The 71,320-nt window shown below is 52.0% G+C and overlaps 1 protein-coding gene and 1 pseudogene across 1 annotated transcript; both read left to right on the forward strand.

The window, feature by feature from the left end:
• Positions 1-3,307: 3,307 nt before the first annotated feature.
• On the forward strand, positions 3,308-7,816 carry LOC112135546 (putative uncharacterized protein DDB_G0291608; annotated as a pseudogene).
• A 12,426-nt stretch (positions 7,817-20,242) lies between these two features.
• LOC112135547 (arginine/serine-rich protein PNISR-like) lies at positions 20,243-21,770 on the forward strand. Its single transcript, XM_054524001.1, is given in 4 exon segments — positions 20,243-20,284; positions 20,968-21,054; positions 21,139-21,601; positions 21,733-21,770. Coding segments are annotated over 4 exon segments (630 nt in total).
• Positions 21,771-71,320: the final 49,550 nt, after the last annotated feature.

The raw sequence follows: 71,320 nt of genomic DNA on the forward strand, positions 1-71,320 counted from the left end.
ATTGAACAGTGTTGGGAGAAAAGCTGAGTGTTGGGAGAGAAGCTGAGGCAGGGCTTGCATGTCTGCTAGACTTGTTGGCTCCTTGCTTCTAGCGCTCCTGTTATCTCAAACAGCCATATGTTTCTCATTCACTTGATACACTGTTTCAACCCCCACATCCTCACCACCTGTTTGTTTGTTTGAGCACCAATAAATAGCGTGGGCTCCCAGAGCTCAGGGACTTCACAGCCTCCACACTCGCGATGGCCCCCTGGTCCCACTTTCTCTCTCAAACTCTTTTTCTCATTCCTTTGACTCCGCCAGACTTCATTGCCCCCACGACCCAGTGTTGGGTCTGATCACCCCAACAAGCAGTGAGATCCCATGAGCTTCCAGTTGGTGCACACATCCCCCTGCTGGAGAACGATGCCCCCAGCTCCACGGGACAAAGCTCCCACACTCAGGACCGTCCTGGACCTCACCCTAGGTGCCTCTTCACCTCACATTCCCCCACTGGGAAAGCGATGCCCCCGGCTCCATGGGACAAAGCTCCCACACTCAGGACTATCCTGGACCTCACCCTTGGTGCCTCTTCACCTGGGGGTTCATCTGTGTCTCATCCTCTATAATAAACCAGTAAACATAAGCAAGTGTTTCCCTGAGTTCTGGGTGCTGTTCTAGCAGATTATCGAACCTAAGGAGGGTGGTGTTGAGTAAAGGAAAATAAACATCTCAGAACTCCCAAATTCCTTAGGCCAAAGGGAAAGTTAAGCGCAGAGGCTGAGTCGCACCGCCCTCTTGCAAAAGCAGTGCTGTTCCTCCACAGCCTGTGTCGCGGTGTGTTTCGCTCTCCAGGCCCAGGAAATGGCAAAGGCTTCAGGTGTCTCAGGACACTGCCTCTGCAAATCACTCGTAAATACGCGCCATGCTGGTTGCAAAACCTCTCAAGATGTGCGTCCTGCCATCAACAAGGACCTGCCCGTTGTGACTTTGGGCCTGCAATCCAATTCCTGCTCCTAAAACGAAAGTCTTCCATTCCACACCGATCATACAGATTATGCGTTTATCTTCCCAGGAGCAGAACAAAAACAAGATGACACCAGTCCTTCCTCCACCTACCTAGAGAGGTCTGCATAACTGACTCTTCCTTTAGTCCCCTTTCCTCCTCAAATGTTCACCTTACCTTATGTAAAATGCAGATTTACTGGGCACTAACTAAAGTCTCACAGGAATGCAATCATTTGCCTAATGCTTACCTGCCTCTTCCTACCTGCCTGCCCCCCTTTAAGGAAATGTATAAATACCAAACTTCCCAAAAACCTCTTTGGGAAAACAGCCACAGATGTGCCTGCATCTTGCATTTTTCTCAGGTGCGCCTTAAAGCAGGCTTAGTAAACCTTGATGGACAGAGAGCTTTGCCTCAGCCACTCATTTCAGGTATCAGTGTGGACCCTGATTTATAGCCCGTTGTTTAGAAGTTCGGGAGGCTGGACTCGTGATTGGCATCTGTATTTGTCTGTTTTCACACTGCCAATAAAGACATACCTGAGACTGGGCAATTTACAAAAGAAGGAAGTTTAATGAACTCACAGTTCTACCTGGCTGCGGAGGCCTGACAATCATGGTGGAAGGTGAAAGGCACATCTCACATGACGGCAGACAAGATAAGAGAACTTGTGCAGGGAAACTCCCATTCATAAAGTCATCAGATCTCATGAGACTTATTCACTATCACGAGAACGGCACAGGAAACACCCACCCCCATGATTCAATTACCTCCCATTGGGTCCCTCCCACAACACAGGGGAATTGTGGGAGCTACAGTTCAAGATGAGATTTGGGTGGGGACACAGGAAAACCATGTCAGCCTCTCAGGTGGGGACAGTCTTGTGGGACTGAGCCCTTCGCCTGTGGGATCTGAAATGAACTCTCTTTCGGGATGGGAGTGAATTGCAGGACACCCAGCTGGTGTCAGAGAATTGGTCAGTGTGGAAAGAGGCAGAAAACTGAGTGGTGTGGGGAAAACCCACACATCAGGAATGAGAGTGTTCTGTGTGAGAGTGTAGAGAAACTACGTTTTTCTCAGATTCATGCTGACAACAGAAGCAATACCACAGGTGGAAGAAAACAGAGAGGGCCTCTTTCTGGTCCAGCCACAGGGTGGAGGCCGTTTTTGACTTTCACGTTCCTCTGTGGGTTCAGCTCTCTCTTGCTTGTTGGCTCTGAGGATTATTTATTTTTTCAACTGCTCAGTGACTTAAAAAATATATATGTTTTAAATATAGCACTTTAAAGCTTTATTTATTTACTTACTTATGTATTTATTTATTTATTTAGAGAAAGAGTCTGGCTCTGTCGCCCAGGCTGGAATGCAGTGGTGCGATCTAGGCTCACTGCAGCCTCCGCCTCCCGGGTTCAAGCAATTATCTTTCCTCAGCCTCCCAAGTAGCTGGGATTACAAGGTGCCCACCAGCATGCCTGGCTAATTTTTGTATTTTTAGTGGAGACGGGGTTTCACCATGTCCTTTTAGAAGTTCCAGGGTTGTGAATAGTGTCTAGTCAACCTTACTACCAAAACAGAAACTCAGAAGCAATTTCTAAAAATTCCGTGGTGTTGAGTTTTCACTTTCTTGTCACAGTTCCGTCAGGCACTCACTGCCTGCCATCCTATGAGATGGTGGCTTCCCGAGCAGCCTCCAGTGCTCTGCTGTTACAGATGCCTGGGTCTGGGGGCTCCAGCCTTGCAGCCCACCTCCTCCTCTGCCAGCTCCTGCCTTCCCTCCCCATGAGTTGAACATGCTGGACTTTGGCCTGGGCCCTCCAGCCCCCGGAACTGGGAGAAATGGTGTCTGTTGTTCAGTCTTCCAGGCTTACTCTGTGGGTTTTGTTCTGGCAGCCCGAGCTGACAGAGGCAGCAGGGAAGGGACAGGTGGGCACCTGAAGCAGAAGTCTGTGTAGGGAGGTGCCACAAGGAGGCAGGAAATAGATGTCTGTAGGAAGCCTTCTAGGAGATGCTGCAGGATTTGGCGACTTGTGGGGGAGAGAAGCCCAAGGGGCCTCCCGATTCTGTGTCCTGGAAGATGGGAAAGATGGTGACGCCCCAAGCCAAGTGGATGCCACGGCTGAGTTGTGCCCCCTGGTTCATATGTTGGAGTCCTCAACACAGTATCTCAGAATGGCACCTTATTTGAAGATAGGTCTTTACAGGGATGATTAGTTAAAACATGGACCTAATGGAGTAGGGTGGGCCCTAATCTAATCTGTGTCCTTAAACAAAGAGATGAGGACACAGACACACACAGAGGGACGAGCACGTGAGGATATAGGGATGGCGGCATCTGTAAGCCATGGAGGGAGGCCTCAGGAGGACCCGGCCCTGAGGCACCTGGACGGTGGATTCTGGCCTCCAGACTGTGAGACAATCCACTCCCGTTGCTTAAGCCACATGGTTCGTGGGGCAGCCCTAGCAAACTCACACAGCAGGGAACGGGGGGTTCCCAAATGCCTGGGAGTGCAACTCTGTGAAAAGTGTACATTTCTCTAATCACACAGAAGTTGAAACAAAAGAATCACAATGCAAACTCGTGGGAGGTGCAGATCGTTTTTATTTAGAAGATCCAGCCTGGGCACTTACAAGGCAAAACCCTGGGGAAAGAAACCAGGAGGTAGAAGAGGAGACTGGGCACCCCTCCTCCTCAGGAGAGGATCCTGGGGACTCTAATAATTCTGAGTCCTCTAGGTCAACTCTAAAAGCAATCGGAGCTCTGGCAGCTCAGGCAGGATGAAGATGAAGGGTGGAGGAGCCATGAGGTTGCAGGGACCGGGGAGAGGCAGCAGCTGGTCAGAGGATTCCAGTTTCAGCGTGTTTCCAGCAGGCTCACAGGAGGGGCCCAGGGATGTGGGATCTTGAAGCCCTGAGAAGGTTGAAGTGGTGAAGTCAGGAAAGGAAGAGGGGATTCCGGGATAATTGATGGGCAGGATCCAGCAGGCCAGAAGCCCTCATGACCTCAGAGGCTGAGCGGCTGAGTACTGAGCCCTGGACACTAGGCTGTCTTAGTCCAGAGGAGGACACATTCAGAGACGTGCTTCAGGAATTCAGGACACAGCTCCAGTCATTCCTGGAGAGCCCAGATCTGTAGGACCCACTGAGGTTTGTGGGCAGAGCCTCAGATCTTGCACTGGCAGCAAATTGGGACACAGCAGCTGGACTGGGAGCAGCAGGGCTTGCAGCAGCTGGACTGGCAGCAGGATGGCCTACAGCCTGAAAAGCAGCCGCAGGGCTTACAGCAGCTGGACTGGGAACAGCAGGGCTTGCAGCAGCTGGACTGGCAGCAGGATGACCCACAGCCTGAGGAGCAGCAGCAGGGCTTATAGCAGCTGCACTGGGAGCAGCCACAAGAACCACAGCCCCCCTTGGAGCCCCCACAAAATCCACAGACCCCCTTGGAGCCCCCACAGGAGCCACAGCTGGAGGAGGAGCAGACGGGCACACAGCAGCTGGAGCCACAGCCCCCACAGCTGGAGCCACAGCCCCCTTTGGAGCCCCCACAGGAGCCACAGCCCCCCTTGGAGCCTCCACAGGAACCACAGCCCCCCTTGCAGCCCCCGCAAGAGCCACAGCCCCCCTTGGAGCCTCCACAGGAACCACAGCCCCCCTTGTAGCCCCCGCAAGAGCCACAGCCCCCCTTGGAGCCCCCACAGGAGCCACAGCCCCCCTTGGAGCCCCCACAGGAGCCACAGCTGGAGCAGGAACAGGCTGGCACGCAGCAGCACACGGGCTTGCAGCAGCAGACAGGCACAAAACAGCTAGAGCCACAGCCCCCACAGCCAGAGCCACAGCCCCCACAGCTGGAGCCGCAACCCCCGCAGCCGGAGCCGCAGCCCCTACAGCCGGAGCCACAGCCCCCACAGCCGGAGCCGCAGCCTCCAGAGCAGCCACAGCAGCCCATGGTTCTGGTGGGTTGAGGGTGGAGCAGGTAGAGGAGCAGGTGAGAGGGAGGTGTGCAGGTGTGGAGCTCCCTGAGCCTGGGCTCTTTATATTCCTGCCCAGGTGTTTATACTGAACACATGAATACTTCTGTTGTTGTTTCTGCTATTTCACATGCACAAGTGTTATTTTTAATCTCTTCACAATCCCATGAGCCGCCATCAGCTCAAGCCAAGCTCTCCTTTCCTTGATTTCTAAATTTGGCTTCTTCCTCATAGGTGTTTCCCTTTGTTAGAAGACACTGGGCTCCCTCTCCAGCAGGTGTCCCAGGAGCCTGGGAGGCAGTGGTGGCTTGGCCAGCAGGTGGACCATTGTCCTTGGTGCTCATTGTCCTTGGTTCACTGATGCAGACCCTCCACCCCCTGGCATTGGTGTTTATATCAAGGATGGTCATTTTATAAAAAATAAAATAAAATAAAATAAAAATTAAAAAAATAAGCTGAAAGAAAAGGCTGTCTATAGGTTCCACCACTTAAAAACTTCCAGTATAAATATTTTGTCAAATTTGTAAAACAAAGTTTTGAAGAGCATGGATTTGAGTGTGGCTTTGGTTCTCCTTTGTCTTTCTTACCTCTTCCTCCTGTGGTTTGGCTCACTCCTCCAGACACAGATTAGACCCCCATTCCCGTCAGGCAAGCTGGGCTCACAGAGGGAACAGAGAAACAAGACCCTTTCTAATACTTTTGAGTTTTCCTCAATTAATTCTTTGTAAAAATTCCACAAATCAATGGATATTCTTCAAGTTTATTCTTCTTGAAGGCTACAAAATTTTTGATTAGCTACCCTCTCTAATACACTTTTATTTTCTAAAAGATTAATTTTAATTTTTTTTTTTTTGAGAAGGAGTATTGCTTGTCACCAGGGCTGAAGTGCAGTGATGCTATCTCGGCTCACTGCAATCTCTGCCTCCTGGGTTCAAACAATTTTCCTGCCTCAGCCTCCCCAGTAGCTGGGATTATAGGCGCCCACCACCAGGCCAGGCTAATTTTTTTGTATTTTTAGTGGAGACAGAATTTCACCATGTTGGGCAGGCTGGTCTTGAACTCCTGAGCTCAGGTGAACCACCCTCCTCAGTCTCCCAAAGTGCTGGGATTACAAGTGTGAGCCACTGCACCCAGCCAAATTTTAATTTTTTATTAAGGTAAAATTTACATGCAGTGAAAAAAATTTTTTTTTCTGAGTCTCACTCTGTCGCCCAGGCTGGAGTGCAGTGGTGCGATATCAGCTCACTACAACCTCTGCCTCTCGAGTTCAAGCAATTCTCCTGCCTCAGCCTCCCAAGTAGCTGGGATTACAGGCACCTGCCACCACACCCAGCTAATTTTGTATTTTTAGTAGAGACGGGGTTTCGCTATGTTCGCCAGGCTGGTCTCGAACTCCTGACCTCAGGTGATCCACCTGCCTTGGCCTCCCGAAAGTGTTGGGATTACAGGTATGAGCCACCAGGCTCGGGCTGCATTTTTTTTTTTTTTTTTTTGAGATGGGTTCTCATTCTGTCGCCCAGGCTGGAGGGCAGTGGTGCGATCCTAGCTCACTGCAGCCTTGGTCTCCTGGGCTCTGCACATATTTTGAGTGTACAGTTCCATGAGTTCCGCTAAATATGTACTCGTGTGCTCATCACCCCAACCATGACCAACTGCTTCACCCCCAGAAGGTTCCCTTTCGCCGCCTTCCCTTCCTGCTCATTGCTCCAGGCACAGCTCTGCTGACCAGTTGTGCCTGTTGTTGAATGTTGCAAAAATGAAATCATTAAAAATGTACTCTGGTTTCTTTCCCTCACGATGTTATTCTGTGTGTCAATGATTTGCTCTTCTTTTTTTTTTTTTTTTTTTTTTTTTGAGACAGGGTCTTGCTCTGTCACCCAGGCTGGAGTGCAGAGTGGTGCGTTCATGGCTCACTGCAGCCTCGACCTCCTGGGCTCAAGCGATCCACCTGCCTCAGTCTCCCAATGTGCTGGGATTACAGGCATGAACCACCACGCCTGGCCTTCTTCTTCTTTTTTAATCACCGCGTAGTGTTTCTGTAGCAGGGCGAGGTGCAGACAAGAACCCCTCAGACACCGAATTGTAGAAGGAAAGGGCTTTATTCAGCTGGGAGCATCGGCAGACTCATGTCTCTAAAAACCGAGCTCCCCAAGTGAGCAATTCCTGTCCCTTTTAAGGGCTCACAACTCTAAGGGGGTCTGTGTGAGAGGGTCGTGATCAATTGAGCAAGCAGTGGGTACGTGACTGGGGGCTGCATGCACTGGTAATCAGAACGGAACAGGACAGGACAGGGATTTTCACAACGCTTTTCCATACAATGTCTGTAATCTATAGATAATATAACCGATTAGGTCAGGGGTCGATCTTTAACTACCAGGCCCAGGGTGTGGTGCCAGGCTGTCTGCCTATGGATTTAGTTTTTACTTCTTTTTTCTTTGGAGACAGAAATTGGGCATAAGACAATATGAGGGGTGGTGTCCCCCCTTATTCCATGTAAAAATATTCTCCACTGCGTTCCCCCATTCTCACGTTCGTAGACATTTGAATTGTTTGCAGTTTGGGGCGATGATGAATAACACATAAACATGCCTTCCAGTCCTTCCGTATTCATGTTTTTAGTTTTAATTTTTTGGTCAAATATTGAGGACTGGCCTTGTGAAACCATAGAGTAGTGTATGCTTAACTTGCTAAGAAACAGACAGCTTTCCAAATGTTCATGCTGCTTTCCCCCTCCCCAGCAATGCCTGAGAGTGTCCGCTGCCCCAGGCCTGTCAGTACCGGCCAGCGGCTTTTCAAATGTGAGGCATCAGATGGGTGTAAAATCGCACCTGGTGTGGATTTTGACCTGTGTTTCTCTGATGACTAATGTTCGCGAGGATCCTTTCTTGCACTTATTGGACATTTGCACATCTTTCTTGTTAAAAAGTTTTGCTAAAATTGTTTGCCTATTTTATTGTGTTTTTTTTGTCTTTTTGTTATTGAGTTGTTGGAACTCTTCATAAATTCTATATCAAGAATGTATATGTGAAGTGCTTTGTCATATGTATGCATATATATTTACATATATTTTTCATATACATGTGCATATGTGTGTATATAATATATATGTAGAATATATGTATTAGATATAGTTTTCTAGTATTTGACTTGCCTTATTATTATCTGAACTTCTTTTTATATGGAAATGCTTCTGATTTTGAAGTCCAATTTAACATTTGTTTTGACAGCTAGTGCTTTCTTGTGACCTCTTTGAAAACCCTTTTTCCTAGCATTTCCTCTAGAAGCATTAGAGTTTTGGTTTCTATATTTAGTTCCATGATGGATCTCAAGATAATTTTTGTGTGTAATGTGAGGTAGGAGTTGAGATCCATTTTTTCACATTTTCATCCAATTGTTTCAGCAGCATTTGATAAAAAGACCATCCTGGCCAGGCGCAGTGGCTCACGCCTGGAATCCCAGCACTTTGGGAGGCCAAGGAGGGCAGATCACCTGAGGTCAGGAGTGCAAGACCAGCCTGGCCAACATGGCAAAACCCTGTCTCTACTAAAAATACAAAAATTAGCTGGACATGGTGGGGGGCGCCTGTAATCCCAGCTACTCAGGGGACTGAGGCAGGAGAATCGCTTTAACCCGGGAGGTAGAGGTTGCAGGGAGCCGAGATTGCAGCACTGCATTCCAGCCTGGGTGACAGAGTGAGACTCTGTCTCGATAAAAATAAATAAATAAATAAATAAATAAATAAATAAACAAACAAACCATGCTTATCCCACTGAAATAACTGGTGTTTTTAGTGAGAATCAGCCGACACTATGGCGAGTTTGTTCCCGTGTCCCGCTCCGCAGGTCTGTATGCTGCTTCCTAATGCAAACGCAGCATCACTGTGACATTATGGGAGGTTTTGAAGTTAAGTATTGTGAGACTCCAACTTCATTCCTCTTTTTAAAGATTGTTTTGTTTGTTTCCAATTCCTTTACTTCTCCAGCTAAATTTTAGAACCAACTTGATCATCTCAAATACCAAAAAACCTGTTGCTATTGCAATAGATAACTGAGGCAGGGGAAAGACCCTGGAGAGAGCCCCTGTGCCATGTGGGCAATTGGAGAAGGCTGAAGGCTGAAGCTGGAGTTCTAAGACTGGGAAATGCCTCCTCACTCCAGCCCCTACCTTCATCACCAGCCTACGAAGCCCGTAGGCACAAAGGTAACTGCACCCACTAAGACTTTGTCTTTCCTCTTTTCTTTTCTTTCTTTCTTTTTTTTTTTTTTCTGAGATGGGAGTCTCGCTCTGTCACCCAGGCTGGAGTGCAGTGGCTCGATCTCGGCTCACTGGAAGCTCCGCCTCCCGGGTTCATGCCATTCTCCTGCCTCAGCCTCTCTGAGTAGCTGGGACTACAGGCACCCGCCACCATGCCTAGCTAATTTTTTTTTTTTTGTATTTTTAGTAGAGACGTGGTTTCACTGTGGTCTCGATCTCCTGACCTCGTGATCAGCCCATCTCGGCCTCCGAAAGTGCTGGGATTACAAGCGTGAGCCACTGCGCCCAGCCTGTCTTTCCTCTTTTCTAAAATGCCTGCTGAGGTCTGTGAGTTGGTTCCTCTGTTTAGTTGTTTTCTTTGCTTGCTAATTGGTGTGAGCTCTTTGTGTTTTCAAATGCTGAGCCGTGGTCAGCTTTTATGTTGCAAGATCCTCCTTGGTTCATCTTTTCATTCTCGCGAGGGCTTCCCTTGTTAAATGAGAATCCTTGAGTGTTTAATTTTAACTTATCAATTCATCCATCTCTTCCTTTATAATTAGAGTATTTGGGGCCTTATTTAGGAAATACTTCTCTGAGATCATGATATATTTTTCTGTAAAAGTTGAAAACTTTTGTCATCTGTTTTAAAATCTTTAATCAGGTATATGTGATGGTTAATTTTATGTGTCAATTTGGCTGGATCACAGGGTGCCCGGATATTCGTCTGAATGTTATCTCTTGGTGGTTGGTGAGGGCGGTTTCTGGAAGAGACGAGCATTGGGATCAGTGGACTCAGGAAAGCAGACGCCCTCCCCAGTGTGGGTGGCTTCCTCTGATCCACTGAGGGCCAGAATAGATCAAAAGGTGGGGGAAGTCCCTTTCTGCCTGACGGCTCCAGCTGGGACATTGGTCTCCTGCCCTCGGACTTACACTCACACCGTCAGCTCCCTGGTTCTCGGGCCTTTGGACTTGAACTGAATGACCCCGCCGGCTTTCCTAGGTCTTCAGCTCTCAGACAGCAGATCATGGAGCTGCTCAGCCTCCAGAATCGCACGGGCCAATTCTTCATAATCATTTATGTATCTATGTATCTCTCTCTGTGTGTACGTATGTATGTATGTATATATGTATCTATCTATCTATCTATCTATCTATCTATCTATCTATGTATGTAGCTATCTATCTATGTATCTATGTGTCTATGCATGTGTCTATCATCTATGTATCTATATATGTATCTATCCATCTATGTATCTATTTATCTATCTTTGTATCTATGTATCCATGTATCTATCTGCGTATCTATGTATGCATGTATCAATCTATCTATCTATGTAGCTATCTAACTATGTATCTATCTATGTAGCTATCTAACTATGTATCTATCTATGTAGCTATCTACCTATCATTTACCTATTTATCTATGTATGTATCTACCTATGTATGTATCTATGTGTCTATGTATCTATCTATCATCTATGTATCTATATATATATATCCATGTATGTATCTATGTCTATTATCTATCTTTGTATCTATTCATCTATGTATCTATGCATCTATCTATTATCTATGTATGTATGCATCTATCTATCTGTCTAATCTACCTACGTACCTATCTCCCACTGGTTCTGTGTCTCTGGAGAACCCTGACTAATGCAGTATAGATTTTTGTATATTCATGTGGAAACTGCCTTTCTCGGCACTTTTTCTTTTCCAGTCCCTCAGTTAACCAGTGTCAGTCAGGATGGCCTGGGTTGTGCTGCAGCAACAAACCACACCAAGATCTCAGTAGCTAAGTCAGCCCACACCTCCCACCACCACAAGACACCTGGGGCTCTGCCTCTTAGTCCATAACCCAGGCAGCCAGTTGCTGTGGCAGAGGAAAAGAAAAATATACTATTCATAATAGAATTCAGCAGTATATTAAAAAGAATTTTGGCTGTGCATGGTGGCTCACACCTGTAATCCCAACACTGTGAGAGGCCAAAGCAGGAGGATCACTTGAGTCCAGGAGTTTGAGACCAGTCTAGGCAACTTAGGGAGACCCCATCTCTCCAAAAAAAAAAAAAAAAATAGTCGTGCTGATGTGCACCTGTGGTCCCAGCTACTTGGGAGGCTGAGGTGGGAAGATCACTTGGGCCTGGGACATCAAAGGGACAGTGAGCCATGATTGCATCACTGCACTCCAGCCTGGGCAACAAAGTGAGAACCTGCCTAAAAATAATAGTAAATAAATAATTAATAAAATAACTGCACCCCAACCAAAATATTTACAAACCGCATATCTGAAAAAGGACTGGAATATACAAATCTAGACTATGTAAAGAACCCTCAAAACACATCAGCAAATCATACACAACAAACAAAAACAATCTGATCCAAAAATGGGCAAAAGACGTGAAGAGACAATTCTCTGAAGAGGACGTATAGGTGGCAAATAAGGATATGAGAGGAAGTTTGACATCCTTAGACTTTAAGAAAGACAAACTAACCAGTAATGCGATATCATGATGCCCCTGTGAGAACGGCTTAACAAAAAATAGCAGCAACACCAAATGCTGGCAAAAGGCAGAGAAGCTGGGCCACTTGTATGTTGATGGTGGGAATGCAAAATGGTACAGCCACTCTGGAAGACAGGTTGGCAGCTTATGAAAAAAACTAACCACACAACCACCATTCAACACAGCAATCTCACTCCTGGGCATTTATCCCAGAGACATGTGCACACAGAAAACCTGTCCGCAAATGTTAATAGGAGGTTTATTCATGATCACCAAATACTGGAGACACCCACGTGTCCCTTGATGGGTGAAGGGGAAACACACTGGTTCACCCGTGCCAGGGGACATGTCCCAGTCATGAAATGGCAGGGATGACAGATGCTCGATGACCCGGATGAATCTCCAGAGAATCGTGCTGGGTAGGAAAAGCCAGTCTCAAAAGGTTACACACTGTGTGTTTCCATTCATGGAACATTCTCGAAATGACAAAATTACAGAAATGGAGTACAGGAGGGAAATGGGAGGGCTGCATCAGGGCAACGCACGGGGTCCTTACGAGAGAAATGATCTGTATTGTGACCGTGCCAAGGTCAATATCACTGTGTTGTTATGTTACATGCATTCCAGATGCTATCAGAGGGGACATGGGAAAGGGTACATGAGATCCCCTTTGTGTCTTCTTATGAGTAAATTCTTATGAGTAACTTCTTACGAGTAACTTCTTATGAGTAACTGCAGGTGAATCTACAATCACCCAAATATAAAAAGTTAAATTGAAAAAAGAGTGCATACCTCACAGATACTCAGGGAGTCATGTTTATGAAGTGTGTGGGAGAGTAGCTGGAATGTGGAAGGTGCTGTCAATATCGGGTGGCGGCAGTGAAGGTGGTCAATGGATAAATCACCAATTAGGCAACTAGCGAATCAGATTCCAAATACATTTCCAAGGTAGAACCTTGGAGATTTGCTGTTGGATTCGATGTGGAGGGTGGAAGAGGCGTGGAGAGGATGCCCAGGCTTCTATCCTGAGCCCTGGGAAGGATGGAGCTGCTGTGAACCATAATGGGGAAGGCTGGGAAGGCACTGGTTCCAGGGGCAAGAGGAGGAGTTCAGTCCAGGATGTGCTTAGTTTGAAAGGCCAGATGTCAATGAGAAGCAGGCACCTGGGCCTGTGAGTGTGGAAGCTAGAGGGGAAGGTGTTGTATTGTGAGAGACATGGAGGAGGTCGCAGGTGAGAAAGAGACCCCCCAGCTGAACCTGGCACTGCCCAGTGCTCAGGGCCTGGAGGAGGAGAATTAAGCAATGAAGACTGAAGTGGAGTGGCTGGTGGCACAGAAAGGAAGCCAGGGCTCTGCACTGGGCTGGATCTGTCCCTACATAGATAGATAGATAGATAGATACATAGATACATACATGGATACATACATGGATACATAGATACATAGTTAGCTAGCTAGATACATACATACATATATACATACATAGATGGATACATAAATACATAGATACATACATATATACATAGATGGATACATAGATACATAGATAGATAGATACATACATACATAGATGATACATAGATATATAGATAGATAGGTACATACATACATACATAGATGGATACAGAGATACATAGATGATTGATAGATACATAGATACATAGATAGATACATAGATAGATACATAGATAGATAGATAGATAGATAGATAGATACATAGATAGATACATAGATAGATACATAGATACATAGATACATAGATAGATACATAGATGATTATGAAGAATTGGACCCTGCAATTATGGAAGCTGAGCAGCTCCACAATCTGCTGTCTGTAAGCTGAAGGTGTCCCCTGCTTGTTTCCAGACTGAGTCTGGTTCCCTGATCACTCTGACCAGAGATTCATGCTAAGATGGTCCCTCGGTGACCACTCCACACACAGCCAGCTTCTCTAGGCTCCATACAGGGTCTTTCTTCACTCATTAGCCAAGATTCCTTGGGTGGGGGGGGACCATCAGGTCTTGAAAATATTCACTAGCTGCAGTGGTGCATGCCTGTAGTACCAGCTACTCGAGGGACTGAGGCAGGAGGATCCCTTTTGCCCAAGAGTTCGAGACCAGCCTGGGCAACACAGTGAGACTGTATCTCTATTAAAAACAAGAAGACGAAGGTAAAAAAGAAAATAATCACAAACAAGTAAAAAAGCTGACAATGTCATTTATTTATTTATTTATTTGAGACAGGGTCTCACTCTGTCACCCAGGCTGGAGTGTAGCAGTGTAATTATAACTCACTGCAGCCTCAACCTCCCAGGCTCAAGAGATCCTTCCACCTCAGCCTCCCCATTAGCTGGGACTGCAGGTGTGCACCACCATGCCCAGCTAATTCTTTCATTTTTCTGCAGAGACAGGGTCTCACCCAGGCTGGTCTTGATCTCCTGAGCTCAAGTGTTCCTTCTTCCTTAACCTCCCAAAGTACTGGGATTACAGGAGTGAGCCAAGCTCAAGCTGACCGCTTCTTTTTTTTTTGAGACGGAGTCTCACTCTGTCACCCAGGCTGGAGTGCAGTGTCACGATCTCGGCTCACTGCAAGCTCCACCTCCCGGGTTCACGCCATTCTCCTGCCTCAGCCTCCCGAGTAGCTGGGAATACAGGCACCCACCACCACACCCGGCTAATTTTTTCTTTTTTGTATTTTTAGCATAGATGGGGCCAAGCTGACCACTACTAAAAGTGTTCTCCACTCAAGCAGCTCATTTACTTAACAATATCACTTATTCCCACACACCCTCTCCCAAATCTCTTCCATGTCTTTGCAGAACCAGCTCTCTTAAGTACATTTTCCACAGTCGTATTTACAGTGCAAATTTTAAGAAAATTGCAACGCTTGCAAAAAAAAGAAATGTAGGATTCTGTGATGTCGGTGAAAGTGACATTGGAGAACCTCTGCTGGGGGCCAGGCAAGGCCACCGCAGTGACATTGGAGAACCTCTGCTGGGGGCCAGGCAAGGCCACCGCAGTGACATTGGAGAACCTCTGCTGGGGGCCAGGCAAGGCCACCGCAGTGACATTGGAGAACCTCTGCTGGGGGCCAGGCAAGGCCACCGCAGTGACATTGGAGAACCTCTGCTGGGGGCCAGGCAAGGCCACCGCAGTGACATTGGAGAACTTCTGCTGGGGGCCAGGCAAGGCCACCGCAGTGACATTGGAGAACCTCTGCTGGGGGCCAGGCAAGGCCACCGCAGTGACATTGGAGAACCTCTGCTGGGGGCCAGGCAAGGCCACCGCAGTGACATTGGAGAACCTCTGCTGGGGGCCAGGCAAGGCCACCGCAGTGACATTGGAGAACCTCTGCTGGGGGCCAGGCAAGGCCACCGCAGTGACATTGGAGAACCTCTGCTGGGGGCCAGGCAAGGCCACCGCAGTGACATTGGAGAACCTCTGCTGGGGGCCAGGCAAGGCCACCGCAGTGACATTGGAGAACCTCTGCTGGGGGCCAGGCAAGGCCACCGCAGTGACATTGGAGAACCTCTGCTGGGGGCCAGGCAAGGCCACCGCAGTGACATTGGAGAACCTCTGCTGGGAGCCAGGCAAGGCCACCGCAGTGGCATTGGAGAACCTCTGCTGGGAGCCAGGCAAGGCCACCGCAGTGAAGATCAGGCAGTTCACCCTGAAAGAGAAGCTGGCCAAGGAGACAAGATAGGGGCTTCCCAAGGGGTGAGTTGACCTCGAAGAGAGGCGTTAGTGAAGGATGAGAAGGAGCTCAGTTGCTTTTGCAACGTGACTCCCTTCAGCGTCATTCTGTAACGGGCAACTGTGAAATGAAGGATGTTGCAGCAGGCAATCCTATGATTTTATCAAAAAATTATGCATAAAATATCCAAGACGTGATTTTTTTCTTTGTTGATTTCATGGAGAGTTACAGCTATGTCCTAAATCTTGCTAACAATCATGTGTCATCTGTTCATTATTAAGGAAGGGTTTGGTTTTCTTTCGCTTTCTGTTCTAACCCCCACACCCCAAGCACGGACAGCATTGGTTCTGTTGGGCCTGTTTTCAGTGGATGGCCGGCAGCAGGCTTTTCTCTGGTGCCCATTACTGTGGTAGTGAGGCCGTCTTTGATCTACAGGTCACTGGTCCTGCCTGGGCCAAACACCTCCCCCTCTTCCCTGCAGAAACCTCTTCATCACACAGCAAGACATGAATTTACCCACGGGAGCCACAGGCCCAGCAAAGAGAATGCCAAGTGAGCCATGCGGGGAGAAGTTTCCAGCGTCTTCTTCTGGACCCACTGACCCCACAGCAGCCCCTCCCGCCCCACTGGCCAGGCTGGAAGCAGCTACCAACTCCCTACCTGCGGTGTGGTCCGCCCTCATGGAACCTCATCAAAGTGTACCCTTAAAAAGGGTTCCTTTCAGCCGGGCGCGGTGGCTCACGCCTGTAATCCCAGGACTTTGGGAGGCTGAGGCAGGCGGATCATGAGGTCAGGAGATCGAGACCATCCTGGCTAACACGGTGAAACCCTGTCTCTACTAAAAATACAAAAAAAAAAAAAAAAAAAAAATTAGTCAGGCATGGTGGTGGGCGCCTGTAGTCCCAGCTACTCGGGAGGCTGAGGTAGGAGAATGGTGTGAACCCGGGAGGCAGAGCTTGCAGTGAGCCAAGATCGCGCCACTGCACTCCAGCTTGGGCAACAGAGTGAGACTCCGTCTCAAAAAAAAAAAAAAAAAGGATTCCTTTCATTTGAGCTTTAATTGTCCTTTGCTACTCAAAGGCCTTCTAAATCTTATCATCTACCAGGCAGAACTGAGAACTCTGTAGCTCCCCAGGTTTCTCCATGCCTTCTAGAACTTTCCTCCTGGCTGGCAAATCAGCCGGTTCTTTTGAGCTCACCCTGTTCTTGTAATGCTTTGATAAATGCAGCCACAACGACCCACGCGGGAGTGGCATTGCGTTTTCTGAACTCTTCCCTCAGGGATACACGATCTGGGACAGTCTTACCAAATACATAATAACTACCTTTCTCGCCTCCGATAACTTTCCTTTGCACCCACCCCCTGACCAATAAACCAGGGCCACAATGCTATGTTTTTGTTCTGGTAGGTTTCTGGGTCAACCAGGACAGACCAATTACGCTGCCCACACAAGCCACCCCCACGTTTCAGTGACTTCACACGACACAGGCTTACTTCCTGTTCACATCGCAGGCCACTGCACGTCAGCTGGTGACTCTGCTCTGTGCTTCGTCACTCTGGGACTCAGTCGGAAGCAGCAGCCACTGCTTGGAACGTTAGTGCTCATGGTGGCAGAAGAAACAGAGAATGCAGAAAACTGCAGCAGGTGCTTCAAACTTCTTCCCACTAACTCAAGCAAATCACATGGCCACACCTGACTCAGAGAGGGCTCGTGGAAGGGCCACCCTACCACCTGCCATCCAACCTGTTCCCAGGAGGAGAGGAGAACCAGGATGCCTACAAATAGCCCTAATTACCACCCCATTCTGGGCTCTGCGTGGCAACACTGCCAGTCCTATAGATAGGTTTTTGGCTAAATGAGCTTAAGCTTTTTTTTTTTTTTTTACTCTAACATATGCATTTAAGGCTATAAATTTTTCTCTAAGGAGTGATTTGGCTGCATGCAGTAAATTTGATAGCCACATTATTTCATCAGGGGTTACAAAATGGTGAGTTTCTAATTCTACAATTTCTTCTTTATTTATAAACTGGAATACTTCCTCTAATTTTTTGGTTACCATCAGATAGAGTTTGTCTATCAGAGATAGAATAAGTGCCGATTATTTTCCTTTATTTAGTCATCTTTGAAATAATGACTTGATTCCTAGAATCCTCTAAAGGTAACTAAGTTTTACAGTTTGCATAGTATCTCTATTATTATTTGTGTATGTATGTGTGTGTGTATGATTACTCACTCCTAGTTTAAACATATTTGATGTGTATCAGTCCAGTTAAGAAATTGGTGTTCAGATTGTTCCAAGTCTGTCTATACAGAGTTTCTCCAGGTTTGACTCTTACTTTTTTTTTTTTTTGAGATGGAGTTTTGCTCTTGTTGCTCAGGCTGGAGTGCAATGGTGCCACCTCAGCTCACTGCAATCTCTGCCTCCCAGATTCAAAGGATTCTCCTGCCTCAGCCTCCCAAGTAGCTGAGATTACAGGCATGCATCACCACATCCGGCTAATTTTTTGCATTTAGTAGAGTCAGGTTTTCCCCATGTTGGTCAGGCTAGTCTCGAACTCCTGACCTCAAGTGATCCACTTGCCTCAGCCTCCCAAAGTGCTGGGATTACAGGTGTGAGCCACCTTGCCCGGCCGACTCTTTAGTTCTTTTGACGTGACTGCATTAGTCTTAGTTATCATCTCTGCTTTCTGGGATAACAAGATGTTCTAGATTTATCTTGTTCACTTCCAGCCCATTTCACCAGAGAAGCCAGATTCTATGTGGATCCAATAAATAGCATTTGAAGACAACAGCCTTGGTGCTAGGAGTGTTCACTGCTACAGGATGCCTCATTGTTTCTAAGTCTTTCAGTGGAGGAGGAAACTATTTTAATTTGGATAAAATACATCATAATTTCATATCGATATGTCTAATTCAAATTCAGGATGACAAGGTTTTTACTTAACCTCATCTGTCCCACACCAAAAATTCTAGTTCTGATACCACCCTAATTATGCATTTGCTTTTTCCATACAGCATTCACAGCGGAAAAACAACCACACTATCACCGCCACCACCACGGCTACTAAAAACAGCTTAGGAATTTTATTTTTGTGTTCTTTCTATGGACATATCCTACCAATAAATTGCTGTATTTCCAAATAACTTGAAATAATTCAACTCTATTAGTACTGTCTCTCTTTTTTTTTTTTTTTTTTTTTTTTTGACGGAGTCTTGCTCTGTCGCCCAGGCTGGAGTGCAGTGGCACAATCTCAACTCACTGCAACCTCCAACTCCCAGGTTCAAGCCATTCTCCTGCCTCAGCCTCCCAAGTAGCCGAGATTACAAGCACGTGCCACCACACTTGGCTAATTTTTATATTTTTAGTAGAGACAGGGTTTCACCATGTTGACCAGGCAGGTCTCAAACTCCTAATCTCAAATGATCCGCCTGCCTTGGCCTCTCAAAGTGCTGGGATTATAGGCATGAGCCACTGCACCCGGCCAATATTACCTTTTAAGAATCTTGAAAGGGCTGGATGCTGTGGCTCACACCTGTATTCCCAGCACTTTGAGAGGCCGAGGCAGGCAGATCACCTGAGGTCGGGAGTTCGAGATCAACCTGACCAACATGGAGAAACCCTGTCTCTACTAAAAATACAAGATGAGCCAGGCATGGTGGCATATGCCTGTGATCCCAGCTACTCGGGAGGCTGAGGCAGGAGAATTGCTTGAACCCGGGAGGCGGAGGTTGCGGTGAGCGGAGATCGTGCCATTGCACTTCAGAGTGGGCAACAAGAGTGAAACTCTGTCTCAAAAAAAAAAAAAAAAGGAATTTTGAAAGAACGTTGTTGGGGTTGGGGGATAACAAGAGAGACTTCAGAGTGGTGTCCCCCAAGGCCCTGAGTTTGGAAACAGCCATTGTGTTTTCTCTTTCTGACAATTTCCTATGAAGATTGGAACAAACAAGGGAAACACTGTAAGTGGAGATGTACGAGTTGAACATGCTTCCTTCAACCAGTGGACATGCGAGAGTTTCTTGGAGCAAGAGGCTGGGTGCACAACAGTCGTCGAACGCAGAATAATAATGGCTGTGTTTTCATTCTCAGTGTCTCTGGCCATACTGATTAAGACTTAGGGATTTCCCCCTGATGGAAGCTGGGAAAAAGGAATCGCAGTGAGAATAGTTTACAAATATGTTTATTTACAGAGGTAACAGGCTGTCTAACAGCAAGGACAATCAGAGTAAGTTGGTTACAAAAACTTCCCAAAGGAAGATGGCAGAGGCCTGGACCAGGGAAAGGAGGCAAGTCTGAACTCGGGAGTTTCCTTTTTTTTTTTTTTTGAGACAGAGTCTTGCTCTATCGCCCAGGCTGGAGTGCAGTGGTGCAAGGCTCACTGCAACCTCCACCTCCTGGGTTCAAGCGAATCTCCTGCCTCAGTCTCCTGAGTAGCTGGGATTATAGGCCCACACCACAACACCTGGCTAATTTTGTATTTTTAGCAGAGTCGGGGTTTCACAATGTTGGCTATATTGGTCTCGAACTCCTGACCTCAGGTGATCTGCCCCCCTTGGCCTCCCAAAGTGCTGGGATTACAAGTGTGAGCCACCGCACCCGCCCCCCACCCAACCCCCTGTAGTTTTCAGCAGAATCTTCTGCTCCTGTCGCCCTAACCTGAGGAACAGTCCTGTCTCCATCAGATCAATAGCTGGAAAGACCTAGGAAGAGAGGGGTTCTGAGAAAAGAGGGGTCAGCCAGGAAGGAGACGAGAGGCAGGGGAGACAGCCAGCCCCATCCTAGCACCTTCCACCAACATCACCAGCAGACCCACGCAGTCCGAAATACAACAAGAATAAGAAAACTATAGCCATAGCCATAGTAATGACGCCGAACAACAGAGAAATCAGCAAGATATGTGTTTCAGTTTGTCGGCATGGTATTTTTATTAGTTTGCAACTTTCTGTTTAAGATAAAGCAGTGTGATCCTGGTTAACACGGTGAAACCCCGTCTCTACTAATAATAATAAAAAAAAAATTAGCTGGGAGCGGTGGCGGGTGCCTGTAGTCCCAGCTACTTAGGAGGCTGAGGCAGGAGAATGGAGTGAACCCGGGAAATGGAGCTTGCAGTGAGCCGAGATCGCGCCACTGCACCCCAGCCTGGGCGACAGTGCGAGACTCTGTCTCAAAAAAAAAAAAAAAAGAAAAAAAAGATACAGCAGAGTGTTGGACATGCAAAGCCACTCCAAGGAAGCCTCTTAAACGCCCACCTTGTTGCAGGTGGGACACTCATGCCCAGCTGCTCCAGCTGGAAAAGACAGGACTGCAAGTGGGTGCAGGAGCTCAGGCCTCTGAAAAGACAAGCAAAGGCGAGGCTAGCGGGTGAGGGGTGATTCAGCCGCAATTGCAGTTGACTTGGGAAGAGAATTTGTCAGGAGAGACAATGGACATTAATTAGGGTGGACTCTCCTTAGGAAAAGGCAGCCAGATATGGCATCATTCTACAGCGGGGAATGGACCCTGAGCAATGATTTGGGGCTCAACAATGAAGGACAGGTCACAGCTTCGGAAGACAGGATTAGCAGGACTCACATGAGGCCTGAGTCCAGAGCCTCAGATCTTACACTGGCAGCACATGGGGACACAGCAGCTAGACTGGGAGCAGCAGGGCTTGAAGCAACTGGACTGGCAGCAGGATGACCCACAGCCTGAGGAACAGCAACAGGGCTTACAGTAGCTGGACTGGCAGCAGGATGACCCACAGCCTGAGGAACAGCAACAGGGCTTACAGCAGCTGGACTGGCAGCAGTAGGGCTTGCAGCAGCTGGACTGGGAGCAGGATGATCCACAGCCTGAAGAGCAGCAGCAGGGCTTATAGCAGCTGCACTGGGAGCGGCCACCAGAGCCACAGCCCCCTTTGGAGACCCCACAGGAGCCACAGCCCCCCTTGGAGCCTCCACAGGACCCACAGCCCCCCTTGGAGCCCCCACAGGAGCCACAGCTGGTGCAGGAACAGGCTGGCACACAGCAGCACACGGGTTTGCAGCAGCAGACAGGCACACAGCAGCTGGAACCACAGCCCCCACAGCCAGAGCCACAGCCCCCAGAGCTGGAGCCGCAGACTCCAGAGCAGCCACAGCAGCCCATGGTTCTGGTGGATTGAGGGTGGAGCAGGTAGAGGAGCAGGTGAGAGGGAGGTGCAGGTGTGGAGCCACCTGAGCCTGGACCCCGTTATATCCCTGGGTAGGGTTGCTCTGAGACCTCGGTCACTCCATCATTCCCAGCACTTTCTGGGTATGTGATTATTTGTTTGCTGGACTTCGGGTTCTCATTGGCCTGATCCAACACCCACCTGCTTATGTTTCTAAATGTAGCCACTTCCTCCTTGGAACTGGACCTTGTACTGAACTGATCACCTGCCTTCTGTTTTCCTCATGTGACTGGCAGAGGATGGGTTTTCTACAAAGATCATTTTGGTTGTTTTCTTCCCATCTTTTCTTCCCACCTATGGCACGATATTTTTCTTTGAAACTGTGATCTTTGTGTAAAGAGAATTTTTAAAAAACTAAGCTTTCATCCATATAATTAAAGAGGCTAATTGAGGAACCAATGTTGTATCTTGGTTCTGTCTTAACACATCGGTGCATGGCAGTGAATCTGTCCTCCATCGGCCTCAGGTCGTGGGGTGCTCAGGACTCCTGGCTGCTGCTTACACAGCCTCACATGGTGAGTATTGTTTATGTTAAAAATGTCAGGAATTTCATGGGTGGATGGGGGATCTCATTTATCATCCTGTTGTTATCTCTTCAATTAACTATTAGTGAGGGTGATTCTTTTACTCCAATATAAATTATATACTTTTTTATTGGCAGGGCACGGTGGTTCACGCCTATAATCCCAGCACTTTGGAAGACCAAGGCGGGCAGATCACGAGGTCAGGAGATCGAGACCATCCTGGCTAATATGGTGAAAACCCATCTCTACTAAAAGTACAAAAAATTAGCCGGGCATGGTGGTGGGCGCCTGTAGTCCCAGCTACTCAGGAGGCTGAGGCAGGAGAATGGTGTGAACCTGGGAGGTGGAGCCTGCAGTGAGCCGAGATCATGCTACTGCCCTCCAGCCTGGGCGACAGAGCAAGACTCCGTCTCAAAAAAAAAAAAAAAATTTGTACTTTTTTGACTTCTCATTACTGCTTTAAAAGTTATTTGGATATTGAGAGAACAAATCCCTTGTGTTCAAACAGTGTACTTTGTTTTTCCACAGGCGTGTACTTGAGTTTAATTTCTGACGTTTTTAAAAGCCATTCTCACTTTGTCTTAATTGTCATTTTTGGCCTCGCCAACATTATTAGATGGTGTAAAAGTGAATGTCTTTCAGCTGGGTGCGGTGGCTCATGCCTGTAATCCCAGCACTTTGGGAGGCTGAGGCAGGCGGATCACGAGGTCAGGAGATTGAGACCATCCTTGCTAACATGGTGAAACTCCTTCTCTACTAAAAATACAAAAAAAATTAGCCAGACATGGTGGCGGACGCCTGTAGTCCCAGCTACTCGGGAGGCTGAGACAGGAGAATGGCATGAGCCCGGGAGGCGGAGCTTGCAGTGAGCCGAGATTGCGCCACTGCACTCCAGCCTGGGCAACAGAGTGAGACTCTGCCTCAAAAAAAAAAAAATGTCTTTCAAGCTTGGGATAAAAGCTTTGTCTTCTCTGGAAGAGGTGAGAAAGGGGTTATAGGTTCTGTAGTTCCCATTGCTAATGAGGGCTGCGGGGGCAGGGGACTGAGAGAAACCCACAGAGAGGGATGTGCCTGCTGTGCTGAAAATGCCCTCTTCCTAGGGAACACACTGGGTCAGAGGATGCAGCCCTGTGTGGCAACAGTTCACGCCTCCCGACTGGGTGCGGTGAGGCTGGGATGGGGACATTTCATAAGACCTGGATTGTGAGCACAGAGCCCAAGCATCCTAACAAAGCCGTCCCCCACCAGCCCCGCGCGAGGCTGCACTGGACGTGAGCAGACCATCACGCACCCCAGGCGCTCGCCAGAGCTTGGCAGCTCCGCCCTCAGGTGCTGGGTAAAGGGAACCAGGAGCATCCCATTTTGTTTCAACATAGGTAGAAGATCCAGACAGGATTGGCCAAACCCAAGAGAGGTAATGTGAGATTCTGTAACAGCTATGAAAACAAACCTTAAAAAACGAAAGGAGGAGGAGAGGAAGGAGACAAACCTTTCTAAGCGAAATTGTCATCCAGGAGACAAAAGTAGATTTCCTGCAAATGGTTGAGTTATGCAGCAAATAATAACAAATATGGCAGCAAATTACAAATATGGCATACTAACTTTAATTGGGCTCTCAGTTGAGATTGTAAAATTATAGAGTAAGTTTTATTTTGTTTATTTGTTTATTTTTTGAGACAGAGTTTTGCTCTTTCGCCCAGGCTGGAGTGCAATGATGTGATCTCAGCTCACTGCAACCTCCGCCTCCCAGGTTCAACCGATTCTCCTGCCTCAGCCTCCCAAGTAGCTGGTATTACAGGCACGTGCCACCACACCCCACTAATTTTTGCTTTTTTAGTAGAGACGGGGTTTCACCATGTTGGCCAGGCTGTTCTCAAACTCCTGACCTCAAGTGATCCGCCCACCTTGGCCTTCCTAAGTGCTGGGATTACAGGCTTGAGCCTCTGCGTCTGGCCTATAGAGTAAGTTTTAAAAGGAAGAGCGGAAGCCTCGGGGAATAAATGAGCACCAGAGGTCATTACAGTTCGAGTCAGTGATTAGGAAGAGTGAGGGGCAGAACGGAGGTGGCTGGGACTTGGATTGCTGGCATCCAAGAAGTGCGCGAGATGCTCACAGTGTGGCTAAAGCACAAAGCCGTGGAATCAGCCAGAGAGAGGCTGGCGGACGGGGAGCACAGGAAAGCCGCAGCATTGGTGTAAGCAGTGGAGCCTTTAACAAATGGAGCAGAAAGCAGATTCAAAGGCCAGAGAAATGCACCATGACCCACAGGAAGATCTGAAAGTTTAGCCCCAAAGAGCGTAACATGCTCCAGGAAAGAATGAATGCAGAATGCTGAGGACCGAGCCCCTGGTGGTTTGGTGACAGAACTCCAAAGGCTGAATCAACGTTGCCGCTTCTGCAAATCCCTGGCCAGTCTGCCGTGGCTGTCTGGGCTGAGGAGGGTGCTCATAGCTAGCTGCTCCTAGATGCTCCTCAGAGAGATCATAAACCCAAAGATAGGGGATCAATTTCTCCAAAAAGTAGACAAAACCAAAACATGATCCAAGAATATGGCGACAAAACGTCCTTCAAATAGAAGAAAACAGAAAGACAGCCTCCAAAATGGCAGAAATCTAAGACAACAGCACCTGGAACTCTGGGAAAGTTATACGGACCCTACACAATTGGGATTTATTCCAGTTAAAGGAGTGAGGCAGCAACAGGCAAGGCAGGAAGCGCTGAGGACAACAGAATGAAGACCAACATTGAGTAATTAACTACACAGGCGATGCTGAGTTACAGCGGAGCTCACCTGCATTCCCAGAAAGAAAAATTAATCTGATGACATCTCTGCTCTCCACCTACTCAGGCCCTTTCCACAGCCTCCAGGTGGGTGGGGGTTAGAGCCATGGAAGGACGCGGTGACCTAGGGCAGGGGTCCCCAAACCTCAGGCCACAGTTCATGGCCTGTTAGGAACCAGGCTGCACAGCAGCAGGTGAGTGGAAGACGAGCAGGTGTGACTGCCTGAGCTGCACCTCCCATCCCTTCAGCCGCCGCATTAGATTCTCACAGGAGCCGGAACCCTACTGCTAACTGCACATGTGAGGGATCTAGGGCGCGTGCTCCTTACGAGAATCTAACTAATCCCTAATGATCTGAGATGGAAGAGTTTCATCCTGAATCCAGCCCCCACCCACTCCCCTGGGTCCGTGGAAAAATTTTCCTCTACAAAACCGGTCCCTGGTGCCAAAAGAGGGTGGGGGTTGCTGCCCTCGGGTGCTCTTGAAAATGGCCCTGCATTGTGGCTGGGCTGCTGGCTTCCCTGGTGGGCAGCGATCCTGGCCCCTCACCACACCCATGGGCCAGCACTGTCTCTACCATCTCGTGGGTGCTACTGTTTCCATACTTCTCTTATTTTTACATTTTCCTTTTCATAGGCTTTTAAATTCTCTTTTCTTGCTTCTATGGACTTGATGAAGTTTCTTTCTTCCTTTCTCCTCTTTTTCTGCTGGTTTGCACTGATGTTTTTGTTTCTACTTTTCCCCAGTGGTGACTGCGAACATTTTAACATGCATGTTTAACACAGTCTGAGATCAGCGACCATCTTCCCCTGGCCCCGCACAGAGGCAGGTGCTCCCCTCAGACTAGCGTCTCCTGCGCCGACCTGAGTGCCGTCCAGTGTTTCAGATCCGCCTCCTTCGTGTACCCCCAGCCAGTCATGAGCATCCTACCCATCATTTCTTCTTTAGATACAGCACATTTACCTTCACGAGAACCTCATACTTCCTTCCGGAATTTATCAAGTCGAAGGAGACACTTCTGTCCCTCAGCTCATGGTCAGGCACGCCATAGCTAATTGTTACACCTGCTTAGGTGGACGTGTGAATTCTTCTCTCCCTCAAGGCACTTTTGTAATAAGTTACAATGATACATTTCCTGACGGTGAGCCATCTTAACATTCTTGGAACAAACCCTACTTATGACTTGCTATTTTTAAATAATCATATTGGAGTCTTTAATATTTGATTCAGAAATTGTGTGTATTTGTTAATAATGAAATGAAGTTAAAATTTTCTCGTGTTTTACTGGCCTTACTTATTTCTTTTTTTCTTTTTTCTTTTTCTTTCTTTTTTTTTTTTTTTTTTTTTGAGGCAGAGTCTCACTCTGTCACCCAGGCTGGAGTGCAGTGCTGCAATCCTGGCTCCCTGCAGCCTCGACCTCCTGGGTTCAAGAAATCCTCCCACCTCAGCCTCCCGAGTAGCTAGGACTACAGGTGTGCGCTCACAGGCCCAGCTAATTTTTGTACGTTTTTGTAGAGATGAGATATCACCATGTTACCCAGACTGGTCTCAAACTCCTGGGCTCAAGTGACCCTCCCACCTCAGCCTCCCAAAATGCTGGGATTGCAGATGTGAGCACCCGCACACAGCCCTTTTCATTCTTCTCTGTCGAGCCCCAAATGTTCCTGGGTGGTTCTGGCTGGGGGTCTGGGGCTGCATCCCCTGAAGGCTCGGCTGGTATTGGACCCACTTCCAGGATGGTACATGCCTTGGCTTGTGAGTGAGAGGCCTCAGCTTCTGACCTGCAAGCCTCTCCACAGGGCTGCTATTGAGCATCTGGCTCCACCCAGAAGGAGTAGTACTGAGAGAGAGAGACAGAGACAGAGAGAGAGAGAGAGAGAGAGAGGCAGGCGTTGTACCACCCTTCATGTCCCAGCCTCCAAGCCCCGTGCCATCGTGCTGTCTGCTGTCTGCATCGTGAGAAACGCACTGTGCTGCTGGCCTTCTTGTCGCTTCTTCTGCAAGTCCTTCTGCTGGAGCCTTCTCTGCTGCGCGGCATCAGCCAGCACTTTACCATCCCAGGAAAAACCTCCCCTGAGCCTTCCTCTCATCTGAGTGTGGTATCAGGTGGTGGAGGAGTGAAAATCTGTGGGGTCAGCCTAGCCCGTTTTAGGAGGAGAAATCCTTCCAGCTCTGTCTTACCTGGTGCCCCTTCCTCTGTTGGGTTCTTGATCTGGAACCTACAGATATAGGTGGACATCAGGTCCTATCTGGATACTGCACAGTTTTATGTAAAGTTGTGTGTTTTTGTGCAGGTTTGTAGACTTGTTTAAAGAGAGGCCCTGTAAAATTCCACAGAGGAATGTATGAACCCAAAGTAGTTAAGAATGGGTCTGCAGAGGTAGTTCCTAATGTGGAGCACAGGAGAAAAGACTACAACATATTCATGTCTGTTTTACTCTGAAAAGGTGAAAAAAATTGAAATTAACTAAAATTAAAGTAGCAAATGACTAGACAGGAGCATATGCACCTTATATAATACACACACTTCAGGGGCATTTGCTCAAAAGCTACATAGTCATGGGGTGCCCCACGGGACAGGGTGAGACCACTGCCATGTTGATTGTTCCATCAGAGCATTGTAAGAGGCCCTCTGAGGATCCTCTTTGCCCAACTCGGCGAACCTGAAGGCCATCAATGGACCACGAAGAACAAAGGCCCATGAAAGGGAAGACGTTCCCAAAGTAAAAAAAGAAAAAGTCCTCTTGTACCGGAGGGAAGGAGCTGATCCAAGGGTGTCACCAGGAGTCAGTGCAAGTGTTGATACATTACTTCAGGGGCTGGAGGCAAATATACTAGGTACTGGAAGCAAATGTATCAAGCACTGGAACACTGGAACAAATGTATCAGGCGCTGGATGCAAATGTATCAAGCGCTGGATGCAAATGTATCAGACACTGGATGTAAATGTATCAAGCACTGGAACAAATGTATCAGATATCGGATGCAAATGTATCAGGCGCTGGATGCAAATGTATCAGGCGCTGGATGCAAATGTATCAGGCGCTGGATGCAAATGTATCAGATGCTAGATGCAAGTGTATCAGATGCTAGATGCAAATGTATCAGACACTGGAACAAATGTATCAGACACCGGAAGAAATGTATCAGACACTGGATGCAAATGTATCAAGCACTGGAACAAATGTATCAGACACTGGGTGCAAATGTATCAGACACTGGATGCAAATGTATCAAGTACTGGAACAAATGTATCAGACACTGGATGCAAATGTATGAGGCACTGGAACAAATGTATCAGACACTGGATGCAAATGTATCAGGCACTGGATGCAAATGTATCAGACACTGTATCAGGCACTGGATGCAAATGTATCAGACACTGGAACAAATGTATCAGACACTGGATGCAAATGTATCAGGCACTGGAACAAATGTATCAGACACTGGATGCAAATGTATCAGGCACTGGAACAAATGTATCAGACACTGGATGCAAATGTATCAGGCACTGGATGCAAATGTATCAAGCACTGGAACAAATGTATCAGACACTGGATGCAAATGTATCAGGCACTGGATGCAAATGTATCAAGCACTGGAACAAATGTATCAGACACTGGATGCAAATGTATCAAGCACTGGAACAAATGTATCAGACACTGGATGCAAATGCATCAGACACTGGATGCAAATGTATCAGGCACTGGATGCAAATGTATCAGACACTGGATGCAAATGTATCAAGCACTGGAACAAATGTATCAGACACTGGATGCAAATGCATCAGACACTGGATGCAAATGTATCAGGCACTGGATGCAAATGTATCAGACACTGGATGCAAATGTATCAAGCACTGGATGCAAATGTATCAAGCACTGGAACAAATGTATCAGATATCGGAAGCAAATGTATCAGGCACTGGATGCAAATGTATCAGGCACTGGATGCAAATGTATCAAGCACTGGAACAAATGTATCAGACACTGGATGCAAATGCATCAGACACTGGATGCAAATGCATCAGACACTGGATGCAAATGTATCAGGCACTGGATGCAAATGTATCAGACACTGGATGCAAATATATCAAGCACTGGAACAAATGTATCAGATATCGGAAGCAAATGTATCAGGCACTGGATGCAAATGTATCAGGCACTGGATGCAAATGTATCAAGCACGGGAACAAATGTATCAGACGCTGGATGCAAATGTATATCGGGCACTGGATGCAAATGTGTCAGGAAGCAAGTGTATCTGTTGCCTCTGTTCCAGAGCTGGAGGATGCCGCCTCTGGTGGGGACAGCCAACACAAGGCGGCTCTCTCCTAATGGGTTTTCTGTTCCTCCCTGAGATACAGTCCCCTACCCCAGAACAGAGTGGGGCTCCAGCATACGCGGGAAGAGTCACCGAGTGCCAGCTGGTGTCAACACCGTGGCCTGAGGCCTGTTGACTGGGCTCGGGGCACTCACAGGTATTGTGGTCACGGGGGCAAATGGCCATCCGGTTCCCTGCTCTCCACCGGCTTTCTTTAGCATCCAGTGGGCCTGCACCCGAATGTAGTTGCTGCTTCCCAGGCTGAGCCCGGGACCCGGAGCAGACGGGCACCCAGACAGGGCATCCTCTTCCGCTCACTGACCCTGGAAGGGCCTCTGCCATCAGCCTGTGCCGCTGTTCAGGAGCCCCTGGGCCGGCCGCGCAGTGGGGGAACCCGCTCCACAGCGACACCGTGCGGCGGCAGGAGGAACCGCTGCAGGAGACAATGAGATCTGGGTCCTGACCCAGCGCAGAGGCAGTGTCTGCCCCTTGCAATGCTTGGATTTCCTTCCTCAAAAGGCAGCCTTCGATTATTTGAAATTCAAGTTCCAGCAGGCATCCTGTACTGTATCTGTCAACCCTGCCACCCGAGTGGTCTGAAAGCGCTGGAAGAGATCGCGGTTATCACAGGAGCACACTTTCCATGGGGAGCACGCAGCAAGCTCCAGAATAAGCGCTTAAAATCCCCGTCTCAGTCAACACTGCAAACCTTCCAACAAAGTCTTACACCGAAAAGGACCCTGCTGAGCTGAGGGCTGAAGCCCCAGGTCCTTGGACCGTTGGAAACAGCCCGCGGGCCAGGAGCTGCTTTGGACCGTGAAGGTGTAGGGCCCAGGCACGTCCCAAGCAAGACACGATGCTCCCGCAGAGGAATCTTCCCAGGAGCAAGCCAGGAGTCCTGGGCTCAAAATCACCCTCGGCGAGACCAAGGCCTCTGAGCGAGCCACTGCTTGCCCATCGCTTCCTTCTTGTCACACGGAAAGGGAAACTCACCGCGGGGCCAGTGTTTACTGAGGGGCCGCTTCCATCACAGACCTGACAGCACATTCGAGAAAAGTGCGAGGAAAACAGGAGTTATTTATAGAAATGTAAAGCAGAAGAGAATACCGGGACCAGTGGCACAAGCAGGAACCAGGAAGGGACCGTGTGCCCAGCCTCTCACCTGACCCTGGACAGGGATATAAAGAGCCCGGGCTCAGGGGGCTCCACACCTGCACCTCCCTCTCACCTGCTCCTCTACCTGCTCCACCCTCAATCCACCAGAACCATGGGCTGCTGTGGCTGCTCCGGAGGCTGCGGTTCCGGCTGTGGGGGCTGTGGGGGATGTGGCTCTAGCTGCTGTGTGCCTGTCTGCTGCTGCAAGCCTGTGTGCTGCTGTGTGCCAGCTTGTTCCTGCTCCAGCTGTGGCAAAGGGGGCTGTGGCTCTTGTGGGGGCTCCAAGGGGGGCTGTGGCTCCTGTTGGGGGTCCAAGGGGGGCTGTGGCTCCTGTGGGGGATCCAAGGGGGACTGTGGCTCCTGTGGGGGGTCGAAGGGGGACTGTGGCTCCTTTGGGGGCTCGAAGGGGGGCTGTGGTTCTTATGGCTGCTCCCAGTGCAGCTGCTGGAAGCCCTGCTGCTGCTCCTCAGGCTGTGGGTCATCCTGCTGCCAGTCCAGCTGCTGTAAGCCCTGTAGCTGCTCCTCAGGCTGTGGATCATCCTGCTGCCAATCCAGCTGCTACAAGCCCTGCTGCTGTCAGTCCAGCTGCTGTGTCCCCGTGTGCTGCCAGTGTAAGATCTGAGGCTCTGGCTGCAGACTGAAGGTGGCCTGACTGGTGAAGGGCCTGGCTGCCCAGCTTCCTTGCTGTGGGTTCTCTGGTGCTCCACTGTCTCCACTGTGTGCTCACTGGCTTCATCCACTCCACACCAGCGCTCCTGAAACTGACTGGGGACCCCTTCTGGCTCATTGCCCACTGCTTCTCCTGAACTTCCTTTCCCTGATCCTCACTCATTTAAGATCCAAAGCGGCCCAGTGAGGCCCCAGAGGCAGATCAGACCCCTTAGACCCTGACAGCTGCCCCTTCTTTCAGGAGTGTGATCGACCCTTAATCTCTCTGGCCCTCTGTGTATCAAGACTGAATCCTGACCCTCTAAATAAACAAAGTCTCTAAGCACAAAGCTCGCTTTCTTGTGGTTCTCTCCTTCTCACCTCTTTCGAATTCCCAGAAGCACCATCTTCTTGCCTCCACCCCTGGGCCTGTTCCCATTTCTCTCCCCTCAGCATCTTTCATGCGTGGGCCATGTCTTCACGCACAGAACTAACGTCTACAGCTTTCTGCTCTGGGCCCCTTGCTGTGCTGGGCTCCAGAGATGACAGAGCAGAGTAAATCCAAGCTCACAATCTGGTACGTGAGGAGAGGTGGGGAGAGGGACAGGTGGTGAGGGCGGTGGTGTCAGCCATGGAGGCACTGCCGTCCCGTGGGAGGGAGGGAAGCTCAGGGCCAGGCCACTTCAGCGGAAGGATAAGGAAGGGTCTGTATGCTGATCTGTGTGGCACATCAGGCCCTGAGAAGCCCCTAGTGCATGCAGGAGCCAGATGTGGAGATGCAGAGGAGCTTGGGCTTATCTGCAATGTCACAGGGCCTTGAAAAACCAGACATGAGAAGGCAAGACTGCACATGACGCTCAGCTGTGGGACACAAGCTCGAAGGCAGCCAGGAGTTGAATAGATCCCCCCCTCCAAAAAAAATTCCAGAGCTGGGGGAACCCAAATGCCCAGTGCCTTCTAAGGCAACCTAGTCTGGAGAAAAGCTTTCTTTCAGCTTTTATTTTGGGTCCAGGGCTGTATGTGCAGGCTTGCCATACAGATGAATTGCATGTCATTGGGGTTTGGTGTATAGATTATTTCATCAACCAGGTAATACGCATAGTACCCAATAGATGACTTTTTGATCCTCACCCTCCTCCTGCCCCCCCACCCCAGCCAAATGCACCACAGTGCTGTTGTTCCCTTGTGTTCCTATGTACTCGGTGCTCAGGTCTGACTTATAAGTGGGAACACGCGATATTTGGTTTTCTGTTCCTGCATTAGTTTGTGAAGGATAATGACCTCCAGCTCCATCCATGTCCCTGCAAAAGACATGATCTCATTCTTTTTGATGGCTGCATAGTATTCCATGGTGTATACATACCACATTTTCTTTATCCAGTCTGTCATTGATGGACATTAGGACATTACGTGAAGATGAAGGCAGAGGTTGGGGTGATGCTTCTGTAAGTCACAGAGGACCAAGGGTTGCCAGCAAGACCCAGAAGCTAGAAGAGACCAGAGCAGAGGCTCTGTTGCAGCCCCAGAAGGAACCAGCCCTGCCCAACCCTGCATCTTGAACTTCTGGCCCCCAGGATTGGGAGAGGGATATTTCTGTCATTTGTGGTCCTTTGTTAGGGCAGCCCCAGGAAGCAAGTACAAGCAGTGGCTCAGTCAGAGCAGGAAAAGCAGCCAGTCGGGGTATTTTCAGTCAGGTGGATCTAGAGTGGAAATCGGAAGCTTATGTTCTCGAGGGCAGCTCTGGGACCTGGACTTCCTGGAAGGACTCCAGCCGTCCACAGCGGGGGCCCCTGGGGACCTCAGGTTTCCAAGCTGTCCTGGAACCCTGAGCTCCAGTGCACCTGCCATGTGGTCCGGGGACAGGGAGCTGCCTCACTGCCACCTCTGCCATAGCCGCCTCAGGGCGTCCACAGGCTGGTGACAGCACTGGAGTGTGCATCTACCCAGGCCTTTCTCCGGGGGTGCAGGTGACCAGCTGCAGCGGAAGCCGCAGGTGCACAGCTTGCCCTCATGCGCAGCAGCACTTGAGCCCCGGCGCGGGCCTCTGCCTGCCTTCCCTTCCAGACCTGGGGAAAGGCATTCAATTGGCAGGACCTCATTCTCACCCTGGACTTGGAATTGACATTTTTATCTTCTAGCTCGTGCAGTGTAGACAGGACCAGAGGAGGGGGTGGAGACTCTGTGGGTGGGGCTCGCCTACGTCCTGCCTTTTTCCCCCCTTAATTATCCCCCCACTAAGGCTTCTGTAGCCCTGTTACGGAAGCCCTGTTACTGTACCCAGGGAGGGTGTCCAGGATCTTGGCGTCTCAAACAAAGAATTGGACAAAACGCACAAATAAAGCGAGGAGAGCAAAAGCAGGGATTTATTGAGAAGGAAAGTGCACTCCACAGTGTGGGAGCAGCCGAGCGTAGGGGCTCAAGGGCCCCCTTAAAGAGTTTTTGTGAGTTTAAATACCCTTTACTGGAGGTCCGCCCTATGTAAATGAAGAGAATGAAGTTACAAAGTGGTTGGTTTGCTGTGTGCCCGTGGGGAGGACATGTCCTGTCATAGCTGAAGTGTGAATCCGCCTTATGTTCCCTGCCTCCAGACCTTGTTTTCCTGCCTCAGTCCCAGGGCCTGCTTCACGGGCACGCAGCTCCCACAGACACACAAGGTCCCACAGTTGGAAGGCTTCATGCCTTGCTGTCACTGTCTCTGCTGGGCGTGGTGGGCGTGGTGGCTCATGCCTGTAATCCCAGCACTTTGGGAGGCTGAGGTGGGCGAATCGCCTGAGCTCAGGAGTCTGAAACCAGTTTGGGCAACGTGGTGAAACCCCATCTCTATTAAAATACAAAAAAATTAGCTGGGGGAGGTGGCGGGTGCCTGTAGTCCCAGCTACTCAGGAGGCTGAGGGAGGAGAATTGCTTGAACCCAGGAGGCAGAGGTTGCAGTGAGCAGAGATGGTGCCACTGCGCACCAGCCTGGGCGACAGAGCGAGACTCCGTCTCCAAAAAAAAAGAGAAATTCTAAATAACTTTGTTTATCAGCTTGGGTTTTGTGGGCAAATCTGGTGGGACAGGGGAGTGTGCACACGACAGGGGTTGCACCAGGGGTAGTGTGCATGCGTGTGCATGCAGGGCCCTGGGCACGGCGGGCAGCACAGACCTGGCTGCATGGTGTGTATCTGAGGGCAGTCCAGGGCACCAAGGGGTGGCTGGGCTGGAATCGGGGCCCAGGAAGGAGGTGGCCGCGGTGGAAGCGCAGTCATGGCGGCTGCAGCTCACGGGGAGGAGGGACCCTGCGCAGGTCAGCAGCAGCCCAGGGTGGGAGGCTGGCTGGTCTGTCTGTCCCCAGAGCCTACTTCCGCAGCATCTGCTAAATATGTGCTTCCCAGTCCAGGGCTAGGACAGGAGCTGCCAAGCTCAGGCAGTACACAGTAAATTGTTACAGAATCAAACTGTGTATATGGACATTAGCATAGAGCAAATAGGGAGTTATTGGAATTCCTCAAACACTTTTGAACCTTTAGGTTTGGAAAACGGCTGCAACATTGCAAAGCAAATATCCACAAGACAAACTTAGAAATTAAATGTAAAGGAAATGGCCGGGCACAGTGGCTCTTGCCTGTAACCCCAGCACTTTGGGAGGCTGAGGCAGGAGGATCACTTGAGCCCAGGAGTTGGAGACCAGCCTGGGCAACATAGTGAGACCTGGTCTCCATGAAAAATAAAAATAAATTAGCTGGGCCCGGTGGTGTGCACCTGTAGTCCCAGCTACTTGGGAGGCTGAGGAGGGAAGATTGCTTGAGCCCAGGAAGCTGAGGCTGCAGTGAGCCATGATTGTGCCCCTGCACTCTAGCTGGGCAACCAAGTGAGACCCTGCCTCAAAAACCAAAAAGTAAAGAACACTATAGTTGATGGAAAAGAATACTGTTTTCATATAAAGCTTCAGGTGAACTGATGATTAAAGGGTAAGACAGGGCAGGCACAGTGGCTCATGCCTGTAATCCCAGCACTTTGGGAAGCCAAGACAAGCAGATCATCTGAGGTCAGGAGTTTGAGACCAGCCTGGCTAACATGGCGAAACCCCATCTCTACTAAAAATTCAAAAATTAGCTGAGTGTGGTGGCGCACGCCTGTAGTCCTAGCTACTCAGGAGGCTGAGGTAGGAGAATTGCTTGAATCGGGGAGGGTGAGGTTGCAATGATGGATTAGAGGTGGAGACCTCATTAGGAACTCATGCTCAACTTTGTACAGACACAGATGGTCACACACAGAAACACCTGCAGATGTGTGCAGACGTGGTTAGGATGCGCATGTATATCCTGTTGCTCTGTCAGCGGAGAGTGTTGACAGCTGTTGTGAGACCTCAGTTCTTGTCTTCTTAGTTTAAAATAATTTAAACAAGACACACAGGAGATGCAGCACAGAGGAATTCATTGCAAAGGAGAAAGAATGTTGTGGAAGTGAGGTGCAGAACAGACAGGATGCCCTGGGAGAGACAGGGTGCAGGGTGGGCTGCACACAAGGATGAGAAGCAGAGACTAGCCCGAAGGAGGCTCCCTTTATGGGACTCTTCCATGATTATTCCTAAGGAGCTGGGAAGAGGTGTTGCTAGGAAGCATGTTCTGGGTGGTCCTCTGGGTGCACGTGTGCAGTAGCTGTACACGCTCATTCATACCATTCACGTCTCATTAGCATCTTAAATCTCCACCCAGGGATGTGCTTTATACTATTATAAGGAGCAAAGGGTCAGTGTGAGGACAGGTAAAATCAAAATGCACATGCTCTCTACGGGGGAAATTCCCTCCTGAGATAGCTTTGCTCGAATGAGCTCAATGACGACGTGAATGGGGAGGCTTGTTGCCTTGGCCCAGTGGTCACCACGGTTGCTGCGAGAAGATGGCCACTTCCTTGACAACCTCTCCTGCCTCAAGAGGGCCCCAAAGCTATGGCATCCCACAGCAGCAGGAGGTTGAATACCAGGCTCCAACCCAAGGACCAGGGACCCTTGGAGACATGGCAACTTCTAGGACTGAGGCAGAAAAGATAAAGGTGAGCCTGGAGCATCTTGTAGCTCCAGAAAAAAAAAATCTAAAAGAAAACAAAGCAAAGCCCCCACACATGCAGTGATGGGAAGTATCAGGAGCACATTGCAGGGACACGGGAGCCAACAGAAAGCGCTCCTGGGGGTCACAAATAGAACAATTCAATCAACACAATAAATAGAGAGAGTAGCATTGACTCTAACCCGAACTGTAAAATAGATATCCATGAGCACAACTGATAGAAATAAGTGATTTAGTAAATAAATAAAGGAGAATCACTTGAACTCAGGAGGCAGAGGTTACAGTGAGCCGAGATCGCACCACTGCACTCTAGCCTGGGCAATAGAGCGAGACTCCATCTCCAAAATAAGTAAATAAATAAAAGTAAATAAATGGGAGTGGATAGGCAAGTCCCCCATGCAGAAGGATTCCCACCAATTCTGTGTAGCCCTCACCCCTTAAGTGCAGGCAGCACCGGGACCTCCTTCTGAGAGTGCAGCACGGGACAGGGGAATTCAGGAGCATCTTTCCGTGGGGAATCCTGACAGACACAAACACAGCCAGGAGACGGGGGCAGCATAGCCCACGAGGCACGACGAGCCATGCCAACAGGACAGGCCCTCAGCATGGGGTGACGAGAAGGGCATCTCCCTCTGTGCTCTTCCTTCCCACATCCACAGCCCTCTCTAACTGTGAAAACACCAGATGGATCCCAATAAGGGACACCCTACAAGCACCTGACCAGTCCTCTGAACCGTCCAGGTCACCACCAACAAGGAGAGCCTGGAAACGGTCACCGCCCAGAGGAGCCCAGGGAGATGGACAAGGGAATGTCACGTGGGACCCTGGGTGGGGCCTGGGGACAGAAACGGACCAGCAGGTAAATGCTAATGAGAGAAGAACAAACTGCGGACTTCAATTAATAATAATGCATCAATATTGGTTCTTTATTTAATTTTAATTTTTTTTTTTGAGATGGAGTCTCGCTCTGTCACCCAGGCTGGAGTACAGTGGCGTGATCTCGGCTCACTGCAACCTCTGTCTCTCGTGTTCAAGCAGTTCTCCTTCAGCCTCCCGCATAGCTGGGATTACAGGTGCCTTCCATCATGCCTGGCTAATTTTTGTATTTTTAGTAGAGACAGGGTTTTGCCATGTTGGCCAGGCTGGTCTTGAACTCCCGACCTCAAGTGATCTGCCTGCTTCAGCCTCACAAAGTGCCGGGATTACAGGCGTGAGCCACCTTACTTGGTCATTATTTAGTTTTTAGTTTAGTTTAGTTTAGTTTTTTCTTCAGACAGAGTCTTGTTGTGTGGCCCAGGCTGGAGTGCAGTGGTATGATCTCAGTTCACTGCAAACTCCACCTCTTGGGTTCAAGTGATTCTTCTGCCTTAGCCTCCTGAGTAGCTGGGATTACAGGTGCCAGCCACGACGTCCAGCTAATTTTTGTATTTTAGTAGAGACAGGGCTTCACCATGTTGGCCAGGCTGGTCTCCAACTCCTGACCTCAAGTGATCCTTCCGCCTCAGGCTCCCAAAGTGCTGGGATTACAGGTGTGAGCTACCACGCCTGGCCCAATATTGGTTCTCTAGTTGTAAGAAATGTACCATACTGAAGTAAGATACTAATAATGGGGGAAGCTGGGTGTAAGGTGTATGGAAACTTGCTTTGCAATTTTTCTGTAAATCTAAAACAATTCCAAAAAAATAAAGCTTATTAAAAAATAATTTAGACTCATATGAAACTGATTTATTTGAAGAATTAATTTTAAAAAAAAATTTCTCCACAAAAATCACCAGGTCTAGATGCGCTGACATTTATCATTTAAAACAATTTATCAGAAACTTATCCTAATGTTGTCGCAGCCCATAAAATACCTTTACTGCTCCAATAACAGCTGTATCAGCACAAAGATTCTTCTCAAAGGTCATCAAAAATTATTTGAGATCTTGCATTTGCCAAAAAAGACTGAAATAACTTTCAGTTATGTCAAAACCAAAAATGAAATTTCTAAAGTCTCCATTTTGATGATCTAATAAATGAATTTGCAGAAAAAATTAGAAAAATTGTAAACATATCCCATTAATAAAATATTATTATTTTTTTCCCAAGACAGAGTCTTGCTCTGTCCCCCAGGCTGGAGTGCACTGGCACAATCTTGGCTCACGGCAACTTCCACCTCCTGGGTTCAAGCAATTCTCCTGCCTCAGTGTCCGGAGTAGCTGGGATTACAGGCACACGCCACCATCCCTGATTAATTTTTGTATTTTTGGTAGAGACAGGGTTTCACCATATTGGCTAGGCTGGTCTCGAACTCCTGACCTCGTGATCTGCCCGCCTTGGCCTCCTAAAGTGCTGGGGTTACAGGTGTGAGCCATCACGCCCAGCCTTTTGCTGCCTTTTGAACCAGGAGTCCCACCATTTCTGTCTGGCCCATCTCTCTCCCTCCCCAGAGCCCAGCTCCTCGGACCCCTCCCGGGTCCTCACCTGACCCTGCCACACTCTCACCCCCGACCCTGGGCTGGGCTCCACCACAGGCTGCTGACAAATAAACAAGAGATTGGCAAATCAGACCCAGCATCAGATTTGCACAATGATGCATCGTGGCAACGGAGGGTTGACAAGAAAGCAAATGTGCCTGATATTGTAAATAATACAAGACATAAATGAGGCTGCGTATGGTGGCTCATGCTTGTAATCCCAGAACTTTGGGAGGCTGAGGCAGGTGGATCACCTGAAGTCAGGAGTTCAAGACAAGCCTGGCCAACATTGCAAAACCCTGTCTCTACTAAAAATACAAAAATTAGCCAGACGTGGTGGCGGGTGCTTGTAATCCCAGCTATTCGGCAGGCTGAGGCAGGAGAACCGCTTGAACCCAGGAGGCAGAGGTTGCAGTGAGCCCAGATCACGCCACAGCACTCTAGCTTGGGCATCTCAAGAAAAACAACAACAACAAAAAACCAAACCAACAATAAAACACTCACCGTAGTAATGACAGATGCCGGGGAAAACATCATCTGTTTTCTCCATGTTGCGGAAAAGGTATTAATAAACCATCAATGCCTGATACAGTAACAATAGAACAGCAACAGATGGAGAAGCCCTTCATACAGTGTAAACACAGGCACACCCATAGTTAGGTTTTCCTGCAAACGTGCATGTTCATATCTAAAGCGAAATCACGTCTCTATTCGGCACCATGCCAGGAGCGGAAGGCGCCTGCTCTCTAAGACAATGGTTTTATAGTAACGATTGCAGCCTCCACCCGGAGAGCTTCAGGGGCCTGAGCTAAGGGCTGTGCTGAGGAGGGGGCTCCGGTCACCTGTGGTGTCTCCCCCACCCCTCCCAACCCCCAATCTCCTCCAGCTAGGCCTCCCCCTCGGACCCCACGCCTTGCTTGAACCAAATGGTTCGACCTCTGCCTCTTCCTAAGGCTCATTCCTGATCTGGGAAGAGAAAAGATGAGGAAATTCCTCGCAGAAAAGGAGAAATCAGTCATCACCTTGTGTGTTGTGTGTGTGAGGCTCTCCCAGCCCGTGGAGGCGGGACGTTTTTTTCCCTCGATTTGAAAGGCGCCAAACGCAGATTCTCTGGATGTCCAAACTTTTTTACAAATGGAAGAAGAATGCATAAGAGCGTAAAGCATAGCTTGCACCCCAATACACTTTTGGCTTCTTGGGTTTGGGCCATCTCGATCTGTGCTTGCATCCTGCTCTTCATTTCCTTCTTTTCTCCAAGCTGGGGGACACCAGGCTGCAGCCGTGGTCATCGTCCCAGTGTGAACCCCCCACGCCTGCACAGCTGCAACGATTTTCTTTGTACTTAAACACAAACGTTTATGTTCGCCATTGCCTGTGTAAACTAGCAGCCCCCTCTTTCCGTCTCCTTGCTTGTGTTCCTTCGACGTGTCACCTCACAGACACCCCTTCACTGTGTCACCTCACAGACACCCCTTCGCTGTGTCCATCCCTCCCCAGAAGGTTGGAGCCCTGAGAACAGGTGTCCCTGGTTTTGGTCATTGTTCTACCCTCCAGTTCAATGACAGTGCCAGGCACATAGTGCACATACAGTAAATATTTGCCAAATGCGTGCAGGGCTCCAAGCGATCCTGAGCAGCTCTGGGCAGAGAGGCTGAAAGTCTCACCTTTCCCTCCCAGGTTTCAGGGAAGAGCCTGGTCTGGGAAGACAGGAAGCCGGCTTGACTCAGCAGGGCTGCCAGGGGGCACTGTGGCAAGACGGCGGGAGAGCCGCAGGCCCAGGGTTGCAGGTTCTGGAGCCCAAAGGTGGCCCAAGGCTCCCGCTGTCTGGCAAACTCCAACCGTGGATGCAGGCGATAGCCCCAGTCTCCAAAGATTGAGTGGCTGTCACTGGCTTTAGGATAAAAATGAAGCGTGACCCTTAAAAACATCCAAACATGGTAGAAATATGTGAACTGGACGTGATGCACGTTGCGTGATACATTTTGCTTTATAGGCTGCAGCAGAGCAATGCAAAGGGCTTCAGGCTCAAACAGGCTCCGGCCCGGTGTGTTTGGAACTCGGGGAGCAGAGGAGGGCTGCAGGGGGAAGAGGGCATCGGGAGAAACTCTTAAAGGGAAGGTCTTCCCGCGCTGTGCACAGCCCTTAGTTACCTGTGCCAGTGGCGGGCGGCTTTCATCTCGCACGGAGCCCCCCGCCAGCCCTGGCTCCTCTGCAGTGCCCAGCACAGCCCTGGCATCCCGCCGGGCTCTGCCACCGGCCCGGGCCACTTCCATCTTCCCACAGGGGTGGGAGCCTCGGGGAAGGGGCTTCTCGGAGCTTCGCCCGCTGTCGTCCCTCTCACTGGACCTGCAGCTTGGGCCCTGCGTGTCTTCTTATCCAGAGCTATTTCTTAGTTCCTCAGCCCTCTGCTTGTGGTTAATAATGTTTCTATTTCCTGGAACTTTTCTTTAATGGATTGATTGAGGCCTGTAGCCATCTCATTTTCCTGGGGAGTTGGTCACGCGTGGGGGAGTCCCAGACACGTGGAAAGTGGCTGGAGTAACTCCTGCCGGTACCCAGGGAAGTGGGGAAGAACTTCCATGCTCAGGGCCGTCCCTGGCCACTCCCGAGCACCCTCAGGCCTCACCTGCCTCTTGACCCTGGCCTCTCTGTCCAGCCAGAGCCCCAGGAGCTGTCTGTGGTTGAAAGGTTGGGCTACAACTCATGGCTGTGGGGCCACACACCGTGGGCACCCCGGGGTCGCAGGAGGAGCATCAGGAAGACCCTCTGTAGGACTGGGCTGTGGCTGGGTGGTTGGGGGTCTCCCCAGGTTGGAAGCTGTCAGAAAGCTGGAGCCCCCATGACCAGATGGCAAAAGTCTGACCCCAGACAAGGCCCAGCTCCTGTTAGCAGAGAGAAGGGGAGGTTTGGCATTTCATGGCTGGCACCGGGATCTTGATTTGTCGGTGTTTAGATGAAATTATGAAAGGGCCTCGTTCTGTCTCATCTCATCCCGGCCTTGAAGTTGTCTGAAGTTGTTTTCAGCTGGAATGCAGGCAAACAGACCACTTCCAGCCCAGACCACCTCCACTCCCAGACCACCTCCACCTGAGACCACCCCACCCCATACCACCTCCAACACCAGACCACCTCCAACCTCAGACCACCTCCACTTGAGACCACCTCCAACCTCAGACCATCCCACCCCAGACCACCTCACCCCAGACCACCTCCACCCCAGACCACCCCACCCCCAGATCACCCTACCCCCAGATCACCCCACTCCAGACCACTTCCACCCAAGACCACCCCACCTCAGGCCACCTCCACCCCAGACCTCCTCCACCCCTAGATCACCCACCCCCAGACCACTCCCACCCTCAGACCATCCCACCCCAGACCACCCACCCCCAGACCACCTCCACCCCAGCCCATCCCACCCCAGACCACCTCCATCCCAGACTACCTCTACCCCAGACCACCTCCACCCCAGACCATCTCCACCCCAGCCCATCTCCACCCCAGCCCATCCCACTCCAAACCACCTCCACCCCAGACAACCTCCACCCCAGCCCATCCCACCCCAGACCACCTCCACCCCAGACCACTCCACCCCAGACCACCACCACCCCAGACCACTCCACTCCAGCCTATCCCACCCCAGACCACCTCCACCCCAGACCACTCCACCCCAGCCCATCCCACCCCAGACCACTCCACCCCAGACCACCTCCACCCTCAGACCATCCCACCCCAGACCACCTCCACCCCAGACCACCTCCACCCCAGGCCACCCCCACCCCCAGACCACCTCCACCCCAGACCATCCTTACCTGATGGAGGTTTTGGGGCTTTGGAAAGTTCCCTTCAAAGTTCTCTCCAGCCTGGGCCCCCTGGCCCACCCCTCTCCACTGGCATTTACCCACTGCTGCCTCTCGCTCCCCACCGGGACCGAGGACCTGGCCTCCACTCCACAGCTGGGGAGGGGTCTTCCTTAGGGCACTGGCAGGAGGCCCGGGGGCTGTCCTGGCTCTTCCCTGGTTGTTCCTTATGGATCAGATAATTCTCTCCTGCTTCTTCCCCGACATGAAGCAACAGGCTCATATCCAGCAGCTCAGAGGCACGGTGGGGGGTAGGGGGTTGAGGGGTGGCCCAGGCCCCTGCGCCCAGGTTTCAGAGAGGCAGAATCTGCCACTGCGGCTGTGCCCACATCCACCCTGACCCTGACCCTGACCCTGGGCATGAACCGGCAGCAATTCGCTCTCCGGAGGGTGGGGACCGCGAGGACGGACCTGCTCCCTCTTTCCCTCCCTCCCAGGGGAGCCGAGGCAGCACCCTGGACCCCCGAGCTGGGAGTCGGCAGCTCCGTGACCCCATCTGCCCCACTCACCATGGGCTGCCAGATGGGGCTCCTCCTGGGGTCCTCCGCATGTGTTTCTGGGGGCAGCACATCACTGGAGGCCAGGACGGGCTGGGGAGGCACTAGTAGCCCCAGCACCCTTGCTCCGGGCAGGGCAACCGCTGAGACTCCAGGGGCTGCACCACTGCCCTGTGGCCGGGCCCCTCCCCTCCTTCTCCAGGTCCCTCCAATAGTGCTGGGGATGGGCACGGGGGAAGCGACACGACTCCTGGCTCTCACTTCAGTGGCTGAGGACCCCCAGTGCCCACAGGTTCAGAGAGGGAGGTCTGGCGGGTGCTGCGGGGCAGCCCCGACCTGTCACCCAGGAGAGGAGCCCCTTCCGCGTTGCAACGCTCCCACCCACAGCAGAGAGACCCGCCCCAGTGCTGGACATCGGGGGGGTCAGTGTGTCCGGCCGCAGGCCAAGCTGCACTGGTGGCTGCTCCTCTGTCCTGTTTTCCTGTCCGTGTGACCTGGAGCCGCTGTGCCAGGCCTCCCACCACCAGGTTGGGGAAACAGCAGCAGAAAGAACCCCCGAGATGCCCAACCAGCAGAGGGGACTCCTGAGGATCAAGGAACGGCCAGGGCTGCGAGCTCTCCCAGTTGGGAGGACCCTCACCCACCATTCAGCTCCTGTCTCCCGGCACCCCCAACCACCTTCACATTGTCACCAGCAGGGGCCTGATGCCCAGGTGGGGCACCCCAGAGGTTGCAGTCTCTGGCAAGACAGGGTGGGGTACATGTGGGCGGCAAGCAGCCCAGGTGCCGAGGCAAGAGACCGAGGGCACGAGCTCTTCCAGTGTAATGAAGAAAATATATAGAATAAGAACAGTTATACTAGATATAGATCATAGATATGATTATATATGAACATTATTAATCATTAGTTTGTAGCAATTACTCTTTATTCCAATATTATAATAATCCTCGCTCTACAATCATAACCTAGGAAAAACCAGACCACACAGAGATAGGAGCTGAGGGGACATAGTGAGAAGTGACCAGAAGACAAGAGTACGAGCCTTCTGTTATGCCCAGACAGGGCCGCCAGAGGGCTCCTTGGTCTAGTGGTAACGCCAGCGCCTGGGAAGACAGACGCCCGTTACCTAGCGGACCGTGGCCTGGCGGTAGCCTCAGTGTCAAGGAAAAACACCCGCTACTTAGCAGACCGGGAAAGGGAGTCTCCCTTTCCCCGGGGCAGTTAGAGAAGACTCTGCTCCACCACCTCTTGTGGAGGGCCCGATCAGTCAGGCCTGCCCGCAGTTATCCGGAGGCCTAACCGTCTCCCTGTGATGCTGTGCTGCAGCGGTCATGCTCCTGGCCACTTTCATGTTCCATCCTGTACACCTGGCTCTGCCTTCTAGATAGCAGGAGCAGAATTACTGAAAGTATTAAGTCTCTGAAATGCAGAAATAATGGCGTAAGCTGTCTTCTCTCTGTCTCCTCTCTCTCTTTGCCTTGGCTGCCAGGCAGGGAAGGGCTCCCTGTCCACTGGACACGTGACCCACATGACCTTACCTATCATTGGAGACGGCTCACACTCCTTACCCTGCCCGCTCGTCTTGTATCCGATAAATAACAGCGCAGCCTGGCATTTGGGGCCACTACTGGTCCCTGCGTCTTGGTGGTAGTTGTCCCCCGGGCCCAGCTGTCTTTTCTTTTATCTCTTTGTCTTGTGTCTTTATTTCTATGCTCTCTCGTCTCCACACTCGGGGAGAAAAACCCACAGACCCTGTAGGGCTGGTCCCTACAGGTGCAAAAGGTGTAGGACTCTCCCCTTCCCCAGAGTCACAGGGAACCCCGGGGCGCTGCTTCGTCGAATGAGCATTGTCCGGAGGGGTGTGGGGGAAGGAGTGAGACATGACGGAGCCCAGCCCAGCTTGGGGACAGGGTGGTGAGGTCCAGGGTGCCAAGGTTTTAAGGCACCCACCCTGAAACTGAGACTCCGGGACCTGTTCACCATGATGTGAGTGACCCTCAGGGGTAGCGGAGTGTGGGGTGGACCCGGGAGGAGTGAGGCAGGTGCTCCAGGGACCCCCATAGGACACCTGGCCACCTGTGTCTCCCCACATGCGCCAGCTTCAGTGCCTGGGAAGGGACAACCCTGGCTGCCACGGGGAATCCACTAGGAGGCTGTGGTGTAGAGAAAATGATGCCCCTCCCTGATCCACCTCCCTGGCCAGCGCTTCTGCAGAGCAGCAGAGGGGGCTGGGGTCTCTGGGCACGGCTACGCAGAGTGGGCTCCACCAACACCTCCGGCTTCTGCTGGAGGCTTCCTCCCCTTGGTCCGTCGCTCACCCCTTTCCCGAGTGACACAGCAGGACAGGGGGTGGTGGGCCAATAGGGAAGGCTGCAGGCAGGACCCCCCGCGGAGCAGTCCCTGGGCTCTGCGTTACCTCCACCACCCACCCTGGCCTAGGGCCTGAGGACTGCTGGGCTTCCTCCTGCCTGGGGGTTTCCGGTGGTCAAGTCCACTGTCCCCAGCCATCCAGAAAACAAGAGCCACCTGCCTGTGTAACACGGTGGGGCTTTTAATCCACAGGAGCCTCAACACCTGTGCTCCTGGGACTTCCTCTTTTAAGGGGAACATGTGGAACATTGGTCCCTTCAGGAGGGGCAGTCCCCACCCACCAGTCGCCCAGGGCATCACCCTCTGAGCCCCTCTCAGTCCCCAGTGTCTGAGGGCACCAAGGGCCTGCGGTTCCTGTCTCAGGCGGTTCAGCACCTCTGACTCCTCTGGAAAGGGCTCCCCTGGCCGTGGGCTTCCATAACCAGCTGAGGTCTGCATCGTCATTGCGGGCACCTGGTCCAAACCCGTTATTCTAAATTTGACAAGAGAACAGGGCCACTCGCCTGCTTTTCATTGGTGAGCTGTGTTTCCTGGACCCATTATTGATGCTGGGGTCTAATGATATTTTCTAAACTCTTACAGCTTATATTAAAATATCGAAACCTGAGTCGCTTGATATTGAAGAAAGTGGTCAGTTAGTCAAGCCATAGTGTTGGACAGTAGATGCTTGCCCGTCATCACCAAGATTGTTCATTGATTTTGAGGCAATACTTCAGGATTGACAAATGATAGCAGCCTGAAGTACTGTGTGTGTGCATGAGTATAATGAACATTCGGTGAGTGTGTCAATGGTAACATCTCCTCCCTACGAAAGATCATATTTTCTCAGGTGAGGTGGCTCAAGCCTGTAATCCCAGCATTTTGGGAGGCCGAGGCAGGCGGATCACCTGAGGTCAGGAGTTCGAGACCAGCCTGACCAACATGGTGAAACCCCATCTCTACTAAAAATACAAAAATTAGCTGGGCATGGTGGCAGGTGCCTATAATCCCAGCTACTCGGGAGGCTGAGGCAGGAGAATCCCTTGAACCTGGAAGGTGAAGGCTGCAGTAAGCCAAGATTGTGCCACTGCACCTCCAGGCTAGGAGACAAGAGCGAGACTAGGTCTCAAAAAAAAAAACCAAAAAAAAAAAAAAAAAAAAAAAAAGAAAGAAAGAAAGAAAAAAAAAGAAAGATCCTAATTTCTTATCACTTTCTAAAAGGTGGGTGATGGATTTCAAGACGAGCTGTTCTCAACTCTCCTTCTCCTTCTGGAAATCCTTCAGTCGGCCCACCTTGGCCTCTGAGCTGCCTGGCTGCGGAAGGAGGCTGAGAGACATCACCAGTGGATGTATTTCAGCACCATTTGCACTGAGTTGTAAAGGCCAAAACACTTTTCACTAAAGTGACTTTTGAAACTTTATATGACATATTTAAACTTTGTGTCTTAGAGGTATTTGTGTTAAGCAGAAATATTTACAGTCTAGCTCATCCTGAGAACCGGCCTCTCCACAGCACTGCTTTTCAATGTGACCACCTTTTCAGAGAGAGGCCCACCTGCGGGTTGTGGAAAGTTCTTTTCGTTTTCTTTTTCTTTCTTTTTTTTTTTGAGATGGAGTCTCGCTCTGTCGCCCAGGCTGGAGTGCAGTGGTGTGATCTCGACTCACCGCAACCTCCGCCTCCCGGGTTCAAGCGATTCTCCTGCCTCAGCATCCTGAGTAGCTGGGATTATAGGCGAGTGCCACCACACCTGAATAATTTTTGTATTTTTAGCAGAGACGGGGTTTCACCATGTTGGCCAGGATGGTCTCAATCTCCTGACCTCATGATCCGCCCGCCTTGGCTTCCCAAAATGCTGGGATTACAGGTGTGAGCCACTGCACCCGGCCAGTTGTTTGCATTTTCTAAGACGCAGAGCGGCCCTGTGTGCTGAGACCCGGCACGGACGGGAGCCCTCTTGGCGCATGAAGAAAATTGATGGCGGTAGTAGAAGGTGCTGTTTCTTGCCAGGAGGGTGTAACATAGAGCCATTTCTGATTATCTTTTACCAAGTCTCACTCCTAATGAGAACTATTTCTCATGCCTAAAAGCAAGTTTTACTGCTTCTATGGTGAAAATAGGCTATTTTAATAATGTTTTCTCTTGGGGCAATGATGCTTTGTAAATGGAAATAACACAGATTCTGTACTTTTCCCCATCTTGTTTTTCTTTCTTTCTTTTTTTTTGAGGCAGAGAGACAGACTTTATTCAGGGGGACTACAGCAATGAGGTTTTGCAGCAGGGAAAGAGGTTGTAGCTTCTGGTTTGGCTTCATGCGTTTGACACACAGTAACTTTGAATTCTTGCACTTACAATTTTTTGAATTATGAAAGTAATACATGTTAGTGGCTAAACAAGAAAGGAAAGCACGGCCGGGCGCGGTGGCTCACGCCTGTAATTCCCGCACTTTGGGAGGCCGAGGCGGGCGGATCACGAGGTCAGGAGATCGAGACCACGGTGAAACCCCGTCTCTACTAAAAATACAAAAAAATTAGCCGGGCATGGTGGTGGGCGCCTGCAATCCCAGCTACTCTGGAGGCTGAGGCAGGAGAATGGCGTGAACCCGGGAGGCGGAGCTTGCAGTGAGCCGAGATGGCCCCACTGCACTCCAGCCTGGGCCACAGAGCAAGACTCCGTCTCAAAAAAAAAAAAAAAAAAAGAAAAAAGAAAAAAGAAAAGAAAGGAAAGCACGAAGGAAAATAGCAAAGGGTCCTGGTGTTGCACACACACAAAGCGGCAGCATCCGCTGGAGGTCTTCTGTGGTTCGTAAAGGTGGCTACGGACTCCCGCGTGGAGACGCGGCCTGGAGGGTGTCACTGCTCTAGGCTGTCTGCAGGGCCTCTCCGCAGACCTGGATGGATTTCAGTGGGAGACTAGAGCGTCGCTTAAGATGTTTGAATGTAAAAGCATCCCGAATGATCATCTTTTAGCTTGAGACTTTGGCTACCTTTCAAACAGACATGGTTTGACCTTTCCAGTCCTAGGTAATGCAGGAATGACAAGTGCTCCTGAAGGCAGGGAGGCGGCCCGGCCCGCACTGAGCCTCTCACCAGCCAGAGGGCGCAGCCACCCGGCCTTTCCGAAGCAGGACAGCGGCCTTTCCAAGACCGCGGAGTCCCCGTGAGGGATGCTGCCTCTGGAGCCTGGCATCTCGGGCAGATGAGAAGCTGAGCGTGGTCCGATGGCCCGCAGGGTCCCACTGCGGGCCGAGCCCTGGCTGGGGGACAGTTTGGGGGGAAGCAGCAGCTGCCTCAGTTTACAGTGGCAGCCGGAGGAGGACCTGGGCAGTGGCGAGTGTGGCTGTTTGCATGGTGGGGAGACAGAGGTGGTCCCTCCTGCCTGCTGCTGATGCCCACGGCCTCCTGTCCCCAGGAAAGGGGTCTGCGCCCCTCCCCAATCGGAACAGCGACAGAAGAGGCGACCCTCTCAAAGGCCCTTCTGCTGCTCACCGCGGGGTGAGTGATGGTGTGGAGCAGGATCTGGGTCCAAGGACTTCTTCCACGTTCAGGGTCCCTGTGATAACTGAAGAATTATCCATCCAGAGAGGCAGGGGAGGACACGGGACAGGGATGTATTTTTTTATTGATAAGTACAATTTTAAATTTTAAATTATCAGCAGGACCCTAGGAATGACATAAAGAGGAAAAATAACCTGTGTGGCACTCTCAGCATAAAGCGCCCAGGTTCAGCGATGTGTGTGCGTTCTGCTGTCTGCTCATTCGAAGAGCAAAGGAAGCAGGGATGATTTAGGGCCTCTGAGGTGACACGGAATCAGGAGGAATGGCACCACGAGAAAGATGTCTTTCTCATTTTGTGAGCAGAGAGCCCATCGTTCAGGAAGAGCCTCTGAGCCACAAAGCTAATCACACACAAATCACCGAGCCAGCACCGGCTCCTGATTTGCCTGCGTGGCTCCAGGTGGCAGGTGCTCCACGGCACTCAGTAAAGGGTGCGGATGGTGAGGGGTGCGGGCACTGGCCAAACAAGCGCTTCCCTGGATCCTGGAGTGGCTCCTTCCAGCCACGGCCAAGGCTGCTGGAGGGAAGACCAGGCCGAGGGCATGTCTTGCGTGCTCTCACTCACAGGCACACACCTGTATTTACCATGTTATGTACACCCATAGAATCTTTAAGATCTTGTTAATATTAATATATCAATTGAAGGTTGGGGGCAGTGGCTCACGTCTGTAATCCCAGCAGTCTAGGAGGCCAAGGCCGGCGGATCACTTGAGGTCAGGAGTTCAAGACCAGCCTGGCCAACATGGTGAAACCCTGTCTCTACTAAAAACACAAAAATTAGCCAGGTGCAGTGGCACATGCCTGTAATCCCAGCTTCTCAGGAGGCTGAGGCAGGAGAATCGCTTGAACCCGGGAGTGGAGGTTGCAGTGACCCAAGATCGCACCGCTGCACTCCAGCCTGGGTGACAGAGCGAGACTCCATGTAAAAAAAAAAAATTAATATATAAATTACTATGACTAACATATAAATATACATTAATATAAATATACAAAATAATACATATAGTATATAATAATATATGCCAAATATAGGAAATATGAATAATATAAATAAAAAGATTATGAATTATGCATTAAATATTAAATAATATTAATATAAATATACTTAATATTTATTATATATATCTGTATGTACCCATATAGATACAGAGAGATATCTATCTCTATAGCTAGATATTTCTATCTCTATACACACTCATCTATATCCACATGCATGTATAATGTAAAAAGAGAGAGAGAGACAGAGATATAGAGAGATTTATTTCAAAGGATTATCCTGTGCTATTGTAGAGGTTGGCAACTCCAAAACTCACAGGGCAGGCAGGAGGCTGGTCATTCCCACAGGAACTGCTATTGCAGTCTAGAGCCTGAAGGGAGAATTCCTTCCTTCTTGTAGGAACTCAGTCTTTTCCTTTTAAGACCTTCACCTGATTGGATGAGGCCCACCTGCCTTCATCTGATTGGATGAGGCCCACCTGCCTTCATCTGATTGGATGAGTCCCACCTGCCTTCATCTGAGTGGATGAGTCCCACCTGCCTTCATCTGAGTGGATGAGGCCCACCTGCCTTCATCTGAGTGGGTGAGGCCCACCTGCCTTCATCTGAGTGGGTGAGGCCCACCTGCCTTCATCTGAGTGGGTGAGGCCCACCTGCCTTCATCTGAGTGGATGAGGCCCACCCACATTGTCAGAGGGACATCTGTTTCACTCAACGCCTACTCATCTAAAATGACTTTGATTAAATAACCTTCACAGCAACATTCAGACTGGCGTTTGGCCAAACAGCCTGGCACTGTGGCCCAACCTAGGTGACGTGAAGCTAATGACCTCCGTGTGCCTGCAGGGCGCTGTGGCGCTCCATCCCTCTTCTGTGTCAGAGAGCTGTCTGAACTGCTCCAGCAACTCTGATGCATGGGGACGTCGTGTCCTGAAGGGGTGGGGGCTTGCTAGGACTTTGCAAACCTCTCCATAAATGGCCCTGCTGTCTCCAGCATGAGAGGAGGTTGGAGCATAAAGAGCAGATTTCTGCGGTGTCCCTGGTGCTTCCTGAGAGGAGTCCCACACTCAAGCTCACCCCCCACTGTGGATGTGCTGAACCAGGCCCCTGGGGTGCTTGGGGCCCGAGGGTGCCAGGATTAGAACCTCCACACCCAGAGGCTCCTGCCTGGGGCCCGCATCACCCACGGCGTCTCCTGCCTGCCCCGGATTCCTCCTCTTTCTTCCCTTTGCCGTTTTTTCTGGCTCCTTTAGCTGCAGGTCCACAGCTGGCTTTTCTCCAACTCTCCTGCATACTGGCTGAGAAGGGCACCTATGTCATTGTTGCAAGCTGTTTGCGCTGCTGTAATGCAATCCCTGAGACTGGGGGATGTATACAGGACAACACTGATTTCTCATAGTCGTGGAGGCAGGAAGTCCAAGATCGAGGCACTGGTAGGTTCGCGTCTGGTGAGGGCCTCAGTCTGCTTCATAGCTGGTGCCTTTGGCTGTGACCTTCAGAGGAGGTGAATGCTGTGTCCTCAAGTGGGAGGCAGCAGAAGGGCACCATCCAGCAGTGAGGCTGTTGCTATAACAAATACCTACAACTGTGGAAGCAGCTTTGGAACTGGGTAACGTAGAGGCTGGAGGATTTGGAAGGTGCATGCTAGAAGCAGCCTAGATTCTCATGACCACAGAGTTAAGGGTGATTCTGGCAGGTCCTCGGGAGAGGGGGCTGCGGAAAAGCCCAGCTCTCTTCGCACTTAAATGGTTGTGAACAGAAAGTTAGCAGAAATATGGAGAGTGAAGACTATTCTGATGGGGTCTTAGACAGAAGTGAAGATTTTTTTTTTCTTTGAGACAGGGTCTGGCTCTGTCACCCAGGCTGGAGTGCAGTGGGGAGATCTCAGCTCACTGCAGCCTCAGCCTCCTGGGCTCAAATGATCCTTCCACCTCAGCCTCCTGAATAGCTGGGACTGCAGGCATGCCCCACCGTGCCCTGCCACCTCACCTGGCAGCTGTTCCTTATTCATAATCCCCACTGTCTGTCTCTGCTTCTCTTCTCCCTCTCTCTTCTCTCTCTGTCTTTTGGGGTTTCATCATGTTGCCCACACTGGTCTGAAATCCTGGGCTCAAGTGACCCTCCCACCTCAGCCTCCCAAAGTCCTGGGATTACAGGTGTGAGCCACCCCCACCCAGCCAGAAGTGAGGAATATCTTACTGGACACCAGAGGGAAGACCGACCTTGTTGCAAAATGGCAAAGATCTTGGCTGAATTATGTCCATGTTCAAGTGCTCTGTGGAAGGAGAAGTTTAGGAGCCAGAAGCTGGGACGTTGCTAATGCTGCATGGAGCCTCTTTCAGAAGAGCCTTAATCCCATTCACATGAGAGGAGGCCTTCCTCACTGCCTACTCCCCTCCCAGAGGCCCGGCCTGTTACATTTCATTGAATGAATTTCGGATGGGATGCATTCACACCAAAGCGTCACCCTCCTGAGTACCTCTCTGAAGCCACCCTGGGGCCTAGGCTCCCCCAGGCGTGGGACAGCACACCCTGTCCACTGGAGCTGACCCTGAATGCAGGCTCACTGGCTTTGCCACTGCATGCCCCCGGAGGCATCAGACGCTGCTTGTCTCTGCTGCCTTTGAAAGGTGTGCGTGGAGTCGCCGGCCTGAACTACATGAGATCGAGACGGAAACCCCGCCAGGCACCAACTAATGGATGGATGCCCAGGCCGGCGTGACCCTCCTCCTCCTCACCCTGGTAGCAGAGACCCACGTTGGCCATTGAGAAAGAACCGATGCCCAGCGAGAAGCGACAGGGAATATTCAGAATCCCCCGCCTGCCCCGGTCTGGACCGTGAGATGAGGAAGGACTTTGTCGTTTTTGTCACTTTAACCGAACCTTGGAGAATCACCGCCCAAAGCGTGCACTCTGTGGGCTGTTTAAAAAATTATATGCACACAGGCTCTAAAGGAAAAACCAGGGACAAACCGCTCATATTCCATGAACCTTCCTTCCGCATAAGCCGCCACGTGTCGCTTGGCAAAGCGGTGGGCCTGGCAGTGGGGTTAGCCTTTCCCACTCAGGAACGGCGCTGGCCACGTTTCTGCCAGCATCAGCGCCCCTGAGCTGCTTTCCAAAGCGCGGCGTCAGGAACGTCACTCTTCACTGTTGAATTCAATGTGGGCACCTTTAATGGCTCAGTCATTTTTTTAAAAAAAATCAAAATTCCACGCAGGGGCCTTGGTTCCAGAGCTCCCTTTCCAGGCTGCAGTTGCGCGGCGCTTGCCACCAGGTGGCACTGTTGCATAGCGAAAGGAAAGCGGCTGCGCGCTGGCGAACCGGGCCGGGCTGCGCGGAAGCCCTGGAGGGCCAGCCGGGTGGAGGGAGCTGCAGGAGGGGGCGGAGTGCTTTCCGGGGGTGCAACTTGGTTTTCCCTGGAGGGATAAAGCTCTCCTTTGGCAGGTGCCTGGGGGTGCCCTTTAAAGCAGGGAGCCCGGGGAAGACCCAACTCTCTTCCTGTGAGCTCATCCCTGGTATTCAGGATGAAGGACCCGCAGCCTGGTCTCTGAAACGGCCCTCCAAGGCCTCCTTGTCCCCTGAAGCACACAGGCAGACCGCGGGGTCTGGGTGCACCGTGGCTGTCCCTTCCCTCCAATGCTGGGCGACCCGGGTGGGTGGCCACTGCCTGACCTGGACCTCCTGGCTGCCAGCCTGCACGCCCTGGGTGCAGAGGCAGGCGAGCCTGGCCTGGTCTGAACAGTCTTATGAGGATTCTCTGGGCCCGTGTGCTCCCGCCTGCCCCTGAAGGGCATAGCAGAAGCATCCGAACACGCACTGGGTACCCTCGTGGCCTGGGACAGCCCTTCCCTGCTGGGCTCCTTGCTTTGTGTTAACCCTGAGGCCTGGGAGCCTGAGCTGGGGAAACCAGGGTCTCCAGACAACACCCAGCTTGGATGCCAGCGTCCGCTTCTGCTCAGAGAATCCAACTCAGGGCTTTGGGTTTCCCCATGACTAAAGAAAAGAAGTCAGTGAATGAGAATCAAATAAAGGAAATGATTTTTTGCCACCACCGGGGCGCAGACTTGCTGTCCATACCACTGTCCCTGGCTGGCACCATAGCGCCCATGTGTGCCTGTGTGTCCAGAGGCCCACGGAGCCCAGATGGGCCGGGGGATGATTTTAGCCTCCAAGGAGGCCGCCCATCTCTTCCGGCGGCCCCTGCTTCTCACCCAGTGTGGGCCAGGCTCACCTGAATGGTGACGGCGCGGGTGAGTGGTGATTACCTAAACGAGCCAGAGATGGCCTCTGCGGACTGGCCCCTGGGTCACTTATTTCTGCCTTGCAGACTGAGCTCATTAGTTCAAGAGCCCACTGGCACGAAACGCAGATTTTTATTAGTTCAATTGTTTTAAAAATAGCCCCAAACAAGCAGACCTTCAGCCATTTAGAGCCGGCCTGCTGCACCTATTCTGCAAAACCTCACCTGGCAGCTGTTCGCTATTCATCATCCCCACTCTCTGTCTGTCTCTCTGAATCCATCTCTGTCTCTGCCTCTGTTTCCGTCTCTGTCTCTGTCTCCATCTCTGTCTCTGCTTCTCTTCCCCCTCTCTCTCCCTTCTCGCTCCATCTTTCTCTGTCTCTTGCTCTCTCTCTTCCTTCTTTCCCCCTCTCTCTCCCTTTCTCTCCCCTTTTTCTCCCCCCACCCGTACCACCCTGTCTCTCTTATCTGTATGATGGGGAATGAAGGACTCAGCAATGGCTGCCCATGTGTCGGTGGGAGCTCAGTTCCCCGAGCCTCTACTTGAGGGGACTCTGAAGGGCTTCATGTCGCACCAGCTTGTGATATGCACAAGCCGACTGCAGCAGACACAGTTGGGCCCTGTGCGCACATCTTCGCCCAAGCAGAGGTCACCTGCGGATACCAGTATGGAGTCCAGCCCGTGGGGGAAGGCTGGAGTCAGGGAAGCTAAAGCTCTTCTAGGGGCAATCTGTACTAATGACAGAGAAATAACTCAGAGGACACCATGGCGTCCCCTGCAGCCTTGCAGAGGGTCCCCAGCAGCCGTTCCTGCACCGAGGCCTCCTTGGCCTCCTCCTCCCTCTTCCCTGCACTTCCCCGAATCTGCCCCCACCCTGTGAGCTTTGCCCTCCAGCCTTTGGCTCAGGGTCTGTTTTTGAGGAAACATAAACTAAGATAACAGCCTTGTGATTTCAGGGCTCCCTGTGACCGCAGCAGGGCCTGGGTTATCCGGGCGGATGCAGCTGTCCACAGACAGGCCTGAGGCTGGGCAGAGGGGGTAGGGGGCTGTGGCCTGCGTGCGCCTCTGTTCCCATTCCCGTCCCCTTCTTCCTTGAGAGCGCACGCCTGCTCCACTGTCACGTTCCTCCTGCGTCAGGAGCCCCCTGGAACCCGCGGCTTCGGGTCTGGTGCACCCTGTGGGGCCTCATGCCACTTGGTGTCACGTACTCAAGAGTTTATTTTCCCACAGAAATTTAGGAGAAAGAAATTGTTTGTAGTCAATGGAAGAAGCGTTCCTCAGTGGATGGAGAAGGCCTGGCTGTGCTCCAAGGCCCTGGGCCCTGCATACTCATCTCCTGGGGCTTCCTGAAGCTCCCTGTGGAGCGTGAGCCTGCCGGGCCACCTGGAGCACAGGGGGCCTCCGGGGACAGCGTGGGCATTGTGGGCCGGGCCCACGAGAGAGCTTCCTTCACCTGGGCCTCCCCCAGGGCTGACAGCCCCTTGGATCCCAGGGAAATGCATCCCAACCACAGAATGAGGTGCTGCTGGGGTGCCTCCTTCCTCGAGCAGGATAGCCAGTCATGGTGCCCCTCTCTGAGTGGCATGGGCATCCAGGTAGAGGAGTGCCAGGACATGCCTGGGCAGCACCCTCTGGGATGCCACTGGCTCTATTCCCAGCTGCCCGCTGTGTCTCTTTCCAGGGTTGATGGGTGCCAGGGCTCCTGCATGCTGGACCAGCAGGGTGCCCTGCACCAAGACGGTGCCACCTTGAGGCAGTGCCAGGAGGTGACGGCTCCCCCACACAGGCTCCCAAACATCAGGGATGCACAGTAAAGACAACCTCATTCTAACGTTCTGTCTGTTTGGATAGAGACAAACACGGCCCAGATCTCAGCTCCCCGGCAGATGCCAGACACCGCAATGATTTGCTCCAGCAAGCCAACTGCCCAGGAGCGGTAGCTGCTGGAGTCCCGATCCAACTACACTATTGTCATTCCTACACCCAGGCATGGGCGATCTGTGCTGTTAGACCTGGGGGGCTGCAATGGGTGGGACGGAAGCCTCTGGACCCCCAGTCCCTGGTGTAGGATGGTTCCTGGGAGTCTGGAAGAGGTGCCATTTTTCGCGCACCTGTGAGGATGGACTGACAGCTGCAGGACCCAGCTCGCCACTTCTTGCTGTGGGTCCATGCAGCCAACACAGAGGTTTGTGGTCACTGAGGACATTCGCGCAGACAGTTTTCCAGTGCCCGAGGGGACAGTTGTAGGCCAGCTGTAGAGTCCGTGCAAGGTCTGCCCTGAGCAGTTTGCATTGAAATCCAGGCAGTCATCTGCTCTCCACACACTTCCACTCTGACTGGGAGGGGGCCACAGTGTCCTTCAACCCCATGGGTCAGCGTCCACAGGCCCTGGATGATTTAGGCAGAGTTATACCAGTAAAAGACCACAGCTGTCTGGGGAAGGCCAGGAGCATGCCTGACGCCCACTCAGATGCTGCCCTGGCAGCAGCCTTGTTCAGGGTCCCAGTCTCCTGCACTTCCGGGACGCTGAGCCAGGGCTGCCCGTCAAGTGGGGCTGGCTGCCATGCTCACCTGCCTTCTGCTGCTGGGGGCCAGGGGACCGTGCTTCTTCGCCTTTAGTGGTGGAAGGAAAATACTCATGCTACAAAAACTATACACATGAAGTGTTTTCCCCCAAAGAAACAAGGGTGCTAGCCGGAAAGATGATCAGCTGCCAGAAGACCAAATAAAATAGCAAACCTTCTCTATAGGTGCCCAAGATGCCCCTGACAAAACTCAAAAGCCACTCATGGCAAAACCCAATGCCAAACAGAGATGGGAGGAAACTGCTCAAACATGAGAGATCATGCTTCTCAGGAGCCAGTGGTAAACAGGACCTTAACATATGAAATGCAAACCGCTGTCAGGCAAATGAGAACTGACGGGGTCCCCGTCACCCCCACCATTTATTCTGGTTCTAGCCACGGCAGGAGGATCACAGAACAACACAAGCCACGTAGGGAAATTGCAGCCTGGCCGGGCGTGGTGGCTCACGCATGGAATCCCAGCACTTTGGGAGGCCGAGGTGGGTGGATCACCTGAGGCCAGGAGTTCGAGACCGGCCTGGTCAACATGGTGAAACTCCGTCTCTACCAAAAATACAAAATTATCTGGCCGTGGTGGCAGGTGTCTGTAGTCCCAGCTACTCGGGAGGCTGAGGCAGGAGAATCGCTTGAACCCGGGAGGAGGAGGTTGCAGTGAGCTGACATGGCGCCACTGCACTCCAGCCTGGGTGACAGAGCGAGACTCCATCTCAAAAGAAAAGAAAAGAAGCAAAGAAAGAAAGAAAAGAAAGGAAAGAAAGGAAGAAAATTGCAGGCTGCCTGAGTGGGATGTCCTGCTGGTGAGGTGAGTGCTGCTGGGGTCTGGGCTTGCTGCTGACATATGCCTTGAGAAAGGTTTGAATAGGGCTGGGAACAGTGGCTCACACCTGTAATCCCAGCACTTTGAGAGGCTGAGGCAGGCAAATCACTTGAGGTCAGCAGTTCGAGACCAGCCTGGCCAATATAGTGAAACCCTGTTTCTACTAAAGATCCAAAAAAAACCAAAAACAAAAACAAAATTAGCCGGGCGTGGTGGTTCATGCCTGTAGTCCCAGCTTCTTGGGAGGCGGAGGCAGGAGAATCGCTTGAACCCGGGAGGTGGAGGTTGCAGTGAGCCGAGATTGCACCACTGTAATCCAGCCTGGGCGACAGAGCGAGACTCCGTCTCAAAACAAAACAGAACAGAACAAAACAAAACAGAAAGGTTTGAATGTTCCTCAGCCATTTGAGTGGCCCAGTCTGCCCAAGTATGAGAGATTTCCAGGGATGCAGGGCTTTCAATGCTAAAAATCATTTTAAAAAGGCAGTCTCCGGGAGTGAGTGGGTCGCCTTAGCGGCTGTGACTGGCAGCGCCCTTCCCCGCCCCTCGCCAGCCCTGAAGAAACTGCCCCTCATTTTTGTTTTTCTTTGCATTTGTATTATGGCTCCTAACTTTCTTGCATGCACATTGGCCATCAGTATTTCCTTTAAGATATAAGTCTCCTGAGTGTATTATTTGCCCATATTTCTTTTCTTTTTTTTTGAGATGGTCTCGCTATGTTGCCCAGGCTAGAGTGCAGTGGTGCCATCTCGGCTCACTGCAGCCTCCACCTCCCGGGTTCAAGCAATTCTCCTGTCCCAGCCTCCGAAGTAGCTGGGATTACAGGCACCCGCCACCATGCCTGGCTAATTTTTGCATTTTTAGTGGAGACAAGATTTCATCATGTTGGCCAGGCTGGTCTCAAACTCCTGACCTCGTGATCCACCCACCTCAGCCTCCCAAAGTGCTGGGATTCCAGGCATGAGTCACGGCACCCAGCCCATATTTCTACGAGGATTTTGTCTTCATCTTTTAAGTTCAGAATGTAAATACCCTGTGGCTCTTCCATCTCGTTTTGGGCCTTAGTCTGAATCGTGCCCTGTCACCACAAGGCACATGAACAAGGGCACTGGCGCTGCCTTCAGTGTCACGGAAACAACAAAACGATGCCGAACACACGACGTGAAATGCTGAGATCTCCATCAACAGGTGACCGCCGAATTCACGACGATCCAACATAACCGCAGAATTCATGACGATCCAGCATAACTGCGGAATTCACGATGATCCAACGTAACCATGGAAGCTGATGGAAAAAATGAGGTGCATATACATATTGATGTTACAACCGTCCCATGTTAGGCCGGGCGCGGCGGCTCAAGCCTGTAATCCCAGCACTTTGGGAGGCCAAGGCAGGCAGATCATGAGGTCGGGAGTTCGAGACCATCCTGGCTAACACGGTGAAACCCTGTCTCTACTAAAAATACAGAAAATTAGCTGGGCATGGGGGCGGGCGCCTGTAGTCCCAGCTACTTGGGAGGCTGAGGCAGGAGAATGGCATGAACCCTGGAGGTGGAGGTTGCAGTGAGCCGAGATGGTGCACTGGAGGTTGCACTCCAGCCTGGGTGACAGAGCCAGACTCCGTCTCAAAAAAAAAATAAAAAAGAAAAAAGAAAAAGAAAGAAAGAAAGAAAGAAAAAGAAAAAGAAAGAAATTTGCAGGTTTATGAGCATGAGCACAGACAGAGGGTGAAACAGACACTAAGATGTGTTCACACTGACAGAGGAAGGATCGGGACGAGGAGGGGTTGGGGGAAGCTTTCGCTTTTAATTTTTGTACCCCTCTATTGTTTACCCAGTAAGAATGGTCGGGTATTCCTTTTATAATTAAAGGAAATAATCCATTGAAGAAAAGAAAATAAAATTGAAAAAGATGCATGCCTATTGTGGGTCTTTCTTTTAGGTAAAAACAATGTCTAGAAAAATGAAAACCAAAATTTCTAACCATACTTTTTTTTAAAGAAAGAAGTTGGTAAAGATAAAAACATAAATTAGGCCAGGCTCGGTGGCTCACACCTGTAATCCCAGCACTTTGGGAGGCCGAGGTGGGTGGATCACAAGGTCGGGAGATTGAGACCATCCTGGAGAACACAGTGAAACCCTGTCTCTACTAAAAATACAAAAAATTAGCCGGGCGTGGTGGCAGGCGCCTTTAGTCCCAGCTACTCAGGAGGCTGAGGCAGGAGGATGGCGTGCACTCGGGAGGTGGAGGTTGCAGTCAGCCGAGATCGCGCCACTGCACTCCAGCCTGGGCGACAGAGCAAGAGTCCGTCTCAAAAACAACAGCAACAACAAAAACCCAAAAAACATAAATTAAAGAAATAGAAAAGAAAGAAGAGCTGAGCACTTCACAAACGGAGAGTGGGTGTCTGGTGTTTGACGCGTTCTGGTCGAGTGTAGTCAGGAAAAGGAAGCTGCGTTGTCTGCGGGGCGGGGGCCTGTGCGTGTGGCTGCAGCAGCCCCTTCCCATCAGATGAGGACACTGTTCATGGGCGGACTGGCAGCCAGGACAAAAACAACACCCACAAAACCTGGTAGCCCCACTTAATGTTCCCGTGGTGCGGCGGCTGAAGGACGGAATCACCAGAAGCAATTAGACAAAGGAGGTTCAGACCCACAGGCGTGGAATAAACTAACTTTATTTAATGATGACATGTGGAGAGACTGGAAGGACACCTTCGCTCTGTCTGGGAAGCCGTGAGGCCGAGGGGGCTGTCCCCCACCCGGGTCCAATGGGGAGCCCATCTTCTACCAACCCATCCCAGGTTCAACAGGGTCTCTGGCTTTTGTTTGGAGGGCAGCAGGTTCAACAGGGTCTCTGGCTTTTGTTCGGAGGGCAGCAGTTTCAACAGGGCCTCTGGCTTTTGTTCGGAGGGCAGCAGGTTCAACAGGGTCTCTGACTTCTGTTCAGAGGGTAGCAGGAGGCCACTGAGGTGCTCACAAAGGGGAGAGATGGGAGGCGGACCATGTTCTCAGTGACCACTGTCTGCTGTGTGATGAGGGGTTGTCTTGGGGAGGCAAGAATGCATGTGACCGGCAAAGCTGCAGAAACTCAGCTTAGAACAGGTCACAATCCCAGTAGCAAATGCTAGGGTGGGGAAGTCGGCCCTGACTGAGAGGCCAGGATGGATCCGAGGTACGTCTCTGAGGGGAAAGGAACAGGATCCGTCAGGGGCAGGAGGTGCCGCTGAGGAAAAGCAAGTTTCTGATGCGACTCCTGGCTTCTCATAATGGGGCCGTGGCACCAGTGATCAGAAGGGTAAAGGCTGTGGGTCGAATCAGAAGGTGCATCAGACATATGCCAAGATCAGACGCCTGTGACACGGCCAGGAGGTGTGCAGGACACAGCCCATGATGAGACGGCCACTTGGGCACTGTTAGGGACTGCAGGGCCATATTTAAAATTTCTGGTGCACAGATGTTGTGTAAAGAGACTGGGAGAGTGGGAGATTGGGAGAGTGGAAGGAGAGGAAGAAAAGGGAGAGGAGGGTGAGGAGGAGAGGGGAGAGAGAGGAGGAGGGGGAGAAGGAGAAGAGAGAAGGCCTCCAGGAGCCTCAGAGCTGATGGATGCGGAGAAGCTGCGAAGTCTGCACGGGGGACAGCCGGGAGTGTAGGGGCAGCAGGGGAGAGGAGAGAGGGCGTTAAGATGGATGGGGTGAGCTGTGCGGGTCACCATGGGTGCAGAGGGACGATGAGGACAGAGCAGTGCCTTCGGGGGCTTGGGTGACCACGAAGACATGTGTCAGACAGGAGACCCTACCCTGCTTAGAAGCTGAATGTCAGCCTATGACTGTCTCATGGGTACCAATAAACACATTCTCCACAGCCATGTCCCACTCCCCACAGGCCTGTCCCACTCCCCACAGCCCTGTCCCACTCCCCACGGCCCTGTCCCACTCCCCACGGCCCTGTCCCACTCCCCACGGCCCTGTCCCACTCCCCACGGCCCTGTCCCACTCCCCACGGCCCTGTCCCACTCCCCACGGCCCTGTCCCACTCCCCACGGCCCTGTCCCACTCCCCACAGGCCTGTCCCACTCCCCACGGCCCTGTCCCACTCCCCACGGCCCTGTCCCACTCCCCACGGCCCTGTCCCACTCCCCACGGCCCTGTCCCACTCCCCACGGCCCTGTCCTACTCCCCACAGACCTGTCCCACTCCCCACGGCCCTGTTCCACTCCCCACGGCCCTGTCCCACTCCCTACGGCCCTGTCCCACTCCCCACAGCCCGCGGCATCTGGCTGTACATGGAAGTGAGGAAGCTGCTGTCTCCCCAAAAGAACATTGCTCCCAGCCAGGGCTCAGCTCTGTGGGGCAGGGCTCGGAGGCTCCTGGTTCAGAGACCAGGACCCTTGTCACTTGCAGTGTGAACAGCAGGGAACTTTGTCCCCTAGTCCCACAGCAGAGGTGGGGACCTTGTCACGGTGGGCCCAGGTGACAACACAGGGCCAGCAATTCTTCACCCGGCAGCAAACACCGTGGCAGATGACAAACATTGCAGCCCTTGGCAAACAAAAAGCACGCAGCAAACAGTGTGGTCAGCAAAGAGACCCTCCCCTCCCTGGGGACCAGGCAGTGCAAGGCCATCCCCTGGGATGACCTGCACCCACCGGGCTGCCTGTGTGACCAGTCATAGAACCCACTCTGCATTAGCACTCACGGCCGGGACAGGCAGGGTGCTGCGCCCGTGGCTTCCTGCATCTGCCGACACCACCCAAGGCTGCCAGAACACAACATGAAGTCAGCTGTGCCAGGAAATCCCAAGCCTCACCCACACCTGGCCCCGGGCTGTCGCTGCATGCCAAGGAGTTGTGGGACCTCGCAGGCCTGCAGGCAGCAGGGGTTGGTGCTGGGCTGGGCTCCGAGTGTGCCCCTGCTCTAGGGCACGGCCAGCGGGCAGGGACAGGGGAAAGGGAAGGAGCAGGATGCCCACCTGGCTGTGGCTGTCTTACCCCATGGAATCCAGGCTCCAAATGACCTCACCATTCTGTGGGTTAATTTTCATTCTTAAAACCTTCATCTAAAGACCTTTGCTTCCTGGAACACAGGCCTGGGTTTTCCCAACAGTCGTGGGCACCCGGCCTGGCACGTGCTGCTCAGTGGAGGGACTTCACAGCCCGTTCTATGTGAGCCGGGCAGGAAAGGCTCCACGGGCAAACTCACTCTCTGCGACAATCAGGAGGTTTCTTCTCCAACCGGGAGAAGGAGCTGGGGAAGCTCATGAGGCCAGGAAGAGAACAGTCCTAATCCCATCCTTCTCCTCCTCAGCAGTGACCCCAGGGTCTGCTGTCCTGCCCCAACCCACACTTCAAAGAAGGAAGGACACCTGCCTTCCCCTGCTACCTCACACCCCGAAGCATGGGGAGCATGGGGACCCTCGGCAGAGTCCTTTTGTAGTGAAGAATAACAAACTAGTGTAAAATAGCAGAAAAGAAGCTAATGGCCAAACAAATCCAAGCTGGGGAAAACACCTGTTAAATATAATGACAGAATATGCTCTCCTCAAAACCCAGGAAACTTTAAGAATACGCTAAACCTCACAAAATGGGGGCAAAATACAATGATGGCCACATGTATGAAAAATGGTCATGGTAGAATTGAAAAAATGCAAGGGAAATAAAAATAAGGGGCCCTTTCCGAGCAAAGTGGCAACGCCACAACAGCCTCGCAGTCAGGCTTGGTGGGACAGGAATGCTGGGCAGTGCTGGTTTGCAGGGAGGGGTCAACTTTTCCGGAAGCAGCCCAGCAAAGTGCCCCAGGAGCCGTAAATTATTCCTGTGCTTCGCAGCCACAGCCCACGAATGCAGGTGTAGTCACAGAAGCGCTGGCAGAGGGGAGGCTGAGAGTGGCGCTGGTTGAAGATTTCTCAGAGGAAACAAAAGGCACAGCCTCCACGTGGCTCATGGCCATGAAAACCCTTGACTCAAACCATTCCACGTCATGAGGAAGACGCGGGTCAGCCGCCTAGCTGCGTGATGATGATGCTGTCAGGGAAATCGTCGGTGCCTATGTGGGGAAAATCGGGGAGTGAGAAACAAAAGCAAAGCGTGGTGGTTCTGTGGCTCCAGTGGCCTGGAGGCCATGGCTCACTTTTTCACAATGAACATGGGCTATTTTCATTTTTAAAATTCTACTAATGTTTCTAAGGAGACCATACAGAACCGAAAATTCTGAATAACCGTGTCTTCCATAAGGCAGACTTTTCATTTCTGTCACCTTTCTGGAAGGGCTGGACACAGAGTCTGTGGGTCTGCGATGGAGGCACCACCAACTCACCCCGAGTCCACGGCCCTCAGTCTCCGTGCTCCCTGAGCCTAAGGTGAGGAATCCATGCCTTATGGTTGACGAGGGCTGCTGGGGCACCTGCCATCTCATCTGCATCCTGGAAAGCAGGAAGGAGCACAGAGCCTGCTCTGGCCAGCTCACTGTGCTCCTTCCAGAAACAGGTAAACACAAAATTACCCTGCGAAGCCGCCATTCCATTCCTAGGTCTATCCCCAAAAGAAATCAAAGCAGGGACTCCAATACTTGCACAGCCCTTGCCACGGCCTGGATGTAGTCAGTGCATCTGTTCCCAGCAAAACTCTTGTTGACACGGGACCCCCAGTGTGGCAGCGCAGGGAGATGGGGCCTGAGGGGAGGGAGACGAGTGGGTCGTGGGAGGGACTCCCTGGGGAGAGCCTGGTGCTGGGAGTGATTCTCCTCTTGTGATATGGGGTGAGTTCCCATGGGAATGGATTTGTTCCCATGAGCGGGGCTTGTTCTGAAGCCAAGACATCCCTGAGCTTTATCTCTCTTCCCATGTCTGCTTCCCCTTTGACCTCCTCCAGCAGAAGCCATGGCCATGCCATTGAACTTCTCAGCCGGCAGAACTGTGAGCTTGATGAATTACCCCATCACAGAGGTTCTTTTATGGCCACACAGAATGGACTCAGACACCCATGCTCACAGCCGTGCAGTCACAATAGCCCAAAGGTGGAAACAACCCAGCAGGTGAGGGGATCTGAAATGGGGTAGACACACACCTCGGGGTCTTACCGAGCCCAGAAAAGGAGTGTGCACTGATGCATGCAGCAGCGCCACCAACCTTCACAACCTCGTGCCTAGTGAAGCCAGCCAGTCACAATAGGACCAGTGCTGTGACCCCGCAGGTGGAAGGCCCCCAGAGGAGTCAGATTCAAGAGAAAGATGGCAGAATGGTGGTCAGCAGGGCCCGTGAGAGGGGCCGATGGGAGTGAGTGATTAATCAGGACGGAGCTCCAGTTTCGCCCGATGAAAAGGTGCTGGAGCTGCATGGTGGCGACAGCGGCACAGCCATGGGCAGGTTCTCAATGCCACGGAAACTGTGCACTTACCGTGGTGACAATGGGAAATCTCATGTACTCACATTTGACCAGAGAGGAAGGATGGAAGGGAGGGGGGAGGGGGGAGGGGGAGGGAGGAGGGAGGAGGGACGGAGGAGGGAGGGAGCAGGGAGGGAGGAAGGAAGGGAGGGGGGAGGGAAGAGAGAGGGAGGGAGGAGGAAGGGAGCAGAGAAGGAAGGAAGGAAGGGAGGGGGGAGGGAGGAGGAAGGGAGGGAGCAGAGAAGGAAGGCTGGGGGAGGGAGGAGGGAGGGAGGGAAAGAGGGAGGAAGGGAGCAGAGAAGGAAGGAACGAAGGGAAGGGGGAGGGAGGAGGCAGAGAAGGAGGGAGGAGAGAGGAAGGGAAGGAAGGGGAGGGAGGAGGGAGGGAGGGAGCAGAGAAGGAAGGGAGGGAGGCAGGGAAGGAAGAAGGAAGGAAGGAAGTGAGGGAGGGAGGAAGGGAGAGAAGCAGGAAGGAAGGAAGGAAGGAAAGAAAGAACGAAGGAAGGAAAGAAGGAAGGAAGGAAAGAAAGAAGGAAGGAAGGGAGGGAGGGAGAGGGAGAGAGGGAGGGAGCAGAGAAGGGAGGAAGGGAGAGCGGGAGGAAAGAAGCAAGGAAGGAAGGAAGGAAAGGAGGGAGGGAGGGATGGAGGGAGGGAAGAAGGAAGGAAGGAAGGAAGGACCATCCTGTTAGGCTGACTGACAGAGTACCCCCAGTCCTCCAGTGCTCCCACGGCAGGCATGTGGCGGTGGCTGACAGGGAGTGAGTCTGGAAGTGACCCTTGTCGGGGCAGCCTCCTTGGTCCTGTGATTCAGGACAGGGTGAAAGTCAGTGGCGGCCATTGGTGTCTCTGGCCGGGGTTCCTCACAGGGGCCGGCGAGGGGACAGCGAATGGAGCGTGGAGGGTGGAGGGCTCCTTCTCCGGACCGGAGCGACGGGTTCGGGAGCCGTTCTGTGCCTGTCTTTGCTGCTGGGCTGAGGAGCTGGATGGCATGTTGGGAGCAGTGGGAGCTGCTGAGGAGTTTGGTCCTGGAGGGAAGAGGCTGAGTGTGCATGTCTGGAGTCACCGTGGAGGGCACAGCTAGAGGGAGCAGCAGGGTGTCCCGGGGAGAAGACACCAGGGCTGGAATTAGAGGGACATCAAGGCTGATACTTAGAGGCATCCAATATACGGGGCCTGCCTGATGGGCTGCTCTCAGGTGGGATTTGGGGGGTGTGAGAGGGGTCAGTGCCCAAATGACCACAGGGCCTGTGGCCTGTATGCCCAGTCAGGTGACGATGCCATTCAGAAACTAGATCTCATGGGGGTGCCCGGCTGCTGAGTCTCAGGCCAGATCTGCAGTGAGTGTGCTGCCCTGGTGCCATCGGGACCCAATGCTGAGTACACCCAGGAGCTGTGGGTCTGAAACAGTGGTCAGAGGCACCGACATGTGGAGGAGGCCGTGGAGTGTCAGAGGTCACTGACATGTGGAGGAGGCCCCTGGAGTGTGGGAGACAGAACCCGCAGGTGTCAGGCTTGGCAGGAGGCTTTGCAGGTGGGGAGGAAGGGCAGGGAGCGCGGCTGCCGGAGGAGAGAGGGCACTGGGGGTGGCTCGGCCTGACGAGGCTGCTTGAAGGAGACACTCTTGGAAACTGACAGGGCTGCAGGCACTCCTGGGAGCAGGAGGAGGGTGACCTGTCCCGGGCAGACCAGGCTCTCTGGGCTGTGTGGCCCCAGCTCCCTGAGCCCAGAGGGAGGTGAGGGTGAGAAGGCCTGGACCAGGCAGGACGCAGCCCCCAGGGCCCCTGCTGGGAAGAGGTCAGAACCTCCCAAGAACCCAGAAGGCCAGGTAACTGAGAACGGGGCTGCTCTCTGCATCTCCAGGGAGGACAAAGGAGGCCATGGCAGCAAGGGGACAGGGCAGAGGGGAAGGCGGGCAGCTGGATATTGGCAGCCACAGATTCCCATCCAGAATCCTGGAGGAGGAAACACAGGGCTGCGTCCTAGGAGGCCCAGGAAGCCTGGTCAGCCTGGAGGCTAAGGGTGGGCCCGGGAGATCTGGGAAGCACATCAGTGTCTCCACGAAGAGCAGCAGGGTCTCAGCCCACGGCAGCCGCAGCCCCCAGAGCCGCCGCAACAGCCCGTTGTTCTGGGGGGTCGAAGGTGGAGGCTGTCAGAGGGGCAGTGCAGGGGGCTGCTGGGGTGAAGCCCCCTGTAGCGGCAGCACCCATCGTGCTGTGGCTCTGCCCTCCTGCACCCCCTGCCCTCCTGGACCCCCTGCCCTCCTGGCCCCCCTGCCCTCCTGCACCCCCTGCCCTCCTGCACCCCCTGCCCTCCTGGACCCCCTGCCCTCCTGGACCCCCTGCCCTCCTGCACCCCCTGCCCTCCTGGACCCCCTGCCCTCCTGGACCCTCTACCCTCCTGGACCCCCTGCCCTCCTGCACCCCCTGCCCTCCTGGACCCCCTGCCCTCCTGGACCCTCTGCCCTCCTGGACCCCCTGCCCTCCTGGACCCTCTGCCCTCCTGGACGCCCTGTCTGTGGCCCCTGCTCCTCTCCTCCTTCACTGATACATGACTGGGCCCCTGATCTGCAGCCGGGGTCTGGGTACTGGGGGTCCTGTGGACCTCTCGGTGTCTGGGGACAATCACAGTTTCCCGTGCCCACACCCAGCCTCTGCTTCCAGAACACACTAGAGGGTCCCGGCATCCTGATGAGTCCACTGTCCCCGTGATGGTTTTCAAGGATGGAGAAGTCTCCCTGTTCTCCGCTGGAACCCTGCAGCCGGGCTGATGGTACCCCCACCACCCGCCCAGGGGCCCCCAGACCCTCCCCATCTCCACCGCCAACCCAGGCCCGGGCTGCCCACCCGGGGCCAGGCCGTGAGCTGCTGTCCCCAGATGGGGCCGCCCCGGGCTGGCCTGGCTCACTCCGTGTCACAGATATTCCCACAGAGACCCCAGCGAGACCTGCAGAACATTACAGCAAAATGAAGGAAAGCCAGAGGAAGAGGCAGATGTGCTGGCCTGTAAACAGTCTGATTTCCAATGTAAACCAGATTCAGGTCCACGACATCAGGTAAACATCTGCATCAGAGCCCCCGGCCCCCCACCGCCCGGGAGGCCCCGGGGTCCACACGGCCGACTCTGGGACCCGTCACAGTGACCGCCGAGACATTTCGTAATTAGGCAAAATTGATCCTTGCATTCCTTCCCTAAATCCCAAATCTCTGCAATTTTACTTCTTCTCAAAAATGAAAACATTTGGCAATTAGCTGATCCAAGTGAAAAAGGTAGAGAATGTGCTCTCAACTGGAAAATGCCAATTAAGGAAGCAGCTCTGACTTCCCACCCGCCCTGGCTAAGCTGGGAGCTTATCTTCCCCGAGAAGAATCTGCTGGGATAAGGGGGCTTGGGAAACACCGAGGGCAGGGCTGCCTCCTCAGCTTCCTCTGAGAGCAGATTAGCCGTGGCCTTGCGCCAGCAGGGCCTGGGTGCCGCACCGGGTGGCAGGGGGTGGCAGAGCTGGGCCCGGCTCCGGCAGTGGGATTTGGGGTGGTGGGACCCAGTGGGGCACCTGCTTGTGGGCAGCACTGAGGGCGGTGACGTAGGCAGCGAGTGCCGGTGTCTGCCCCTCCATCTGGCCGGGTTCCCCACCCTGCTCCTGCAGCCCTGGACCTCAGGGCCCATTTGCAGTGCAAGGCGGCTCTTCGCCATTTTGCCCGCAGGGCCCTACCTTGGATCTTGGGAGCTTCTGTCCCTTGCCCTCTCTTGTCCAGGTCAGCATCTCCCACTGTGGGAATCCTATGTGGCCCCATCATCTGGACAGTGTGGGTCGGGTCACTGTGGCTGTTTTGTGTTGTGTGTGTGGGCTCATCCCTCAGTGCTCAGAAGCTGCAGACACTATGGAACTGCTTTTCAGGCTCCACGGCCGTCACCCCCTCTAGAGACTTGATTGTCTCTAGACATGCCGGGCCGGCCTAGCTGCATCCATCATTCCTGGTGGGTGGGGGGACCCAGGCCTGCTGGCCCCTGTGGTGGTGAAGCCCAGAAGGTGTGAATCAGTTTACACTGTTTAGTGTCTGAATAAAAGTCATAGGACAAAGAGTACTTGGTTGCGCAAAATACTGATATGAAATTCACATTTTGTACTGAAGGAAACGCAAGATGAATTGAACTCATGTTCAGTTTTTATTTCTCATTTCTCCCGCCTCAGTCTCTTCTCACGTGCGCGACCTCACAGGGCTGTCACAAGGCCTGCTGGGCACACGCAGCTCATAGAGAAGTGATGGCTTCCTCCTTGCCCCTTCACCTCCTTCCTTCCCCTCTCCCCCTCACTTCGGAGCACGCAGGCTGATTGTGGAGACATCTCCCAGCCAGGATGTGTCAACAGGGAATGTGCTGGGGACAGCAGGAGTTCACAGCCACCCCCGCAGGCGCCTTCCTGGAGCACGTCCACAGGCCATGTGCAGCTGCATCCCCCACGACGGCAGGGACAAGTTCCTTCCACAGGGCCCGGGTGGCCCCCAGAGCTGCACCATTTACGATCCGGTCCTTTGCAGAACGCAAGGGACAGACACGTGAACCCTGACCTAGGTCTTGTGCAGAAATGTTCTCTTGTCGGAATAGAAAGGTATGAGTCTCACGACTGGATCTCTGCAAAGCAGCCATCGGCCTTTCAAGCAGAAACCATGGACCCCTCAGAGGCTGAGTCTTCCGAGGCGCTGGGTGACGTGCTTTTGCCTCTTTTTTTAAATGCAATGACCGTTGCAGTGCATGGAATCAGAGACATGCATCTATGCGTAGAAATGAGTCTGTAAACATGATCAAGGTGTGATTTCTGTATGACAATGCAGTTGGATCAGAAATAGGAGAGTGCTGGCCGGGCGCAGCGGCTCACGCCTATAATCCCAGCACTTTGGGAGGCCGAGGCAGGCAGATCACTTGAGGTCAGGAGTTCGAGACCAGTCTGGGCAACATGGTAAAACCCCATCTCTACTGAAAACACAGAAATTAGCCAGGTGTGGTGGCGTGTGCCTGTAGTCCCAGCTGTGTGGGAGGCTGCTGTGGGAGGATCACTTGAGCCCAGGAGGCAGAGGCTGTAGCGATCAGAGATAGCACCACTGAACTCCAGCCTGGGCAACAGAGCGAGACTCCATCTCAAAAAAATAAATAAATAAATAAAAAAGAAAGAAAAGAAGAAATAGTGGAGTGCTGTGGTCACTCTGGAAAAAGAGGAGGGACCCCACCCAAAGGTGGTTCCTCCATCAACCCTGATGACGCTCCCACACACCGGGAAGAGATGAAAGGGTGTGGTACTTACCTAGCTGGGCTTTCACGGGGTGCAGGGTGGCTTCAGGAAGGGAGCTGGCGTGGGCCTCTTCTTATGCCTCAGGGATGGGGTGATGACCTCGCATGGGCAGCAGCCTGCAGAGCTTGAGCCTCTCACTGGCACCAAAGGCACCTGCCCTGCTGTGGGGCACACGGGAAGAGGAATGGGTGAGGCGTCAAAGTAGTGAGCCGTCAAACATCATAAAAACGGAGTCAGGCTCTTTATTGCAGGAAACAATTTGTGGCTTTCTGTGCAGAGAGAAGGGGGGATTTGAGGGGGGCTTTGTAGAGTGAGGGAGTTCACCAGACTGACAGTATGGGCTGGGTCACCCTGTACAAAGTGCAGCGATTTCCATGTTGCCCCTGAGAGAATGTTTTCCCGTGATCTCCAGCGTTGAGATTTAAAAATTATCATGTTCATAGTCTGATGATAAAACATTAATTTTTAGGAAGGCAGAGGACCTGCCTGCTTTTCCTGATAAGACCTCGTTCCATTGCCCTCGGTCAGGCGTGGATTATTAACTCTCAGGGTTTTGGGGGACCAGCAGCCACAGATGTGGAGCCCTGGGGAAAGGGCGACAGCCTCCTCTGCTGCCAGGGCTTTGTCCTTCAGTGACTTGATGCTCGCAAGAGTGGATGCTAATTCTCATTGTCCCCATGAAATAAATCCCTGCTGACACATGCTGCCCAGGAGACGTCTCCACAATCAGCCTGCCTGCTGGAGAGAGGAAGGAGGGAAGCAAGGGTGCAAGGAGGAAGCCAGCCCTTCTCTATGAGCTGCATGTGCCCAGCATGCCTCATGACAGCTCTGTGAGGTGAGAGGAGACTGAGGCGGGAGAAATGAGAAGCTTGCCCAAGTCACGCAACTGAATCACAGAGCCAGGGTCTGGCGCCCTGAGAGGTCCTGGATGCATTGGATGCTGTGCACGTACATCAGCAAAGAGGCAGGATGTTGTCATCTTCCTTCGGAGCCAGTAACATTTTCTGCTGCCAGCAAGGAAAGAACATTGGATCACGCGCCTCCATGCAGGCAGGGTCCTTCAGTGGCGCTGATCCCGAGCCCAGCCCTCTCGTGGTCTGTGCTGACGCCAGGGCCTCTTTTTGGAAGGCCTCGTGCTCCACAGTTCCCCCACAACGGGGAGGATGCTGAACTCTTTACCTGTAATTCTGGCCTCGAAGCAGCTGTTTTCTGCCTGGTTTCTCAACCCAGCCATACACAGTGGAGGTGT

Source organism: Pongo abelii, chromosome 9, assembly GCF_028885655.2.
Source record: "Pongo abelii isolate AG06213 chromosome 9, NHGRI_mPonAbe1-v2.0_pri, whole genome shotgun sequence".
Lineage (NCBI taxonomy): Eukaryota > Metazoa > Chordata > Mammalia > Primates > Hominidae > Pongo > Pongo abelii.